The sequence below is a fragment of the Sciurus carolinensis genome, chromosome 2, assembly GCF_902686445.1.
Source record: "Sciurus carolinensis chromosome 2, mSciCar1.2, whole genome shotgun sequence".
Classification (NCBI taxonomy): Eukaryota; Metazoa; Chordata; class Mammalia; order Rodentia; family Sciuridae; genus Sciurus; species Sciurus carolinensis.
In genome coordinates, this window is record NC_062214.1 from 94864176 (window position 1) to 94936264 (window position 72089).

At 39.5% G+C, this 72089-nt stretch overlaps 1 protein-coding gene and 1 pseudogene across 2 annotated transcripts; both read right to left on the minus strand.

Moving 5' to 3' along the window:
- Window positions 1-721: 721 nt before the first annotated feature.
- On the minus strand, window positions 722-59109 carry Fam81a (family with sequence similarity 81 member A). Of its 2 annotated transcripts, XM_047542554.1 has the most exons (9): window positions 58885-59109; window positions 41110-41177; window positions 39632-39905; window positions 27401-27519; window positions 21288-21417; window positions 19564-19670; window positions 17783-17918; window positions 15677-15872; window positions 722-3196 (listed from the first exon to the last, which is right to left on the minus strand). In XM_047542554.1, exons 2-9 carry the CDS (start codon window positions 41154-41156, stop codon window positions 3072-3074), a joined length of 1134 nt encoding a protein of 377 aa, XP_047398510.1. In that variant the 5' UTR covers window positions 41157-41177; window positions 58885-59109; the 3' UTR covers window positions 722-3071. The 2 variants fall into 2 exon arrangements, with proteins under 2 accessions (XP_047398510.1, XP_047398512.1); XM_047542556.1 differs by lacking the exon at window positions 58885-59109 and having other exon boundaries at window positions 41081-41136.
- On the minus strand, window positions 48881-52256 carry LOC124976371 (cyclin-dependent kinases regulatory subunit 2-like; annotated as a pseudogene).
- Window positions 59110-72089: the final 12980 nt, after the last annotated feature.

The following is a 72089-nucleotide window of genomic DNA, read 5'->3' on the forward strand; positions in this document are numbered from 1 at the left end:
AATTTGGATGGAGGCTTCTTTTCTATTCTATCCAGTACTACCCAACTCCCAAAGGACAGAGCCGCAGTCCACTCCCTAGCTCAGTCTAAGCTAAGCACGGGAAAGAAAATGCCTATGATTCTACAGTCCATGGCACCATCTCACCTGACCTCCTGTGTCCCCATCAATTCAACAGAAGACCTCTGATCCAAGGAAAGCTACAAAGGTCGCCAATCTCTTTATTTGGATTTGGGGCATTAAAAAGCTAACGTAGTCAGCAGCTGATTGTAAAGGTAATACAAAGGGCTGGAGTTGGTGGCCTGGCAAGTCAGTCATGGGGACACTGGCAAGTATCTTCTGATAAGTGTGGTACACTGGTTAAACACACAGGCTGTGGAAGTAGGTCCCTGGTTTGATTTGTGGCTCCCACTTATTGGCTGTAGAACTGGGGACAAATTGTTTAGTTAGGTGATTCAGTTTTCCCATCAGAAAAACAGGTAAATGACCAGTATAAAACTCAACTAGTTGTTGATAAAAGAAATAAATTAGAACACACATGTGCAGCACAAGCACATGGCACATGTGCAGCACAAGCACATGGCACATGTGCAGCACAAGCACATGGCACATGTGCAGCATCTGGGGTGGTGGCAGGGGCAGGCAGACTCCAGAGGCCAGAAGGCAGCAGAGAGGCCTGGTGTCCTGGGACCTACAGGTAGAGTGGGCCCAGTTCCCATAGGGCCTGCCAGGACCTTAGCACTTTATTTTAACCATCAAAGGCTTTTAAAGGAAGCACAGAGGGATATTTCCTAAAACATTTTACCTATTTTTTTTTAACCTCAAACTCCTTAAGCTAAAAGACTTTTAATTTTAAAAATGATACACCACATTTATTTGGAAATTTTATTCTTTTATTGCAAATTTCGGGTAAAGGAAAGAACACGGAAGCTGATTCTCATTTAAACTTTGGTGAGAAAAGTACTCTGCTGCACTGGGTGGCTCACCATCCCTGATGCGCACTGAATAACCAGGGACTTCTGATACACACTGATGCCTGCCTGGTGCCTCCCAGAGGTGCTGACTTACTTAGTCTGGGGCACAGCTCAGCATCAACAGCTTTTTAAACTCCCTCAGGTGAGCCCAACAAACAGCCAAGGTGCAGGGTCCCTGTAGTAGTTCATCTGAGGGCTGGCAACATCAGAAGCACCTGAGAAGATTCAGCTGACAGCCAGAAATCACCTGCTTACATCAGCCCCTCAACCAGAGTCCAACTGGGTGTCCCCTACCCCTGCTCTTCCCAGGTGTCAGATGTGCAGATCCTTCCTCCTTAGAGACCCTAGAGGGGAGATGCTGTAGAGGGCGGTGGCTCTCTGTCCTGTGGCTTGTGCTTAATCATGGAGAACTCCATGAAACATGGCTACTCTATCACAAAAAGAAAGGAATTTTCTGATTGCAAAAGAACATTAACCTTATTTTTGAGTGGAATTAGTCTTCCTATAGAGAAATGAAAAGACTGGTGACAAAAAAAAAGGAAATATATTGTTGAAGAAGACATATTCCTTATATGACCTCTCAGGTCTGAATAAAAAAAAAAAGTTTTGTCAAGCCATTGAGAGTAGAATATTATGTACTTTAGCAGCATATTTTATACGGGTAAACAGTAATAGCCAGTTCGATATTTCATTTGTGACTTCTTCTAAAAATAGAAAATGTTTTTATTTTCCTGAGTCCTTGGCAAACGAAAAAAAAAAAAAAGTGTTTTTTAAAAAAATCTTTTTAAGTATTCCTATTCTTTTTCCTAGGGCACCCTCACAGTTTAGAACGGTGTGTCTGTCAGTTTTTACATACATAGGTGAACAAACAGTACTCATTCGAATTTTCAACGATTAATCAAATATGGCGATTGAAAATAAAACACCCGTCATCTACAAAGTTGCTCAAGATGAAAGTTTCTTGACAGTATTATAAATGCAATATCAATTTGGTTCTTTGTCCATACAAAAGTATGAATTTCTATTCCATTAATAATACTGAATGATTCATGTCTTAACAGTGATAAAATTTTTAAACATTTAAAAAATACATAGGATCCCATTTTTACATTGTAATTCTGATGTATTATCATGCCTTCTATTTTGTTGGCAGAACTTTTATAGGGTACAGTGCATTGACATGATAAAACCAAGGCACAAGGATACAATTACAATAAGTGTATATAAACCTTAGCACTTTGTGCCAATTTCGGAAACATTTAGAGAGACCATAAAGTCTGAAAAATTCTCACATTCTGTTATGATTAATGAACAGTTAATTGTGCAACAAACTGTTAGCCACCATTCCATTATTATATGGCTATCACTATACAGGCTATGGATAATTCAAAAAGTTTTAAATATTAAAACCTGATATATCCAGGTGGATATAAATATTGTGCCTTGTATTATCTAGATAATTATCTTAAGTTTCCATTTAATTTGGAATTTGTATGGCAGTTATCAATTTTTAGCTATTTTCATTACATAAACAGTTGGGTTTTTTCCAAATGTTAAATTTCTTCCCCCTACAAAAGACAGAAGATTTACAGGAAAATAACCAATATAAGAAATGTACAGACAACAGTAATAAAATCCAAATATGGACTCAAAGGTTGACTTCTAATCTATTGGGACATTCTCTTATTTTAGGGTGAGGAGCAACACATTCCTGTGAGAATTCAGTTTCTTAATTTTAAAAAATCACTATGACATTTTTCAGAATAGTAAATAGTCTTGGTAGAGCATCAAGCACTGGGAAAAATCTAAGTCTTTTCATTCATAAAATGAAGAAGAGAAAAGCATTTCAAAACCTTAGGGGGGGATTCCACTGAATTTAAAGAAGTGAAATACAGTGGTAAAAACTGTGTTTTTAATGTTTTTAAAGAAAGGGTGTTTTCAAGACTCAAGGTAAACATTTAGACCCATGAAAACACATTTCTTGGCACATGCACGCCATGGGTAGAACAATCCTGAATGCAGCGCTGGCCTGGCTACAGAGGTATCTAGCTCCCAGCCCCACTGGCAAAACCTTCTTTCAGTTCCTTGTCCCAGCTGTCTTCACATGGGAGAATCTGCCTTCTGCATTTGTTGGATCTGCTTCTGCAGCTGGTCCTTATCCAGCTTCATCTTGGCCTCGAGAACTTGCCTGAGGGATCCTATGCTTTCATAGATAGCTGTAAACCCTTTAAGAAGAGGTAAATTTCACATGTTAATATTTTTTTTAAAGTACTACTATATCAGATTCTATAGTATATGCAATAGTTACTTATGACAAAAAATTATGAATCCATGATAAAACTCCAGAGGTAAAAGTTAGATAGGGAACAAGAGTTACATGGTACCTATTATCACTCCAGATATTACTTTTTAGTTACAAAGGGGGAAAAGGAACAATTACCATGGATAAATGTGGCAGATAACACTTTAACCAAGTGATACAGTAACACTGGGAGAAACCAATGTCATGTACCCCAGATAAGATATTCCTGCAGATACCAGAACTTCAACTACACTACAAAGCAATAGTAACAAAAACGGCATGGTATTGGCACCAAAATAGACAGGAGATCAATGGTATGGAATAGAGGACACAGACACAAACCCAAATAAATACAATTTTCTCATACTAGACAAAGGGGCCAAAAATATGCAATGGAGAAAAGATAGCCTCTTCAACAAATGGTGCTGGGAAAACTGGAAATCCATATGCAACAGAATGAAACTAAACCCCTATCTCTCACCCTGCACAAAAATCAACTCACAATGGATCAAGGACCTTGAAATCAGACCAGAGACCCTGCATCTTACAGAAGAAAAAGTAGGTCCAAATCTTCAACTTGTTGGTTTAGGATCAGACTTCCTTAACAGGACTCCCATAGCACAAGAAATAAAAGCAAGAATCAATAACTGGGATAGATTCAAACTAAATAGCTTTCTCTCAGCAAAGGAAACTATCAGCAATGCAAAGAGAGAGCCTACAGAGAGGGAGAAAATCTTTGCCACTCATACTTCAGATAGAGCACTCATTTCCAGAATATATAAAGAACTCAAAAAACTCTACACAAAGAATACAAATAACCCAATCAACAAACGGGCTAAGGATACGAACAGACACTTCACAGAAGAAGATCTACAATCAACAAACATATGAAAAAAATGTTCAACATCTTTAGTAATAAGAGAAATGCAAATCAAAACTACCCTAAGATTCCATATCACCCCAATTAGCGATTATCAAGAATACAAGCAACAATAGGTGTTGGAGAGGATGTGGGGGAAAAAGGTACATTCATACATTGCTGGTGGGGCTGCAAATTAGTGCAGCCACTCTGGAAAGCAGTGTGGAGATTCCTTAGAAAACTTGGAATGGAACCACCATTTGACCCAGCTATCCCACTCCTCAGCCTATACCCAAAGGACTTAAAATCAGCATACTACAGAGATACAGCCACATCAATGTTCATAGCTGCTCAATTCACAATAGCCAGACTGTGGAACCAACCCAGATGTCCTTCAATTGATGAATGGATAAAGAAACTGTGGTATATATACACAATGGAATATTACTCAGCTATAAAGAATAATAAAATTATGGCATTTGCAGGCAAATGGATAAAATTGGAGAATATCATGCTAAGTGAGATAAGCCAATCTCAAAAATCCAAAGGGCAAATGATCTCACTGATAAACGGATGATGACACATAATGGGGGGTAGGAAGGAGGCAAGAATGGAGGAAGGAGGGACTGTATAGAGGGAAAAGAGGGGTGGGGGGAAGGAAAAAATGGCAGAATGAATCAAACATCATTACCCCATGTAAATGTATGATTACACAAATGGTATGCTGTTACTCCATGTACAAACAGAAACAACATGTATCCCATTTGTCTACAATAAAAATAAATTAAAAAAAAAGATACTCCTGCAGGACATAACATTTCCCCCTGGGGCATTTCTGTTCCAAATCATGTCACAAGTGAAGGACTTTCTTCAAAACACTGGCCTATATTCTTTTGAAATATCAAGACTGCTGAGGAACTGATCTAGATTAAAAAGACTAAGAAACCTGGTAAATAAATATGATGTGTAATTCTGGAACAGAACCCAAATGGTACATGAAAAAAGTGCTCAACATCACGAATCATCAGGGAAATGAATCAAAACCACATGAAATATCACCTCTCACTTGTTAGGATGGCTACTATCAAAAAGACAAGAGAGGGGCCAAGATGGCGGACTAGAGGGCGGCTGCATTTCACGCTGCTCCAGGACGCAAGATTCAAAAGAGGAGATAGTGAGAGACTTGGGACCAACTCAAAGCTGCCGGGTGAGTCTCTCCTGTTGGGGAGGCGTCCCGGATGGGGCGGTAGCCCTGGAACGCAGGGAATTTGTGAAGTGGAGTTGCTCGGGGAGACGCCCCTCCCCCCGCTGGAGCGGTAAACACGGACAACTGGGATCATCATAGAGGAGTCGGCTCAGCATAGCGCTTGGACTCGAGCAGCTGCTGGGGCTCCGGGCGGCGGCCTGGGGAGGAGCTGCGTGGCGAGCTGTTTGGACCCAGAACAACCGCTTCTGAACACCGGGGGGTTGCCCGGAGGAAGAGGAGGAGCACGGCGGGTCACTTGGTCTAGGAGTGACTGCATCAGAGCCACGGGCGGTTGCCAGAGGAGGAGCTGCGTGGTGAGCTGTTTGAACTCAGAGTGGGCGCTCCTGAGTGCCAGGGGACTGCCCGGAGGAAGAGGAGGAGCGCGGCGGGACGCTTGGTCTGGGAGTGACTGCATCAGAACCACAGGCGGTTGCCAGAGGAGGAGCTGCGTGGTGAACTGTTTGAACTCAGAGCGAGCGCTCCTGAGTGCCGGGAGGTTGCCCGGAGGAGGAGGAGGAGCGCGGCGTGTTGCTTGACCTGGGAGTGACTGCATCAGAGCTGCGGGCGGTTGCCGGAGGAGGAGCTGCGTGACGAGCTGTTTGAACTCGGAGCAGCTGCTCCAGAACACCGGTGGCCTGCCTGGAGGAGGAGTGTGGTGAGTCACCTGGTCTCGGAGCCACGGCTCCTGAACACCCGGGGGGCTACCCCAAGGAGGAGGAGGAGGAACAGGGCGGGTCACTTGGACTTGGAGTGACTGCCTAGGGCTACGGGTGGTTGGCGGGAGGAGGAGACCCGAAGTGAGTTGCTTGGACTCCTAGTGACTGCGTCGGAAACCGGGCAGCTGTCCGGAGGAGGAGGTGTGTGGCGGGTCTCTGTGTCTCGGAGCTATTGTACGGGGCTCCAGGTGGTGGCTCAGGGGAGGGGCTGCATAGCCAGGCGATTGGTGCAGAGCAGGGTCCCAGGAGCTAGGTGGCTTCTTGCTGGAAGAGCCGCACAGAGACACCTCTAGGGGCGGAGCGAAGTTTCCAGGGCGGCGGGCAGATTCTCTGGGAGAGACAGCCTAAGGAGACTCGCCTGCGAAGGGTGAGGCTCCCAGGCCCAGGACGTAGGTCCGGGCCCCTGGAATCGTTGCAGAGGAAGACAGCCCAGCCCAGGTGGTAGTTGTAGATTGAGGGGAACCTCTAGGAGGGCAACTGACCAGCGAGACGTCCCCACCGAGTGACTCTTCCCGGCCGGGGGAGGTTTTCCCACAGGGACGGTAAAGCCAGAGACATAGGCACAAACAGGCCTTGCCTCAGCCTGCAGTCTAGCTCCCCATTGGATGACCATTGGTCAACAAGTGGAGGCACCTCTGCCCACTAGCAGGGAATATACGCCACCTGAGGGTTACCACACCTAGAGAGGCAGCTTCTTCATGGAGCTCTGCATTATCAACCTCCTCCAAGACTTCAGGCTACTGAAGGATAAGAGGGGATATACTAGCAATCTTCAGGGACATTATAAGTTGATAGAGGAAATCTGCAATATCTTAATGACCCACTGATTCCTGAACAATATGAGAAAACAAGGGAAGAAAATGCCCCAAACAAATCGAGATGTTACATCAATAAAATCCAAAGACAGCATGGCAGAAGAAATGACAGAAAGGGAGTTCAGAATGTACATAATTAAAATGATTAGGGAAGCAAACGATGAGATGAAAGCAAATGCAGGCATTGAATGATCGCACCAATCGACAGTTAACAGAGCAAATTCAGGAAGCAAAAGATCATTTCAATAAAGAGTTAGAGATACTGAAAAAAAACCAAACAGAAATCCTTGAAATGAAGGAAACAATAAACCAAATTAAGAACTCCATAGAAAGCATAACCAATAGGATAGAACAGCTGGAAGACAGAACTTCAGATATTGAAGACAAAATATTTAACCTCGAAAACAAAGTTGAACAAACAGAGAAGATGGTGAGAAATCATGAACAGAATCTCCAAGAACTATGGGATATCATGAAAAGGCCAAATTTGAGAATTATTGGGATTGAGGAAGGCTTAGAGAAACAAACCAAAGGAATGAACAATCTATTTGAAGAAATAATATCAGAAAATTTCCCAAATCTGAAGAATGAAATGGAAAATCAAGTCCAAGAGGCTTATAGGACTCCAAATACACAAAATTACAACAGACCCACACCAAGGCACATTATAATGAAAATATCTAACATACAAAATAAAGACAGAATTTTAAAGGCTGTGAGAGAAAAGAACCAAATTACATTCAGGGGGAAGCCAATATGGATATCAGCAGATTTTTCAATCCAGACCCTAAAAGCTAGAAGGGCCTGGAACAACATTTTTCAAGCTCTGAAAGAAAATGGATGCCAACCAAGAATCTTATACCCAGCAAAACTTACCTTCAAATTTGACGATGAAATAAGATCATTCCATGATAAACAAAAGCTAAAAGAATTTACAAAAAGAAAGCCAGCATTACAGAACATTCTCAGCAAAATATTTCATGAGGAAGAGATAAAAAACAAAGAAGCAAATCAGCAAAGGGAGGAATTATCCTAAAGGAACTGTCAAATAAAGGAGGAACCAAGATGTGTCAAAAATTTTAAATATGAACCAAATGACTGGCAATACAAATCATATCTCAATAATAACCCTGAATGTTAATGGCCTGAATTCATCAATCAAAAGACATAGACTGGCAGATTGGATTAAAAAGAAAGATCCAACAATATGTTGCCTGCAAGAGACTCACCTCATAGAAAGAGATACCCATAGACTAAAGGTGAAAGGATGGGGAAAAACATACCATGCACATGGGCTCAGCAAAAAAGCTGGAGTATCCATCCTCATTTCAGATAATGTGGACTTCAAGCCAATGTTAGTTAGAAGGGATAAAGAAGGACATTTCATACTGCTTAAAGGAAGCATAAATCAGCAAGATATAACAATCATAAACATCTATGCCCCAAACAGTGGCTCATCCATGTATGTTAAACAAATCCTTCTCAATTTTAGAAACCAAATAGACCATAACACAATAATACTAGGTGATTTTAACACGCCTCTTTCACCACTGGACAGATCTTCCAAACAAAAATTGAACAAAGAAACCATAGATCTCAATAACACAATCAATAATTTAGACTTAACAGACATTTATAGAATATACCATCCAACCAAGAGTGAATACACTTTCTTCTCAGCAGCACATGGATCCTTCTCTAAAATAGACCATATATTATGCCATAGAGCTAATGTCAGCAAATACAAGAAGATAGAGACACTACCTTGTATTCTATCAGATCATAATGGATTGAAGTTAGAAATTAATGAAAGAGTAAAAAACAGAAACTACTCCAACACCTAGAGATTAAACAATATGCTACTATATGATGAATGGATAACAGAAGATATTAGGAAGGAAATTAAAAAATTCTTAGAGGTAAACGAGAACAAAGAAACATCATATCAAAATCTCTGGGACACTATGAAAGCAGTACTTAGAGGAAGATTTATTTCATGGAGCACATTTAATAAAAGAAGTAAAACTCAAAAAATAAATGACCTAACACGACAGCTCAAAGCCCTAGAAAAAGAAGAACAGACCAACACCAAAAGTAGTAGAAGACAGGAAATACTTAAACTGAGAGCTGAAATCAACGAAATTGAAACGAAAGAAACAATACAAAAATTGACAAAATAAATAGTTGGTTCTTCGAAAAAATAAACAAAATTGATAAACCTTTAGCCACACTAACAAAGAGAAGACGAGAGAAAACCCAAATCACTAAAATTCAGAATGAACAAGGAAATATCACAACAGACACGACTGAAATACAAAACATAATTAGAAGCTATTTTGAAAATCTATACTCCAACAAAATAGAAAATTTCGAAGACATCAACAGGTTTCTAGAGACATATGAATTGCCTAAACTGAACGAGGAGGACATACACAATTTAAATAGACCAATTTCAAGTAATGAAATAGAAGAAGTCATCAAAAGCCTTCCAACAAAGAAAAGTCCAGGACCAGATGGGTTCTCAGCCGAGTTCTACAAAACTTTTAAAGAAGAACTCATTCCAATACTTCTCAAAGTATTCCAGAAAATAGAAGAGGAGGGAACTCTCCCAAACTCATTCTATGAAGCCAATATTACCCTGATTCCTAAACCAGACAGAGACACATCGAGGAAAGAAAATTTCAGACCAATATCCTTAATGAACATCGACGCAAAAATTCTAAACAAAATTTTAGCAAATCGCATACAAAAACATATTAAAAAGATAGTGCACCATGATCAAGTGGGTTTCATCCCAGGGATGCAAGGTTGGTTCAACATCAGGAAATCAATAAATGTCATTCACCATATCAATAGACTTAAAGTCAAGAATCACATGATTATTTCGATAGATGCAGAAAAAGCATTTGATAAAATACAGCACCTCTTCATGCTCAAAACACTAGAAAAAATAGGGATAGTGGGAACATTCCTTAATATTGTAAAGGCCATCTACGCTAAACCCATGGCTAATATCATTCTAAATGGTGAAAAACTGAAAGCATTCCCTCTAAAAACTGGAACAAGGCAGGGATGCCCTCTTTCACCACTTCTATTCAATATCGTCCTTGAAACTCTAGCCAGAGCAATTAGACAGACCAAAGAAATTAAAGGGATACGAATAGGAAAAGAAGAACTCAAACTATCCCTATTTGCTGATGATATGATGGTATACTTAGAGGAACCAGGAAATTCCACCAGAAAACTTTTAGATCTCATAAGTGAATTCAGTAAAGTAGCGGGATATAAGATCAATGCACATAAATCTAAGGCATTTTATATATAAGTGATGAATCTTCAGAAAGAGAAATTAGGAAAACTACCCCATTCACAATAGCTCCGAAAAAATAAAGTATTTGGGAATCAATCTCACAAAAGAGGTGAAAGACCTCTACAATGAGAACTACAGAACACTAAAGAAAGAAATTCAAGAAAACCTTAGAAGATGGAAAGATCTCCCATGTTCTTGGATAGGCAGAATTAATATTGTCAAAATGGCCATACTCCCTAAAGTGCTATACAGATTCAATGCAATTCCAATTAAAATCCCAATGATGTACCTTACAGAAATAGAGCAAGCAATTATGAAATTCATCTGGAAGAATAAAAAACCCAGAATAGCTAAAGCAATCCTTGGCAGAAAGAGTGAAGCAGGGGGTATCGCAATACCAGATCTTCAACTCTACTACAAAGCAATAGTAACAAAAACGGCATGGTATTGGTACCAAAATAGAAAGGTGGATCAATGGTACAGAATAGAGGACACGGACACAAACCCAAATAAATACAATTTTCTCATACTAGACAAAGGGGCCAAAAATATGCAATGGAGAAAAGATAGCCTCTTCAACAAATGGTGCTGGGAGAATTGGAAATCCATATGCAACAGAATGAAACTAAACCCATATCTCTCACCATGCACGAAACTAAACTCAAAATGGATTAAGGATCTCGGAATCAGACCAGAGACCTTGCATCTTATAGAAGAAGAAGTAGGTCCAGAGCTTCAACATGTCGGCTTAGGACCAGACTTCCTCAACAGGACTCCCATAGCACAAGAAATAAAAGCAAGAATTAATAACTGGGATAGATTCAAACTAAAAAGCTTTCTCTCAGCAAAGGAAACTATCAGCAATGCGAAGAAAGAGCCTACAGAGTGAGAGAAAATCTTTGCCAATCATACTTCAGATAGAGCGCTAATCTCCAGAATCTATAAAGAACTCAAAAAACTCTACACCAAGAATGTAAATAATCCAACTGATAAATGGGCTAAGGAAATGAATAGACACTTCACAGAAGAAGATATACAAGCAATCAACAAACATATGGAAAAATGTTCAACATCTCTAGTAATAAGAGAAATGCAAATCAAAACCACCCTAAGATTCCATCTCACCCCAATTAGAATGGCAATTATCAAGAATACAAGCAACAACAGGTGTTGGCGAGGATGTGGGGAGAAAGGTACACTCTTACATTGCTGGTGGGGCTGCAAATTAGTGCAGCCACTCTGGAAAGCAGTGTGGAGATTCCTTAGAAAACTTGGAATGGAAACACCATTTGACCCAGCTATCCCACTCCTTGGCCTATACCCAAAGGACTTAAAATCAGCATATTACAGAGATACAGCCACATCAATGTTCATAGCTGCTCAGTTCACAATAGCCAGATTGTGGAACCGACCTAGATGTCCTTCAATTGATGAATGGATAAAGAAAATGTGGTATATATATACAATGGAATATTACTCAGCCATAAAGAATGATAAAATTATGGCATTTGCAGGCAAATGGATGAAACTGGAGAATATCATGCTAAGTGAGATAAGCCAATCTCAAAAAAACAAAGGAAGAATGATATCGCTAATAAGTGGATGATGACACATAATGGGGGGTGGGAAGGGTTAGTGTTGGGGTTGGAGTTGGGTTTAGGGAGGGGGGCAGGAATGGAGGAAGGAAGGACTGTATAGATGGAGGGGAAGGGTGGGAGGGGAGAGGGGGAAGGGAAAAAATGGCAGAATGAATCAAACAACATTACCCTACGTAAATTTATGATTACACAAATGGTATGCCTTTACGCCATGTACAGACAGAGAAACAACATGTATCCCATTTGTTTACAATAAAAAAAAAAAAAAAGACAAGAGATAGCCAGTGTTGGCAAGGATATGAAGAAAAGAGAACCCTATATGCTGTTGGTGAGAGTGTAAAATGGTGCAGCCATAGGGGAACTTGGAGGAGCCTGGAGAAATTAAAAACTGGAATTGCCACATGACCCAAGCAACCCACTACTGAGTATCTACCCAAAAGAAATGAAATCATCACCTCATAAAGACATCTGCACTCTCAAGATCACTGCAGCATTATTCTCAGCAGACAACATATAGAAATAACCAAAGTGTCTGTTGATGGGTGAATGGATAAAGAAACTGTGACCAATAGATATGATCAACATTACCCAACTTTAAAAAATGAAGGAGATCTTGCCATTTGCCACAACGTGAACAAACATGCAGGACATTACACTAAGTGAAATAAGCCGACACAGAAAGAGAAATACTGCATGATTTCATATGTGAAATCAAAAAAGAAAAGAAAGTCAAATACACAAAGAATACAATGATAGTCACCAGGGGCATGGGGTCAGCAGATGGGGAAGATAAGGAGATGTAGGCCAAAGGATTCAGGCTGCAAATACATAGGATACCAAGTCTAGAGATCTAATATACAATATATAAGAAACAATAATATTGTATAGACTTCAGGATTTTTGCTAAATGTGTGGATTTTAGGTGCCCTTCAAACACAAACACACACACACACACACACACACACACACACACACACACACTGGTAACTGGGAGATGATGGTTTGCATATAGAAATTTGCTTGAATCATTAAATTTGTTGAATATAGAAACCATTTCACTTTGTCTATGTGTATCAAAACATCATATATACTTTAAATATGTATAACTAATTTTTTTTTAAAGAAATGCTTGATTAGAAAAAGAAAGAAAGAACCTGGCTGGTGAAGGCTTGTTGGAAAGGAAACAATATTCAAAGTTGAATACTGAATTTTGACAACATCTCAACAATACTGTGTGGTAGTGTAGTCATGTAGGAGAAAGTCCTTGTTTTTAGGAAATATACATTGAAATAATAAAAATATCAAGACTACTGTAAAAAAAATCATGACTACTATAACATCCAGATGATTCATAGAGGAAAGTTATAGTCATACACAGATATTAAATATATTCCAAAAATGTCAATAATTGATAAGTCTAGAATATATAGTTTTTGGATTACTCTTACAGTTTTTCTAAATTTGAAATTATCTCTTTTTCAAATAAAAATTTTAAGAAGAAAAAAAGCATTTCAAGCCAGGTACAGTGGCACACACCTGTAATCCCAGCTACTCAGGAGACTAAGGTAGGAGGATTGCAAGTTCAAGATCAGCCTCAACAATTTAGTGAGATTGTTTCAAAATAAAAAAAATAAGGGCTGGAATTGTGGCTCAGTGGTAGTGCGCTTGTCTAGCATGTGTGAGGCACTGGGTTCCATTCTCAGTGCTGCATATAAATAAATGAATAAAGGTCTATCAATATCTAAAAATTATATTTAAAAATAAAATTAAAAGGGCTCTGGCTGCAGTCAGTGGTAGAGTGCTCCTGAGTTCAATACTCAGTATCACAAAAAAATTCATATTATTCTATATTCTATATTCTTATTGGTTTTTATATTTTTAAAATTTAAGTTTTATCTTTATTTATCTTAATTAGTAAAATTTAGAATTCAGAAATTTTTTATGTGAAAATTAATGAAAAAAATTCTCATTAAAAATATTTTTATTGACATAAAAAGACAGAACATATTATTAACTAAATAAAATAGCAAGTTATAAACCAGCATGTATAGCATGTGCTTTAATTTGGAAAAAGCACATAAATATCCTACATGTATGGAAATATATACATAAAAATAACCACTGGGTGAGAGAAGGTATGAATATTTTAAAAATATCTTGTGCCTCATGATTTTCCATTAAGAAGTATATTGTAATTAAAATTTTTTTAATTTAAAAGACTCATCTGTTTCTTATTAGAAACCAAATATTAACAACCTCAAAGGTAGGTTAAAGAAATGGCAAAAAATTCATTCAGGAAATGATACAAAGTTAAACATTCAATTTAACTGAATGAAACATTCGGTTGCCATATTCTAATCACCCAAAAGACCGAAAAAGAAAATTCATTTTTATCTGTATAAATTCTCCCATTCATAAGTTTAATTGTAGCTTCTACTTAAATAAAATAATAAACTTTTGGTGGTAACAAAATCATTTTTGAAATAACTATTTTTATTTCCATGTGGCCAAAATAGAACAATTCCCGAAAAGAAAATTCAGAGTCACAGAACTGGAAGGAGCTAGGAGATAATTTAGTCCAACTTTTCACACAGGACTGTCTTCTTTCCTGACCAGGATCAACCAGCCTCTGCTTGACAGGGGGTTGGGGCAGGGGAGGTTGAACTCAGGGGCACTCAACCACTAAGCCACATCCCCAGTCCTATTTTGTATTTTATTTAGAGACAGTGTCTCACTGAGTTGCTCAATACCTCACTTTTGCTGAGGCTGGTTTTGAACTTGCGATCCTCCTGCCTCAGCCTCCTGAGCCACTGGGATTACACGAGTGTGGCACCACGCACGGCCAGCCTGTGCTTAACACTTTCAATAACAAATTTCTCTCAAACTCATAAAGCCATTGATGTCTTTAGGACCCATGAATTCTAAGATATTTTCACCTAATATTGAATTAAAACCTGTCCTTAGGTAAATTCCACTTATTGGTCCCATTTTTGTATTCCTGAATTCAGAGTATAAATAAATCTAACCTCTCTGCTGATTTGAATTCTTCTCCAAAATGCATGTTGAAAATTTAATTGCCATTGTGATAGTATTAAGAGATGAGACCTTTAAGATGCGATTGGATTAAGCCCATGATCACTGGAATGGGTTCCTGATAGAAGGGTGAATTCAGCCTCATTTTTCTGTCTTGTGTGTGCGTTTCCTCATCGTGTGATGTCCTCCACTATAATATGACACAGAAGAAAGGCCCTCACCTCATGCCAGCATAATACTCTTGGACTTCTCAGTCTCTAGAACTGTAAGAAATAAACCGCTGTTCTTTAGAAATTATCCAGTCTCAGGTGTTTTGTTGTGGCAGTGGAAAATGAACTGATACCTTCCTTTAAATGGCAGCAGTAGGAACCTGAAACCAGCTCTGACAGTCACCTATAAATAAGGTACATTCATGGGCCTTGTTGACTTCTGAGTGGAGGGAAGTCGTTGCCAAGTTGGTATATGGTCAGCAGTATAAAATAAACCCTGAAAAGCCCCTCAATGATATATGCTTATTTCTGAGATACGTTGAACTTGACTATGAACAGAAAAGAATCAGCAGATGGCATTAAAGAAAACGTGTCTCAGTTGCAAGCCAAGCAAGTACAGTTTTGTTTGCCTGTGCCTCATGGTGGCTCTTCACATTCGGAATTCCAATAGCACTTTAGTTCAGTATAGCACAGGTACTTAGAAAAGCAACCAAGGGCATCTCACTGCAATTCGAACCTTTAGCAAGGTTCATAAGTAGTTGCAAGGAGATACTAATTAAAAGATTTTTAGATAAAATGGGGAAAAAGCCATGGGAGCTGTTTTGGTTTTGGCCTACCAGCATTAACTTCTGCTTTCATTTCCTTCAAGTCCTCATTCATCTGCAACTCCAGCTTGCTGATTCGCCCATGCACCTTCTCTTCTTCTTGCTTTGTTCTCTGTCCTTCCATATTCTTCTTTTGACTCTCTTCTATTTTGTCAAGTCTGGCTGACATCTGGCTGAGCTTCTTTTCCACATCCCTTTCACTGGCTCCCTGAGATCCATGATAAGAATTGCACCTGATTACTCCAAAAAGAAAGTCTGCATCGCACTCACATCAGTAATAATAATCTGCAGGGACAGAACTGCAATGGCTATTGCTGCCCATTCCAATATCCATTCTCAGTTGTTTCTGTCCTAACAGACCCCCAATTTTTAGATCAGTGCCAAGTGGCCCATAATACAAATTACATTTTCCTCTGTCTCCTGACTTTGGGATTAAGTCCTAGCCAATGCAATGTGACTACAAGTATGTGTGACAGCTTCCAGACAGCATTACAAGGCAGCTGATACACATCCTTATTTCTTCCTTTCCTCTTCTGTTTCTGTATCAGACAATTCCTGGAGCTCTAACAGATCTCTTGAATTATAAAAATGAGGATTATTCTCTGGGGTTGGCAGGAAGTTAAAATAAAAAGATCCTGAGTACCAATGAGTTACAAGCCATAACATCAGTATCGTCTAGCCTACATCCAGACTTCTTTTTTGTGAAAGAGAAATAAGCCTCTATCTTATTAAAGCCACCATTATTCCAGGGTTTACTGTTAGTTATTAAATCAATCTACATGTAAAAATAAACAGTAATCCAGAGACCCAGAAACCTACAAATGTATTAGCATGAATCTAAATAAAACGATCAGTAGATCTGACGAAAATATGGGAAAATACTAAAAGAATATATTTGAAATATTAAGTATTTTCTTTCCTTTCCTTTCCACCATGCTTGGAATTTTCAGGAAACTTTGTCTGCTGGTGAGCTTTGGAGACCAGGACCATAAGAGAAAGCTGAAAGTGACCAGAACACGACAAAGCTCTCCTGACGGCACTCGGTGCAGTCTGCAATTCAGCAGCTGAGCACCTGGAGACGGCAAAGTCAGAGACACAAACTGCACCCACTATTTCTGGCCAGTTGAAGTCCAGCAGGAGGAAGAAGTGCAAGAAAAGAGAAGGGAGAAGGAATGGTCATGCTAACTAACTGAAACCAACAAAAATCTGCTTGCCAAGTACTGGTTTCAGAGCCTACTGGTTTTGAACACCGTATATACAAAGCTTGCTTTATTTTTTTATTTAATATTGTGACATTTCTTTTTTAAAAATCATACATATATATATATATATATATTTTTTTTTTAGTTGTTGATGGACCTTTATTTTATTCCTTTATTTATGTGCAATGCTGAGATGCAAACCCAGTGCTTCACACATGTGAGGCAAGTGCTCTACCACTGAGCCACAACCCCAGCCCACCACAAGGCTTTCTTGATATGGTTTTGGAGCAATTCTGCAAACCTTAGCTCTGTGAGAGACTTGGGCAAAAGAAGGAGATGAAAAAGACAATGGTGGATACTGTTACACGAGGCACTGGGATACCTCACATTGTGGTCACAGTGTATTGAGGGGTCTGCAGAAAGAAATCTATTGGACACTGGCAAAAAGCAAAACCAGGTCATAAAATTAAAACCAATCAGGATCAAGTTGAGAATTGTTACTTTTACTCAGAAAGAGAGATGAACAAACTGAATCATTAAGATCTTGCCTTAAATTCATCTTAATTGGAAGTACTGAAATTTTCTTTTTAGCCTTTGTTAACCCAAACAAATCAAAGTGCTCCAATACCTTTTCATAAAGAATACAAAAATAGGAGCTACATGTGTAGCTCAGTGGTAGAGCATGGGCTCAGTATGTGTGAGACCCTGGGTTTAATCCCCAAAGCCAAAAAAAAAAAAAAAAAAAAAAAAAAAAGAATGAATATAAACCATGAAAATGTGATCAAAGGCAAGAAACAATCGAACAGCTTTAGATGGTACCAAATCCATCAGTAATAAGTCACTAGGTATTAGTCAAATACTGTAGCCGCCCCCACAGTGAATAACTGCTAAATTATTGCTAACCATCAATACCTACACTATTTTCCTTAACAACCAAGGAAAGTTGATCAATTTTCTGTAAAAGTTCTTTTTCTATTCGTTCTTGTTCCTGTTGTAACCAACTCCGCGCAGATAAAATCTGGTTACTGAGTTCCTCAACTGTACCTTTAAATCTAAAAAACAAACAAAAAACAAGATAGATACAAAACAATTTTTAAATGACATTCAGCAACCTCTGACTATCAGATTTCTGATAACTTTGCCAGCATTAACCTCAGCTTGACCAAATGGCATGCTCCCCTTTTCTGAGGAGAGTATTCAGCACCATGTTGGGAAAGCAGGGAGGACAGGAAGGTACAATAGAAGAGCTGGTGATGCTGCTGCCACCTGTAAGGAACTGGCAGTGTGGGCACTGAGGTGATATGGTGACCCCAAGCTGTGCCAGGTGCTAACCTTTGCAATTCCCAGGGTCCGTGGTGCTCCCGGCTTGGAAAACATAGTGTCCCTGATCTACCTTTCCAGGCTCCCCTGCTTTTCTGGGCTCTTCTTGTCCCTTTTATGGCCCACAACTGGAGCCTGGCTCCCTTTCTCTGTGTTGTTCCCTGAATTACTCTTGCCCCATATGGACACATCCTAATTTAAATCAGAAGTAAAATTAAAAGGGAAGAAAATCCTGCTAACCTTCCACTCCTCTAGCCGTCTCCTTTCCAAATTCCTTAAAGAAACCATTATATCCTTAGATACTTTTTTCTAGTTTTTATTGTGATATGAAATAAAAATATTGACTAATATATGTGATGCAGATAAGTGATTTAAATAATAACAGCACCTAGTGGGGCAGAGTTTCTAATTGCCCTGCGGTGTCTGTTCTCTTATTCCCCATAAGAAGCCTTCAACTGGGGCATAACACTACCTAGCCAGAGATCACATTTCCCAGCTTCCCTTGCAGTTAGGGGTGGCCACATAACTAAGTTAGGCAATGGGACATGCCTGAAGGGATAAGTTCACATATCTGGTCATATCTTAAAAAACAAAACTTTTGCCCTAGATTCTCTCCCTATCCCAGATGAATGGGGAGGGACAAGGTCCGGAGCAGTGCAGACACCACACAGTTGTCAGAGCTGTCCTGCCTGGCCTGGAACACTGATCCTGGAACTGTTATGTGGGAACTGTGGCACTGAAGTTAGCCCGTACCTACACTAGTACAGCTATGCACCCACAGTCTGCTTAAGACATACAACTCCACCAGGACAGAGAAGTCCCAAGTGTGCTCTGTAATTGCCCCACTCATGACATCGGGCTTACCTGGATAACCCAGGATAACCTATCCACTTTAAGATCCTTAACTTAATCACATCTGCAAAGACCCTTTTTGCCACATAAGGTAATATATCAAAAATTCCAGGATTAGGATATGGAGATTTGGGGACCATTATTCAGCCTACACAATCATGTAACTTTCCTTCAAAGCCCTTATTAATAATGTAGCATAGGTTTATTTAAGTCCCTACTTGATTAATGGTTATCAGTTCCCTAGATTATAAACTCTACAAGTATAAGAATAGAATGTTTTTCTGTTCATTACTGAATTCTAGGTCCCTAGGCCAGTACTCAGCAAATGCTTGTTGAATAATCAACCACTAAGAACAATAATTATGAAGGAAAACTGGCCATCTACTACAGGTAAACTTTTCCTTTTAACTGCCATTACTGATTCCACTATGTGCAATAAATAAAAACCAAGAGGAAAAAATTATAGTATTTCATAAATTCAGAAAGAACTTCAACCAAAAACTCTTTTGATAAATTCATACTTACTTAGTATCTAAAAGCTGAAGCTGGTGGTTGCTGTCTCTGTGGGACATCTTCAGTTTGGTGCTCTGCTCTGATATTGACAAGTCCACTCTGTTCAAAAGCTGAGAAATCTGGAAAAGAAGAGACTTGCTTATCAATCTCTCACTCCATCAGATATAATTTCAGAAAACATCTCAAACTACAATCTAGTCAGCATCATTTTCAGTCTAATAAATTCACTTAGGAGTTCACCTCATCTTTTCACCTACATTTTCTTTCTTACACAGCCATCAAAACTCGAGACTGGTAGCACTACCAAAATACCCATCCCACACTGAGCATGAACCTTTTCCTCCTGCCCACAATGAGCATTTCCACCAGCTGGCACAAAATACCAAAATATCTTTACCTTGGAATTTCAAGTGGCTCTTAGGCACAGGAAATAGAATTCCTACTGCTTATAAAATCCATCAAGGACCCAGATGGGACTACAGAGTCAAGTCACCAGTAAATATCATTTTAGACTATCTCCCTCTTGCTCCTTTTTCTCACTACATATCCATTTCCCTTGTATTTTTACTAAAATTTAACCTAAACCTTGTCCTGTGTGAAGTGTTCACATTTTCCAGAAAGAAAGAAGGAGAGAAAGGAAATTGTGTTCAATTGTTCAATGTGCTTTACTTAAAGATTCATGGTATCTGTCAGATCTGGAACCAAAAAAAAGAAGTATGTCTTTATTTATTATTTTTATTTATTTATTTTTCAGTACTGGGGATTGAACCCAGGGCCTTGCACATGCTAGGCAATGCCCTACCACTGAGCTATGGCCCCAGTCCTAGCATGCCTCCCTTGATGGGTTTCTGTAAGTGTTTTACTTGGTCTAACTACCAGACAGCTTAAGATTTATTTTGCATCTATTTTCTGGTATAATAATTTCATTCACAGTTATTCTTCAAATTTTTTTTAAAAAAGCGGACTTGTCTTTTTATCCTTTTTTTTTTTTTCACTGTTTTATAATGTCTGTGTTTCTCACATCAGTACTTCAGATTCTTACTAGAGGTAGTTAGGAGATAAATATTTTTAATCCAATAAATTGACCAGATGCCCCTACTTTTCTAGAACAGTCTGTGTGTGAAGAATAGTAAATAGGACAGATATTATGAGAAAAGTTCTAAAAGACAGACTCTATTACTATGACAAAGGGAAACTTGTAAGCGGACAAAAAACAAACTATGAAATGCCAAAAGTATTGCTACATAAAATTAATCCATCAATTACAAGCTAGAATATCTAAAATTCTTAGCAAGTCTCTCATCTAGCTTAGTCCCAATTGTGTCCTACATACAGACAATGTAAGGAGGAAGTGCATGTGATAAGTCCCAGTACTCTTATCTCCTGAATAAAAAACTGGGGTGAGTGGTATGTAAAAGAGCTCTCCATCACTTACCTGTGCAAGAGGTAGTTTTGGAGACATAACTTGAAATTTCTGGATTACATTAATTGTTTTAGGACTGAGGGGGAGTCTTTGCAATTAATACCATATCAAAAAATCTTGGTGGTTTGTTTACCAGACTCATCAAGAGTAACTCCAGTGAAAAAGAAGGAAGAAGTAGAGAAAAGACATGCTTATCTGCATAAACCTAAGCTGGGGGTCCCAGCTGGTTTCTCCTAAAAAAATAATCAACACCATGTTATTCTTAGCCAAGAACAAATCACCTGCTTCTAAAGCTACCTGAAACAGGTCATACCTGTCCTTCTGCATCTTTGATTTTCGTTTCCAAGATCAGTTTGGCAGCTTGTTGTTCTTTGTTTAAGTGCTGGAGCCCCTCATAGGTTGTTTTGTGCTCTGCAGAGAGTCTGGCTATGCTGGCATCACATCTGCCCAGGCAAACAACAAAGCAACTTCTTATTAAAATATAAAAACACACGTAAAAGCTTCCTTATGTACTATGAAATGCAAGGCCCTGCTCAAAGAAACTGCACTATAAATCATGTTTTTTAACAGAAGTTCAAGTGGACTCAGAAATCTGCCCTTGATTATATATCATGACTGAGAGAATTATTCCAAGAATGCAAGTTTGGTTCAATAACAGAAAAGCAGTTAGTTGAATATACCATATCAATAGAATAAAGGGCAAATACCACATGATCATCTCAATAGGTAGAGAAAAAACATTTAATGAAATTCAACATGCTTCATGATATAAGCAATCAACAAACTAGAAATAGAAAGAAATGTCTTCAACCTGACAAAAAGAAAATACAAAATATCCACACAGAGCCAGGCCCAGTGGTGCATGCCTCTAATTCCAGTGATTTGGGAAGCTAAGGCAGGACAACTGCCAATTTCGAGGCTAGACTCAGTAACTTAGTGAGGCCCTGGGTGATTTAGTGAGACCTTGTCTCAAAAAGGGTCGGGAATGTAGCTCCATGGTAAAGTGTCCCAGGCTCAATATATAGTACTAAAAAACAAACAAACAAACAAACAAACAACAACTAAAAAAAAAAAAAAAAAAACCAAGCATCATTCTTAATGGTAAGAAACTGGATGTTTTCCCCTAAGATCAGGAACAAGACAAGAATGTCTGCTCTCACCACTTCTATTCCACAGCTTACTGAGGGTTCTATTGAACATGAATAGGCAAGAAAATGAAATAAGTCACCCAAGTTGGAAAGTAAGAGGTAAAACTATCTATATGCAGATGCCATGACATTGTATATAGAAAATCCTAAGAATTCCACTGAAAATTATTAGAAGTAATAAATGAGTTCATCAAGATTGCAGGATAAAAGACCAAAATACAAAAAATCAATGGTACTTCTATACAGTAGCAATGAAAATTAAATTAAGAAAACAAAATAGGGGCTGGGGTCGTAGCTAAGTGGTAGAGTGCGTGCCTAACATGCATGAGGCATATATAATCTCATCACCACATATAAAGAAATAAATTTTAGAAAAGGTCCATCAACAACTAAAAAAAATATTTTAAAAAAGAAAACAAAAAATTCTTAGGAATAAGTTTATAGAAGTATGAAATTTATACTCTGAAAACAATATTATTGAAAGATATTAAAGATAACCTAAACAAATGGAGTGATACCCACATTCATAAATCTAAGACAATACTTACAGAATCATGATATTCTCCAAATTGATCTACAGATTCAGTACAATCCCGATCAACATTCTAAGTTACCTTCTTTGCAGACATTGACAAGCTGGTCCTAAATTTCATATGGAAATATAAGGGACTCAGAAGTACCAAAAGAATCTTGAAAAAGAACAAAATTGGAGGACTTACATCTCTGGATTTCAAGACTTACCACAAAGCTATAGTAATCAAGGAAGTGTGGTACTGACATAAGAACAGATTAATAGATCAATGGAATAGAATTGAGAGTCTATAAATTAACCTATATATCTGTGACCAAATGGGTTTCAGGTAGGATTATAAACCAATTCAATGGAGAAAAGAACAGACTTTTCAACAAATGATTCTGGAACAACTAAATATCCACAAGCAAAAGACTGGATTTGGAACCTTACTCCATACCATATATAAAAAGTTAAGTCAAAATGAATCAAAGTCTCAAATCTAAGAGCTAAAACTATAAATCATAGAAAAAAATATAAGTATAAATCTTCATGACCTGGTTTAGGCAATGGTCTCTAAAATATGAAACCAAAAACACACAACCAAAGAAAAAAATAAATAAGTTAGATGTAATCAAGATAAATTTTTTGGGTGTACTTCAAAGGACACAATCAAGAAACTGATGTAATCCCAGCTACTCAGGCAGGAGGACTGTAAGTTCAAGGGCAGCCTCAGCAACTTAGCAAGACACTGTTTCAAAAATAAAAAAGGGCTGGGAATGTGACTCAGTGGTAGAACACAAATGGTTGGTTCAATCCCCAGTACCAAAAATAGAAAAAAGAAGGCTGGGGAGATAGCTCAGTTGGTAGAGTGCTTACCTCCCAAGCATAAGGCCCTGGGTTCAATCCCCAGCACCACAGAAAAAAAAAAAGAAAAGAAAAAGAAAAAAGAAAAAGAAAGTGAGAAGATGATTCTTAGGAAAAAAAATGAAATCAGATATGATAAGGGAATTGTAGTTAGAATATAAAGAACTCCTATAACTCAATAATAAAAAGACAATCCAATTTAAAAATTAGCAAGAAACCTGGAAAAACATTTCTTCAAAGAAGATACACAAATAATCAATATGAAATACAAATAACCAATATGCATATTAAATCATGTTCAACATCATTGGTCATTAAGGGAATGCAAATCAAAACCACAATGAGATACTACTTTAAACCCAATGGGATGTCTGTAATCAAAAAGACAGGTAAGTGTTAGGATGTGGAGAAATCTGAACCTTCATGCACTGCTGGTGCCAATGTAAAATTGTGCAGCCACTTTGGAAAATGGTTTAGCTACTTTGTTCCTCAAAAGGTTTAATTTAGTTACCATAGTACTCAACAATTTCTCTCTAGTTACATATCCAAGAGAAATGAAAACAATCTCATAAAAACTTGTATACACATGTTCACAGCAACATTCTTCATAACAGTCGAAAAGTAGAAACAATCTAAACATTCAACTGATGAGCAGATAAACAAAACATTCAGGCTCAGGATGTGGCTCAATAGAGCACTTGCCTGGCATGCATGAGGCCTAGGGTTCAATCCCTAGCACAGCAAAAGAAAGAAAGAAAAAACATGAAATACAAATGGAACATTACTTGACCGTAAAAAGGAATGAAGTACTCATCTATGCTACAGTATGGATGAACCCTGAAAATACATGCTTAGCCTAACAAGGAAGTTTCAAAGGACCACATATGGTATAATTCCATTCATGTGACATGTCCAGAAGAAACAGAAAGTGTTTGGTGGTTGCCATGGGCTAGGCGGTGAAGCAGGAGGAATGGAGGGATGAGTGGATGTTGGGGGAAAGATGGGGAGTGATAGCTAATGGGTGTGGGGTTTCTTTTTGAATGATACAAATATTATAAAATAAATTATGATAGTTACCCAGCTCTGTAAATATACTAAAAACCAAGCACCTGTAACCCTAGCTACTCAGGAAAGTAAGGCAGGAGGATCACCAGTTTGAGGCCAGCCTGGGCAATTTTACAAGACCCCCTGTCTCAAAAAAAAAAAAGAAAGAAAGAAACCTACTGAATTGTATATTTTGAATAGGTAATTTCTATGGTGAGTGGATTCTATCTCACTAAAGCTCCTCATAAAGAGCAAGAGAGAAGAGAGAGAGAAAAGGTCATCATGCATCTCTGCTGTGCCATTCCTGAGGGACTCCTCATATTATCCTACTCCAATTCCTACTAAGCACCTAGGAGGGGACTCAGGCATCTGCCTCAGCACACAGGTATTTTTCCTATAAAGCTCTCTGACCATGCCAACCAACCTCACAGAGGAAAGTGGAAGAGGCCGATGAATCTCGGAAAAGTGAAGACAACATACCAGATAATGGTTCAAATGTTCTGGTAAGAATTGGAAAGCTGAACTCCTGGAGCTCTGCTTTAAGGAGAAATGGGAAAATCTCTGACCAAGTCCTGTTTAGGATGTGTTCTGTTCACTGGGATGAATGTGTCCCTCACCTCTAAGGAGCAATTGCCTGTACCCTTCTGAGTTTGATCTAACAGAAAAATCAGGATCTGTTTGCTATTCATTATACCACCAATGTATCCATAAAACTGTAAAATTAAATAATATCACAGCCAGGTATGGTGGCATACATCTGTAATCCCAGCTACTCCAGAGGCTGAAGCAGGAGGATCCTAAGTTCAAGGTTAGCCTGAGCAACTTAGCAAAATCCTGTTTCAAAATAAAATTTCAAAAGGGCAAGGGATGTAGCTCAGTGGTAGAGTATCCCTGGGCTCAATCCCTAGTATAGGGAGGAAAAAAAGAATATCACTAATAAATTTCATACTACTTTAATACAATTACATAATAAATGCAAGAAAGTCAAAGCTTTGCCAAAGAATTTTTATTTCCCATGAATTCATTTCAACAATCAAACTCTCATTAGCATTCCAAGGGAAAGACAAATATAGCCACAAAACAAAGCAAAAATATCTGGTGCTCATAACAAATGTTTTTGACAATTTTAGAAGTATTTTTGTTACAGGGAAGGAACAAGTTGGGTAGAGAAATTGATAGGAAACTGAAGAAAAAGGTAAGATTTCTAAAAGTGTTTCCAAATAATTTCTCCACTTGGGTGTTAGATCTAGTATCATGAGGAAAATTTCAACTTTCACTATTGCCCCCGAGGTGACAGCTACCATTCGCATAAGCTCACTCCACCCCATGCTGTGACCAAGGCCTCTTACATATATTACTTTACTTAACCTTCAAGAACCTGCAATCAGAGGGGCCAGGAAGACCCTCAGGGTTCTTCTGAAGTCCCTGCTCCGCCCTGTTGCTCTCAAGTCCTTCCAACTCCTTGCCATTCTGAGAGGTAGCATAGACCTGGGGTTTCTTTTAAGCCATTCAACAAGTAAGGATTTAAGGCTTTTTCAGTCCCATTAACAGTGATTTTTCTAGATTATTTGCTCATCCAAATAAACATTTGTTGAGTATCTACTGCTTTCCAGAGACTGTTCCAGGAACTGGGCTACAGAAGTAAAAGATATGGAACCCCACTCCAAGATGGGGATCACAAGAGTGAGTAGGACAACAGACTGGGTGGAATGGTACATGCGAGGAGAGCCTGGTAGAGTTGGGGGTGTCAGGAGAGCCTCCCAGAGGAGTGACATCTGAGCAGAAGCAGAATTCCAAGAAGTTAGAAAAGAAGGAGGACAGGCAATGCTAGATACAGGGACAGCATGTGCAAAGGCACAGCAGAAAGCGCTCTAGGGTGGAGCTCATGAAGTCGTCAGCAGGCTGTCCATCACCAAGGCTCACACTAAGGAGAGGGGAGTTCATCCTGATGAGGATGGAAAGCCACAGGAGAGTGGTCAACTAGTCCTTCATTCAATTCATGCATTCTCCTCTGCCACTAAACTGATCTTACTACTCCCAAGAGGCCTTGGACCTTGGGGGGTCTCTACTCTTTCTTCCACCCCACTTGCAGATCACCCTCATCGTCACTGCAGGCTGATAGGACACATCCACTCACTCTGAAGCTCCTGTGTAGATGCATGTACTTGGCTCTTGATAGCAGCAGAGGGCAGAAGAGGCCCATAAATAATTTGGACAACTATATCCCAGCTAGATAAAAACAATCCTAGATACAGTCCTGTGCAGTTCTTCTCAAACACTGACATGCACATGAATCCAGGGATCTTGTTAGGATGCAGATTCTAATTCAGTAGTTGTGGGGTGGACCCCAGATTGTACATTGCTGATAAGGTCCCAGGTGATACCGATGCTACTGGTTCACAGAGCACATGTAACGCAGAGAGCAGTACTTTTCACATTATCTTGGAGGAAGGATCTCTTTTTAAAATTTCTAGTCTATCAAAAACCAATACTTTCAGAAAATAAAAACAAATTATAAGAAAAATTAAAAATTTAAAAAGGCATACAAAATATTAGTCCCAACATTGTATTATTTTGTTAAAATGAACATGTTACCTTACCAAATGCCACAGGTCAGCGGAGGGAACTCTCTGCTCATTTCTTCCCATGAAGACCATGCTGATTTCAGAAACACAAGAAATCATGGCATGCTCACAACCAGACTTGATTTGGACCACTAATTTTATGGGCAAAGCAGGGAGGGAATGTGTAAAGAAATGCAAGGAATTTGGGGCTTCATGAATATATTGCTCACTAAAGTGGAGTTTATGAAACACAAATTTTGATGAGCACAGACCTCAACACTTGAACACCCACCTTGCCACTCTTCCTCGGAGATCACCCAAACCAGAAAGCTGACGCATCTCCAGGGTCTTTAAGGCAGAATTAGTTCCATAGCTAATGTTGTCCCTGGCACGGATCTGTTCCTGAAGTACCTGGGGAACACAAAGACCACTGAAGGTCATTTGTAAATTTATATGCAGTCGCAAAAGCATTGTATATTTGGGGAAAAAATTAAAATGTTTAACAACTTATTATTATTATTATTATTATTTTATAAGAAGCTTCTTTTTAGTAGTCATGTGGTAAAACAAGGTAGCTTAGGAGTAAACCAGGAGGCTTAGGAAGAAAATGAGAGACCTTAGGGACCACTCTGGGTGTGTCCTTTAATTCACCGATAACAACTAAGTTCCTTTATTTTAATTTTTTTTTAAATAACAAAGGCATTTTAAGTACAGTATTTGCTGTGCCCAGAGGTCGAGTGTGAAGTAGGTTTGTTTCTTTTTTTTGTGTTTGTTGTGGTAGTTGTTTTCTTTTTTGTTGTTTTAATTTCAGTTTTGGATTCCTCTTTGACATAAGGATATCTGGATATTTAAGGATTACTTACAATTGTAGTCAACATAGTGAGGCCCTATCTCAAAAAAAAAAAAATTAGAATTGCACATCTTCCTTTTTAAGCAGTGAAGTTTTTGTGGTCATTTTTATCATTGAATTCACATTACATGGGTTTATGATAAATATAGTCTAATTTTGGAATATGTTAAGGTTTGATTTGTGGCACATGATTGAGTTTTTTAATGTTCCATAGACATGCAAAAGTACATATTTTTTACTTGAGGAACGTAAGGTTTGAATTTGTCTATTATGCGTTTGCTGATTTCATTATTCATTTCCCCTAGATCTTATTTATTTTTATCTACTTCATCTCTTCATCTGTGAAAGAGGAATTATGAATTCTCCCACTGCACGATATTTTCATCAAGTTCTCCATTTAGCTGCCATTTTATTTGGTACATATTTAGATAAAAGCGTTTATTACCATCCTGTAATAATCTTCTTTAGTACCTTTAACATTAAGTTTCCTCTTGCCTGATATTACTATTATGTTTCAGAAATAACGAGGCAAACAGTAACTTTGTGTTAACTGCTTGGTTTGATTGTGCACCAGGCACTGTTCTAAGTGTATCAGGTGTATTAATTGAATCCTCACAAAGTCCCAAGAAGAGAGTACTATCACTATCCCCATTTCACAGAGAGAGAAATCTCTAGGCAACTTGCTTAAGTCCACACAGACACCAAGTGGCTGGGCTGGGGTTCAAACCCAGGGAGTCTGGCTCCATAGAGTGACACCACACTGCTTTGGTTGTTTGCATTCTCATCTCGCTGTATGTATTCAATGTCGGTCACTGTGTTGTTCTTTCTCCTTTTCCTTATTTAGACTTACGTTCATGCTTTCATCTTGCCTGTTAATGGGGGAATATTCCAGACATCACTATTCCATGAGTGGTTACCTTCCCTTTCCCATGTTCACACCACACACACGTCTATTCCAGGCTCAGCTCCTGCATGGCTGTCCTCATATGAACACTCAGCACATCTGCATGGCTACCTCCATCACTCTTCAAACCCAGAAGTCTTATTTAGAAGAAATTTACTTTGTTCCCTTTCTGCCCTGTCCCCTACTCCCATCAGGCTTTCCTAAAATATCTTAATACTCTTGATTGGGCTATCATTAGAATTTTGCTTGCAGAATCTCTCTAGTATTTTGATTTTTTTTTCTTTTTTAATGCTTTCATTACATAGTCCCAGGCATTTATCAATATGTATTTGCCCAAAATGATGTAGATCTTTCTTTAAGGATCACAGATCTTCTGTGTGCTTTTCATCTGCTCCTACCTCAGGGTCTCTGCTCATGTTCACTGTATTCAAGTCCTTTCTCTAGCATTTTCCTTATGTCAGGGACTTGAGGAAAGACTCTGGATCCCTGCCATGTGGATTCCCATCCTCCCCCACCCTGAAAGTAGGTGATCTGTGGATGGGTTACAGAACTCTTGAGCTAAGGGCCTTTCCTCTGGGTGACCTTTGAGGCTGCCAGAGTGTCCAATGCTTCTTCCTCTATAAGTATCTTGGGTCCTGGTACCTAGAAGTAAGTACTTCATCATTGGAGTTCAGGAATTTTGCCAGAACATACCTGATTCCTGATTGTAGGTCTTTTTAAAATTCAATTCTACCTGTACCTCAGTAAGCATTTCAACCTATAGTCTCCGATTTTTCTTCAACTTGGATGAAATTTCTTCTTCTATGTAACTAATACTTCTTTGTCATCTGTATATTTTTCTCCTTTTGGAACCCCTGTCATTCACAGTCTGATGTCCTATATCTGTCCACCAAGGTCTCTCCCTTTTCCCTTCTGGTTCCTCTCTCTTTACATTTGGCTCTGATGTCTCATGGAATTCTTCCACTTTGTCTTGTGGACAACTAATTGCTTCCAATTCATCTGCTCACTTTTAAAAATTTGAGTTCAAGGAAGAAATTTTATGTTGCCCTTGGGTCTCCTAAATGTGTGATGGTTTTTTATTCATGGTCCACCTCTTTGTTTCCATTGTTTTAGGGGCCGTTCTTATTCTTCCTCCCTCCAGCTGCTGGGGGTGGAGGGGTTGCCTAGGGTGTGATGTGACTTCCCTTTCCCTGCTCACTGGGGTGCCTTAAGTAGGTGTTCCTGAGTGTAGGAGGAGCTTTGGTCTGGAGGTGCAGCCTGTGAAGTCATGGGGCCAGGCTCCAGGTGAGGCGCGAGGAGAAGGGCTCTCTGCATCCTGTGCCAGCTGAGAGGCAGTGGGGACACAGACCACCTCCACAGCCCCTCCTGGCCTCCAAGGGCAGGAGACTGGCTCAGATCTATAGAGTGAGGCCATAAGATGGACCCTTCCTCCACAGACTCCTGGCCATGGGTTCCACACCCTGAATCCATGGCTTTCCCAAGCTGGGTCCCTGATGGGTCCCCAGGGCCTCCAGTCTATCTAGCACAGCCATTTTCAGGAAGGTGGCACTAGGATTGGGAACACAGTAGAGGCAGGCACTAAACCACCACCTTCCCTTTCCTGAGGATATAGTCCTGGGTATCTACTTGGGGCTGTTTATTTCTAGAAATCTGATGGTTTCTGATATACTGACAATTTGAGGTCCCATTTGCAAATGAATAGGGAAGACCAATTCAAGACAATGCAATTATGCTTACAGAAATTATTTTTGTGAATCCTTTCCTCAACTATTTTATCTTTTCTTCTCTCTCTCTCTCTCTCTCTCTCTCTCTCTAAGGCATAATGCACACGCAGAAAGTGTATTTAATGTACATTTTTTAGGATTTTCAAACTTCCTAGCAAAAAGTAGAAATTAGGAATGGGAGTGTTGTGTGTTTTCCTTATTGGAAATCTCACAGGGGTCACTTTGGATGGAGTGACAATGACAATAAAGAAATAGTTCACTGAAAGGAAGCTGGAATTGTCAGATCTATCTGTTTTTTCTGTAGTTTCCAACTTTTTTTCTGAATGAATTTGCTCTATGAAGAATACAAACTAGTTACAATCACCTGTGAATGACAAAACATTAGTCATCTGAACATATTCCTGCAAGAACACTTCAGATCTGACTAATCAGGTCCTGGCACTCTCCCACTGAATGGAAGGCTGGTAAGCACTCTCTCTTTCTTAATGGGAAGTAACACCTATTAGTTAACAGTTAATAGAAGTAACACGCTTTCTGTATGGAATGCTTCAAACCTTTATTATAAAGCATAAGACTAGTCGTTCTCAAAGGTCTTTGGGGTGTATAAATATCATCAGGTGGCTTATTCCGCATGCAAAGTCCCAGGCCCCACCCACAAAAAAAAAAAGGTAAGGAATGGACCCAGGAGTGCAGCTATTCAGGGTCATGAACCATTCCTGGAGATAGTAGCATTGCATTAGACTTATGGAAACAGCAAAGGTTAGATACAGTCATACTTCATTTGGGTTGATTTTTAATCACTAAGCAAAGAAAATGGAAAGTGGTTTCATAAAAGAGAAGCTAAAAATAATTAAACAACATTTTTTTTTTTTTTTAAGATTCAACCTTTCTAGTAAGCAAAGAGTCAGGAAATAAGATCATACCATTATCATGTACCACTCAGTGCAGGATGTAGATGGTGGAGGCGGCTGTGCATGTGTGGGAGTAGGGGCTATATGGGAACTCTCTGTACTTTCTGCTCAGCTCTTGCAAGCCTAAAACTGCTCAAAAAAGATCAAGTCTAATTTTTATTTTTATTTACTTATTTTTTTTTAATTTTATAGACTTATTTTAAATAAGTAAATAAGTAGGTTGGGAAACAAGCCCAGGGCTTTGTGCATACAGAACATGTGCTATTACTCAGCTACATCCCCAGCCCAAAGTGTATTTTTTAAAAAATCAAAATATCATATCATCTTTACTTGTAGAAGAAGCATATATTTTTATGTCAGGCAGTGGCACATGCCTATAATATATTTTTAGGTCAGGCAGTGGCACATGCCTGTAATTCAAGGGATTTGGAGAGGCTGAGGCAGGAAGATTGCAAGTTCCAGGCCAACCTGGGCAACTTAGTGAGGCCCTGTCTCAAAATTAAAAAATTAAAAGGGCTGGGGGCATAGCTTAGTGGTAGAGCACAGTAGGGTCAATTCCCAGTATCGCAGAGAGAGAGAAAAAAAAGGGGCAGGAAATAGTTTTAACTTTAATACTAAAAAAGTGTATCAAAAATCAAAAAGACACAGTTGGCCCTTCCTGAAACAACTTTTCGGGAAAGTGATGCAGCAAAATACACTCAAAATGTTCATGGCTTTTGCTTCAGTGACTCTAGTTCTTAGAATTAATCTTAAAGGAAATATTAAGAAAAATAACAAAAATGTTCTCATAGTGTGACACACACAAAGTCTTTCACAAGAAGCATCATTATACAAGCACTAGGAGGTTCACGGAGGGCTTTTTAAAACAAGGCAAAATGTGTACAACCTAATGTTAAGCAAAAAGAAAGGGCACAAAATAATCACACAGCATGATTCCAGCTGTGTGCTAAAATCCTCATAAAGTACTAGAACGTTAAGGTTTTGTTTATCTCCAGTGGGATTATGGGTGATTCCTCTTTTGTGTATTTCCCACAATGAACATACATTACTTTATAACCAGAAAAAGAAATGCATTTTTTAATGCTTAGAATAAGAAAAAATAGACGACTTATCTTTCAGAGTTCTTATGTAGATGAATAAGATATTGTATTAGAAGTACTCTGAAGAACACAGAAAAGAATTCTATCTGAGCTTAACACAATATTCATATTACTGAAAAACTACATGAAAACAGAAGGCATTGCAGAGCTTACTATTTAACGGAATTTGAAAATGAAGTCTTAGAAAAACAATCCTGTAAAATCAGTAATGTGTTCTAATTTGTCATTTTAGAGAAATTTATTATCATGATGCATTTACTTTAAAAAGGTTATCCTTAAGTAAGTCATCAGTTCTCCATTACTGTCAGTTCAAGAGATGTTTTTGCCTGCCTACTACATGCAGAGCACCAGGTATAACTTCAGGGAGCTCATTTGCAGCAGAGAAGCCTACAGGGTAGGTGAATGCATGGCCAAGTCCATCCAGTAAACGTGAGTCACACACACAGAGAGAAGAGGCCAGCCACCTTGGAACAGGGACATTCTGCCATTCTGTATGTTTTCTAAGTTATGGCCTATCATTGCATTTCCCTTCCCAAAGACAGCATGGAACAGGGACTCCTGTGTCAGGCTAGCAGGCTCTATAAGGCTATCTATACAAAGGTGGGGACAACCCATACCCTGGGAGCTCCAAGCCACCCAAACAGGCTAGCACTACCTAGGAACAACCAGGAAAGAAAGAGTTCTCCATGTTTCTCCTTCTCCAACTCTTCATAGATTAATAAGGATTTGGAAATCAATGTATAACTCCATTATCACTAGAGAAAGGCCCATCCGCTCAAGGCAGAGCCTTGCAAGGTAGGTGCTCCCTACCTGGCTCCCCATCTCCATACTGGGGCTTGCAACTCCCCAGAGTTCCAGCCTCTCTATCAAATGGCCTTCTTGGCATTTACTTCCACTTGGGTATTCAGTGGGTCCCTAAAAGATGCCAAGTCCCAAATAGACTCCAACATGCAGGAAGTCCTGCCATCTCTACCTCCAAATTAAGTCCAGAATCCACCCACTTCTCTCCACATCTAGTGACTCTCCTAATTCAAGCTGCCATCACAAGTTCCCTGGAACTTCTGCAGGAGACACAGCCCAACTCCCTGCTTCTGTTCTTGCTCCCACACGACCCCTTCTTCTCACAGTAGCCAGAGTGCTCCTTCTCGAAACATTAATTAGTCTGAAAGTTCCACAAGGGTTTTTATCTGTTTTGTTTACTAATGTGTTGCCAGCACCAGGTGTGTGAGTGAATTATTTAAAGTCCTTGGCTTAAAACTTAATAACGAAGTCAGGTGCAATGACATGTGCCTGTAATCCCACCTACTTGGAAAGCTAAGGCAGAAGAATCATGGTTTCGAAGCCAGCCTGGGCCACTTAGAAAGACCCCTATTAGAAAGAAGGAAGGAAGGAAACTAAATAACAGCTTCCCATATCCAAACCCCAAACTTCTTAAGAGCCTTCAAGGCTTCTGACTGGTCCTTTCCCTCCATTCATGATACTCCAGTCCCTTGGTCCTCCCTGCTCAAGTATACCAAGTTCCTCCCTGCCTATGGCCTTCCTTCCCTCTGGAATGGTCTCCCCATTGTCTCTTCTACCTTTGCCAGCCCGGCCCCTTTGCCAGTTTACGTCACCTTCCATCCTCTCTAAATAGCCCACAATCACTCGCCATCATGTTATCTTATCAGACCATTGACATGGGCTGATATTGCCTTGGTTACTTAAGTTTTTACTGCCTGTACACCTACTAGAATGTGGAGCAGGGCTAAGGGCAGTGACCCTGTATGCCTGGGTAAGTACTGTAACCCCTGTCACTCTCACAGTACCTGGCTCACCCTGGGTAACTGAGGAATTTAGCAATTAATTTAATGCCATGTTATGGGATCTGGTCTTCCAAGTTGAAGGCTCAGAAACTATTCTAGCTTGTACCATAGGTGACCGCACCCTCAAAGATAAACTCAGACAAGCTAAGATGTACTAGAGATGAGGCAGATACCAAAACACCAATTTATTTATAGTGAAAAACCTCTGTCGATAGAACTGAATGAATATTCAAATTCCACTCAATTTGTTGTTTTCTTTCTCTTGACTCAAGTCAAGTCTAATGGGTGAAGTTAAAATAAAATGAATTTGGATGATAACTGAAATCACTAAAATCCCTCTATTCAATTTAATGGGACCAGATCACTCAGCAGCATCCTTTCTAAACAGTCCTTTCAAAATTTCATTTTTAGGTACAATATATGAAATTCAGTAGCCAAAAATTCCTCCTCATTGTTAGTGCTGGATACACATTGAACCAAGACTCTCTGTAGTCTGACTACATGTTAACATCATTTTTATATCTCTATCTTGACAAGTTAATAACATCCAGTGCTGCACTCACCATGAGTTCAGAAAACTCTTTTCACTTGCAAAATATTAAACTACCAAACTGTATACAACCTATTCAGTTAGATAAAGACTTGATACAGTTTTCCATAACTCAACAAGGTCAACGCCAGCATGTGAAGCCAGCAGGACACCATGAGGTCTGAGCACATGGAAACCAGGGGTAGGTCTATAGGTTCTAACCATCAGGCCCCACTGCCTGGTTCCCCAAAGGCCAAAGATACAGCTAAAGTGCTAAGAGGACACAGCGGAATACAAACTACTTCCCAAGCCATCAAGTTGGCATAGAAGGGAAAGCTTACCACCCAAAAAGGGACCACAGACTACTTACCAGAACTTGGCTTCTGGGGATGATGATGCTTACCCAGAGACAGTATGGATAATCCGGACATTTATAATTCATAGTGACTACATTACCTCTTCTAAATTTATAATGGCAATGATAATTTGTGGCAAGCCTTGGAGGAATAAATAATTGATGACATACTCCAAACACAAGGCAAAATGCTAATGGAGACATGGGTGGGGATGTATTAAAACAATAGATTCTTCCACCCGGCATTTATTAAGTACCTACTGTATACTAGTGTACAAAAGTCATTTGTTTTCATATTGGAGTCTGCACATGGAATATGGGCAAAGATTATGGAGTTCTAGAAGAACAAAAGACTCTGAAGCCTTTGATTGTGAAACATTGATTGAGCTCCTACTATGTGTTGAACATCATGGCACGTGCTAAAAATTGAAAAATTAAAACTCTGTTCTAGTTCTTGAAGATCATGCAGGCTAGTGGTTTGACAACATATTTTACTCTTTTTTCTAGTATATAACTGTGTTCAGAGCCATGTGATAAAAAATCATAAAGACTTATCTAGGTACATTTACCAAGATGCAGATTTAACATCTCTCAAATTGACCAGCTCTGTCAAGAGCCTACAGTGAGCTCCGCATATTGAGAATGGTTTTTGCTTTTTGCTTTAGCTTTGTAACACAAAATCACCTGCAGGATTACTCTTACAAAATAAATGCCCAGTAAAATTTTACTGAGTGAACTAAAAAACAAGTATAAGCTAGTAATAAAAACAACAAAATGCCAGGCAATTTTCAGAAGAAATTCAGAATCTATAGACAAAAAAATATGCTTTTCACATCACTGAAATATAATTTAAAGCTGGTCATGGTGGCACATGGCCTGTGATTCCAGTTATTCAAGAGGTTGAGAGACTGTAGGATTGCAAGTTCAAGATCAGATTGGGCAATTTAGTAAAACCCTATTTCAAAATAAAAAATAAAAAGGGCTGGGAATGAAGATCAGTGTAGAACCCCTAGGTTCAATTCCCAGTACCACAGACACACACACGCATGTACACACACACACGAATGAAATACAATTGGAATATTGTCACATTTGTAGTTTTAAATATGCAACTATCATCTTTTGTATAACACCCACCATCCCAATTTTATTATTACTTATAAACAAGGACTTCTTAAAATTTTTACCCTATGTTATTATTATGGGCTAAATGTCCCTAAATGCATACATTGAAATGCCCACCACTGCAATGGTATTAGGAGGTGGGGATTTGGGGGACTTTAGGGAGTACTTAGGTAATAAGGGTGGAGCATTGAAGAATGGTATTAGTGCCCTTAAAAAAAGAGACCCAAGGTCTTGCTTCCTCTCTTGCCCTGTGAGGACACAAGAAAACAGTCGTCTACGAACCAGGAAACAGGTTGGATCTTGGGGTTCCCAGTCTCTAAAACTGAAGGCTATATGATTCTGTTATTTAAGCCACACACACTAATTTGTCATGATTTCATTTTGATGAAGTTTGGCTACAATGTAGCAGTTCTGATGTTTCATCAAGTATTCTAATTTTGGTTATGTTTGGGTAGACGTACTCAAGTTCATAATATACACAAGTACATATAATTAGTGCTTCAGAGCAGTCTTACATTTCTAAACTTTCGTGCTGTTACTTTAATACGATATACAGTTATTACCAGTTATAAAAAAGTAAACACTAGCATGCCCAAAGTAAATTTTTTGTCAAAATTAGATTTTACTCAATTTTCCCTCTCTACAACAGAAATCATATTTTTATTCGCAAAATTTGCATACTCTAAAAATAAATGGAAAAAAGTGCTGTCTGGGTGAGGCAGACATAATCAGTATATAAAATGCGTTTCAGATGTTGGAAAAATGGCAAAATTGTGATTACTTTAAAACTCCCTGTGTTGTAAAGTGTTCAAAAATTGTCTTAAAGAAACACGTTTGGGGAGAAATAGTTAGCAAAAGCATAAAATGATTGATGACTTTGAATTCCTAGGTATGTTTGGTACTGAGCCCAGTTATCAAAGTCATTCAAGTGAATGCTCATCAACAGAATGAGGCCAGGGAGAACTCAGTGAGGACTGTGCTGGAATTACCTAGTTTCATGAACAACTTCTCCCTGGAGGGTCAGAAATACTCAGAAAGCAGAGAATGGCTACAGTGGCCATCCTGTCACATTTGAGAATTGGTTACATAAGATCAGCGTTCCAGAACAGCTTCCAAGAGGAAAAGAAGAAAAGGGAAAGGAACACATTTTTGGAGTTTTTAATCCCCTGGGTTTAGTCTCAGCACTGACACTAAATGGTCTTGAGACTTCAGGTCACTTCACTGGGCCTATCCTGAAAAGGATACACTTTGTAGAGATGACCTCAGAGTCCCCACTAGAAAATCTACAACTGCCTTCACTCTAAACTGGGTGTTTCTTCACTAATAAGCATTTGCTATGATTTAAATTATGGTGTCCCCTCCCAAATTCATATTCAGACTCAGTCCCCACTGTGGTAGCATTTTAAGAGGTAAGGATGCACCAAGGTACACACATGTAATCTCAAGACTCAGGAGGTTGAGGCAGGAGGATTGCAAGTTCAAGGCCAGCCTAGGAAACTCAGCAAGATCATCTCAAAATGAAATTTTTACAGGGCTGGGATATACCATGCTTGAGACCCTGGGTTCAAGCCCCAGAACTGCAAAACACACACACACAACACACACACACACAAACTGGAACATCCATACATTGCTAGTGGGATTATAAAATAGGACAGACACCTTGGAAATTGTTGGGCTATGCTTTTAAAAGCTAAACATAAGTTCACTATAAGACCCGGCAATTCCACTCCTAATATTTACCCAAGAGAAATCAAGACTTTCCCACATCAAAGACTTGTACTTAATATTCACAGCAACTTTACTGATAGTAACTAAAAATTGGAAACAATTCAAATGCCCATCAATTAATGGATAAACAGAAAGTGGTATATCTACACAATAGAATACTTCTGAGACATCAAAAAGACATGACATGACACATGCCAGGACATAGGTGAACCTCAAAAAATTATGCTCAGTGCCAGGCACAGTGAAACATGCCTGTAATCCCAGCAGCTCAGGAGGCTGAGGCAGGAGGATTGTGAATTCAAAGCCAGCTTCAGCAAAAGTGAGGTGCTAAGCAACTCAGTGAGACCCTGTTTCTAAAATAAAATACAAAATAGGGCTGGGGATGTGGCTCAGTGATCGAGTACGCCTGAGTTAAATCCCTGGCACCCCCCAAAAAAATTATGTCCACTGAAAGTAGGCAGATGCAAAAGACTTCATATTGTATAATTTCATTTATATGAAATGTCCAGAAAATATACATTTATAAATACAGTAAATGAATAAGCCCTGGGCTGGAGTAGAAGCAAGGGCTTGTATGAATTTCAGTAGGTGATGGTAACGTCATAAAACAGAACTGTGTTGACGGTAGCATATTTCTGCAACTATACTAAAAGTTATCTAATTGTATACCTACAATGAATGATTTTTTGTGGTATTTAAATTATACCTCAATAAAGCTGTTTAATAACAACACAAATCTGGCAATAAGAAAAAAAAAAGCACTTAATTTCAGGAAGCATAGTTCATATATAATCCCCATGGGAAGAAACAAAGATTTTCCTTAATTTAGCCATATATGTTTATTTCTATATTTAATAATTACATGTGAAGAATATTACCATTATGCAGTGACGGAAGTCCAGGCCCTAAATAATCTAAGATTTCTGAACTACATTTTATGATCCCTGTGACTGCCCAAAAAATAGCAGTAAACTTTTAAATTCTACAAGTAGACAACATTGGCTTTTTTATGGGACCCATTTCAGAGCAAAATAGAGCAATAAAGGGGAGTCTGAGAAGCAATTCAAATAACTAAGCTCTCTGAATAATAAACTGCATAATATATAATCATTCTGGCCTAGAAACATCTAATCTGGAGCAGCAAAGGCTGACCTAGTAATTGATTTAATAGCTATCTTCAAAGATATGAAGGGTTTTACAAGGAAACTTTTTGACTAGTTCTCTCTCCCCTTTGAAAGCCAAAAAAAACAAAGTGATTTAATAAACAGCAAGGCAATTGCAGAATAAACACAAATAACACTGACAGAAACTGCTAGAATAAATTTAATTAGTATATTTGTGTTAGTTGTTTCCTTGGCGATCATTACAGACAAGAGGGACAGCTTAGGTCTGCATGCACACTGCCTGAGAGGTGGGAATGAGAGTGGGGTGACCTGATAAGGATCAATTCTGTGGGAAGAGACACAACCCACATGACTTGCACACACCTTACCTCAATGTCCCGATTAAGTTGCTTCACTATGGCAGTTATGTTTCTGATGTGCTCCTCCAAGAAAAGCCTGGCCAGGCGGTCGCCGCCCCCTTTGTTTTGCATTTTCTGCAAACTACTGACAATATCATCTTTAATTCGGAAGGCATGCTCCACCAGGGCAGCAGTGGTTTTCTCATGGCAGAGGATCCTGTCTTCCAGCTGCTCCACGAGGCTGACTGAGGAGTAGGGTGCCATGGTCAGGGACTGGCTGTGTCGCGGCATGGTTCTCACTCGTCTGCAGAAGGAAACCACAGGATGAGGGTGGCTCATTGGGAAGAAATAATTCTTAAAGCCAGATTCAAGACTTCACAGAGAAAGAAAGACAAATTTTTACCCCTATAAGATTAACAGGGTTTGAGGCAAAGTTTCTGCCCCAGAGTTTCCTCCATGAACCAGGCAGGATCTTGAGATAATTGTACTCATAGAATTATGCGCATGACCTCCAAGGTCAAGAGGCTGGCAGAACCGGGCACAGACCTCTGTCCCCACACAAGCTGTGAAATCAAGATCCAGCTGACTAACAAGATCTTCTGACAGGCTCTCCTCCCCAGCCCTGTCCCTGAAAACAATGGTTACAAAGTCAAATGCCCACAAGGGTCAGGCAAGTGACATAAATGAGTGAAGCACACCATGCATGGTACAAGAGGGAGTGGCAGGGACTTTGGAGAACTGGACAGGGCATTTCCCAGCTAAAGGGAGCCACAATTCTGCTCCTCCTATAAATGATCATCTGGGAATGCAAGTCCATCTTTTCAGATTATCTGGTATTTCAAAAAAAAAAAAAAAGTCAAAAAATTCAGACTTGTATGTGAAATTGCCCTATTTTTAAAAGTTGACAATTCATTTTAAAAGTATTTAAGATCATACAGATCATGAAATGTACTTCCAAGAGTCAATTTTGTCATGTAGGCCCCCAGTTTGAAACTTTTGATTTAAAAAGGTTAACAGGGCCAGGTTCAGTGGCACGCACCTATGACTCAGAAGGCAGGAGGATGTCAAGTTCGAGGGTAGCCTTGGCAACTGAGTGAGACCCTGTCTTAGAGTAAATAATAAAAAATATTGGGGCTATAGTTCAGTGGTACAGCATCCCTAGGCTCAATCCCCAGTACATATTAATTAATTAATTAATTAATTAACAGGAACATTAACCTTAAGCCTCCAAAGTTATAGTTCACTGTTGATAGAAAGTTCAACCCTACTATAGGGCAACTGTGAAATATCCACCTCTTGGGGTCATGGAGTGGTCCATGGTATCCTATAAATTGGAAACCAGGAGAGGGGACACAAGAATACTTCCTTGCCCTTGAACAAAACTATACTTGGATAATATAACAGCCACAAGACTTAATTTATAAAGACCATCACACCCACTAGCAGCCCTCATGGGATTGGCAGAAAGGAAAAGTATACCTTAGATGCATATTTTCCATATATTATACCTTTCCTCGGTGACAAGAGAAGGAAATACAGTGCTCCGTTGGGCCATTTTCTTTTTAATAATTCACATCTGTCGAAAAAACAAGTACTAAATTATTTAACAGTTTATACCTGGAAATTTAAATGACCACAAAGCTTATTATGAAGTTACTAAGTGGCTCACAAATTATGCTGACACACTGATCAGTTATATTATTGAATGGTTGTATCTCATGTGAAATAAACAGTAAATGTTTCCAAATAAGAGAGAAAAGAATTTAGCAAAATCAAAATGCTTCTGAAGTTAATACTACTAAATTTTGCTGAACCGATCAACACAGACTGTCAAATGACATTTCCAGAACTTTCCTAACTCCACACCTACATCTCAAGCTGAAAAAACACTTTTCCAAGCCAGGCACAGTGGTGCACACCTATAATTCCAATAACTGAAGAGTCTGAAGCTGGAGGATGCAAGTTTGAGACCAGCCTCAACAACTTAGCAAGATCCTGTCAAAATAAAAAGATAACAAAGGGGTGGGATATGGTTCAGTGGTAGGCACCCTTGAGTTCAATTCCCAGTACCACAAACAAATAAACAAAAAGCCACTTTTTCAGAAACAAGGCAGTTTCTTTTTTCTTTTTCTTTCTTTTCTTTTCTTTCTTTTTTTTTTTTTTTTTTTTTTTTTTTGTACTGAGGATTGAACCTAAGGGAGCTCTACCACTGGGCTACATCCCCAGCTCTTTTTATTCTGAGACAGGGTCTCACTAAATTGCCAAGACTGTTCTCAAGTTTGCAATTCTCCTGCTTCAGCCTCCTGAGTCACTAGGACTATACTGTGTCTGGCAAGATAATTTCTTTAGTAGATTTTTTTCAATCTTATACTTCTCTGTAGAAATTTACAGGAAACTACCTTAGTAAATTTGATCTCAGTAAGTTCCATGGCAATCAAGAATGCTTGTTTCTAAATCAAAAATAAAACAACTCGTGGTCAATGTCATATGATTTGGGGGAACCTAACTATCTACTAACAAAATGAGAATAATATTCTTAATTAAAGCTTTAAAACGATGTTATAAGATAAAATCATACATATTGCATCTAACACATAAGGAACATTTGATCATCACAACTCATTAGAAAACTAGAGAGTTTTTAAAAGATTTCATTTCTTTGGTTTCTCAGCACTGCTGTTAATTGGCTTAAAACAATGAATGCCTAGTAACTGGGATCTGACTCAGTAATTGTTCTCAGACACTGAATTCAGAAGGCATTTCTGATTGACACCATTGTTTTGGCATCAGCTCTCTGGTGTTTTATTTTTAGAGTTTCAGAATGTGAACATTTTACTTTCATAGACAAAGAACTTCAAAATTTAAACAATTTTCATTTAAGAACAAAAGTAATTCATGCCAAACAAGCTATGATGCCCAAGGAGTTCTTAAGTGTCAAAGATAAGAAATGCTGCCATTTAGACTAAATAAAATTAGATGGATGTGAAAAAATGCTTTCAGAATCACAGAATCATTTGCTTTTAAAGTTGTAAGACACATTAGCTGAAATATTCATCTACAGAGTAGCCCCACTTATGGGGCAGGCACAATGGCACACACCTATAATCCCAGAGGCTGAGCCAGCAGGATCGCAAGCTCCAAGACAGGCTCAGCAACTTAGTGAGGCTATAAACAATTTAGTGAGACCCTGCCTCAAAATAAAAATCAAAAGGGTTGGGGATGTGGCTTAGTGGTTAAGTGTCCCTGGGTTCAATATTCAGTACCCTGGGTTCAATCCCTGGTACAAAAAAAGAAAAAGAAAGAAAGAAACATTTATTAGCGTCTACTAAGTAGCTAAGTAATCTAAATAGGTAAGACAAAAACCCCATCAGGAGGAGGCCAGCTAACACAATCAAAAAGCAGGGAGATAAATAGTAACATGAACAAAATCACACAGGGAGGACAAAAGAGGAGGGGTGCATTTTTCCTGTGTGGCAGCTGGGTCCATGAAGAACTAAGGCCAATGAATGAGCAGGATTTCCAAGAGTAGGGAACACAGAGATGATCCCACAGCTCCTCTCCTAGGCTCCCCAACACTAGCTCTCCTCCTCCACTCTCAGCTAAGGCCAAACCTGTTCTTCCAGCCTCACATCTGGCCATGACTTGCCACAGACACCTGCTCATATTAGCATCCCTCTGCCACCCCATCCACCACTGTGCTTGCGTCAGACCTGTGCTCTGCAGCCATCACAGATTCCTGGGCTCTCTGGAAATGCCTTCCCATCCCTGTAAGAGTCTCCAGGCCCTCAGTTGTAGAAAGTGACTTTTGTGTATTTCTTCAACTCTCTACCTGCGTGTTTTATACTAATTATTGTGCACCATTATTTTCAGTTGTTTAACAGGCTGCCTCTTTTATTAAACTACACACTCCTTAAGGGCACATTTCAAACCTTAATAGACATAGAACTGACCTAAAATACACCACACATGTTTGTTAATGAGCGAATGGCTACTGTTCCTGGATCAGAAATGGCAGCAATAAAGGCATCCCAGAATATGGTTTAGTTAAAAAGTAGAGTTCTTTACAGAGGATGAATTCCAGCAGTTAGGAGCCCAGTAAGGATCTGTGAGTAAACAGAGACTTGCTGTCTGCCCCTGCCCCCCTCTGCCTCCTGGCACACCCTGAAGTTCTTTTCATCCCCTTGGAATTACCTGGCCTGACCTACAGAAGCCCGCCCTGATCAACCTACTGAAAAAGCAGTGTGTACACCACTACTTGTTGGAAACGGGTGTTCAGTAGCAAACCTTCCTGTTACCCAGTGCTATGGCTCTAGCTCTATGGCAGGAAGTTTCATGTGTCACTGCTGTCTACTCAAAATTGCACCTTTCAAGAATGTGGTAAAGATCTGTTCCTTTCTTAGGGCACTTAATTGGTTAGCATCCTGATATTTTGCCAGAACAATGGGATCTATATTGTAGAGGAATAAGTGTCGATAATAAATAAGTCACTGTATTAAATATCTTCTCAAACAGCATTTCCCCAACTTCCCATTTTGAATTCTGGGTTTTGTGCTGAGGTTATCATCTCCTACACATTTATAAATCTGATCACTGATACTGTAAGTGGTCCACAGCCTTATCAAGCAGGTCTGTGTAGTACACTGTGCTGATTGCATCATGTTCACTATTACAATAAATGATTTCCACTTTATGAGTTGGGAGAATTTAGGGGATGAGACAGGTAGGTAAAGCAAAAAGAAAAGAACTGGAAAGCATAAGAAAGGCAAAATCATAATGCCCAAAATATGTAATACATCAACAGAATTTGGAGGCCCACACAACAGTAAAGGAAAATGCTACCATCTAAATCAAAAGAGTTATCTGTGATTATGAGGATTCTGAGAAAAAACGAAAAGAGGCAGTGTGTGTGTGTGTGTGTGTGTGTGTGTGCGCGCGCGCACCTGCACGTGAGTACATACTTATGCATATTTAGTACCTTAATGACAAAGAAGACATTAGTGCCAACTACTATATTTTTATAAGTAAAGTGATACTGGGTAGAAATGCTACAGAAACATTTTAATGTAAAACAAGGTATGAATTTAACCAATTAAAATGACAACTTTTACTGAAAAACTGGATATCATGTAAAAATGTAGTTTTCACTTTACTATTAAAATATAGTGCTGATGTGTTATGCCAAGTGTCAGATTTTTTAAAAATAGGCAAAGAATTTATGAATAAAGTGATTGTAATTTGGTAGTAGTGGGGGAAAGCGCCCATTTCCTTGCAGTCAAAAATAGTGAGAGGAGAGAGGGCGGGAGCAGCTGAAGGTGTGTGCAAGACAAGTGGGAGCCGCTCACTCGGGTCTGGAGGCGAGCTCGCCCGGGCTCCCCGGGTGCTGGCAGGTGAGAGCAAGGTAGCGGAGGGCAAGCTTGGGGAGCCCCCAGGCGCCCTGGGTGGGATCCCGCTGGAGTAGGGCTGGTCACCATAGCTGCTCCTCCCTCTCTCCTCCTGCCCGCTCCTGCCCGCCATCGCTCCCTCCAGCTCTCCTCTTTCTTATTGATTTGCTCCACTCACTTCCGTTTGCCCTCTCCCTTCCTTTAACTTCCCTTTCCCTTCTTTCCACCATCCCTTTTCCTCCTCCTCGCACTCGCATTTTCCATTTCGTAGCTGCAGTCCTGCATAACTTTCAGTTTTGGAAAACTGACAGCGCGCTGGGAAAGGCCCCACGATCTTGGCAGGCTGGCCGTGCGCACTGACCGAAGCTTGCCCTAAGCCAGGCGCTCAAGAAGAGTATTTGGGCGCAGTAGTTTAATTCATTCACGATTATTTGAGAAGGGGCAGCTTTTCTTCTATTCAACAGAAGGAAACTGAGCCAGATAAATGTTCAACATTTATCAGGGAGGAGGAGGACAGAGATTTGAACCCAGGGCCTTGACCTTTTCATCACAGGGAAGCTGTGTGGTCTCTAGGACAGTGTCTGGCCTTGGGCTACTGGATAAGCTTCCAAAAAAGGCTGGTTCCTTCCCTAGCTAATGTCTCTTCATGCACATCTGTCTATTTTTTTTTTAATAAACCTTTATAAGTTAGGTTCTAGGAAACAGTATTCATTGGTATATTTAAAGAAATATTACATTGTTTTCTGTTTGGGGTTAATGAAAAATTGTTAAGTACCTACTAGAACCCCTGGGTGGCCAAATCTGTCTCTCCTGGGTCAAAGGGTGCTGAGGTTACAGCTGGACTGAGGTAACAGTGCTGTTATTTGGTGCTTTGGGAACCAGAGCACATACATGGAAAATAATGATTTGTAACATGTATTTTGTTTGAAGAACTTTGAAACATTTTGAGAAACAAATTTTCTTAAGCTAAAAAATGTATTTTTGTGTATGTGATTAAAAAAGTAATATACTATTAAGATTTGGGTCCTACATAGACACATAAAGAATAAACTGAAAGCTGACACTCAGAAATTGCTGGTGTTGGGGCTGGTGGTATACCTCAGGAGTACAGCATTTGCCTGACATGCCTGAGACTCTGGGTTCAATTCCTAGTAACAAAAAAGAAGAAAAAAGAAATTGCTGATGTTCTAACAATTTACATTTTTTAAAAAATCTCTCAAAGATACATATAATTTTCCTTTTAAAATAATGAATGCATACTTCACACTATGTGTACCCTGCATTTCCTAACTGGTACTATATTATGCACATCTCTCCATGTTGATATAAAAATATATATCACTTTTTTGGGGGGTGCTGGGTAGTGAGCCGAGGAACTTAGGCATGCTAGGCAAGCACTCTACTACTGAGCCACACCCCCAGCCCTATATCACCATTTTTAATTCCTACAAAATAGTCCTGGGAATGAATATATCATAATTATTAGCCAGCTCCTTACTACTGATGAACATTTACACTGAAATACTGTTTATAATCATGATTTAGTTCAGCTTTTTAGTATCTTGTTTTCCTTTCCTTTGTTCTACAGAATGATTCAGGTATATGGAAAATGAATGGGGCAAAGTACAAGCTACATGCAAAATTCAAGTTAAGATGAGACTCTGCTAATGAAATTGGAAGAATCAAGAAGTAATAAAACCAGGTGACCTGTAAAAATTATATGGGAGACTGAAACAAGGCAAACATTCACTCTGGTTCAATATCAGTCTTGGGCTCTGTTCTGTTTGGTAAGAAAGGAGCTATGTTGTCCAGAGCCATATCCCAAACACCAGGCACAGTAGCTGACCAACAGATGTTTGCTGGATGAGTGACTCTCAAGGATACGTGTATGAACTGAAGTAATTTCATAATGCTGGATTTGATCAACTGAATTATATCTTGACTGACAAATAAATGTACAACTAGAAAGGAGATTGGTACCCACATCATGCTAGTAAAAACAATTTTTCTTCTTTTAATTTTTAATTTTTAAAATTTTTAGTTTGAGATAGAGTCTTGTTATACTGCCAGACTAATCTCAAACTCCTTGATATAAATGATCCTCCTGCCTCAGTATCCCAAGTAACTGGACTATGGCAAGCTCTACTCCACTGAGTAATTTGAAGAGATGAAATGTATCAGTGTTTCCAAGAACCTAAGATTCCAGAGCAGCAGGAAGAGAAGTGGACAGCTGTAATCAGTTGCAATTCTAATGCTAAATCACCTAAAATGTAGTTCCATTCACTAGAAATAGAATTGCTATTTTATAATTTAATTTTTAAGTCATTTCACAAATTTCAGATGGATATCTTACTTAAAATATATCAAAAGAATACTGAAAAAAACAACAAGAACTTTAATAAGTTTTTTCCATACCATTGGCTCTATTCTGGCAGTGAAAGCAAATTACAAAATGAATCTAATTTGCCACCAGAAAAAAAAAGTCACAAGAGAAGCCATTTCATTCCACTGGACTGGCAAAAATCAAGTCTGATAAGATTAACTACTGACAAGAATCTACATGGAACAATAGGAACACCAGATGAAAATGAGAATTGGTACCATTACTTGGAAAGCAGTGTTCAGTATCTAGTAAAGCTGAAGATGCAGAAATCTCATGACCCAAAAATTCTACTGCTAGGAACTACTCAAAAAACTGTATAAATGGGTTCATAAGGAGACTTTTACAAGGGTACTAAGGATAGTGTTTAACAATTATTTTATTTTTAATTAACATATATAAATTTTATATAGTAATGTGGTTCAGTGTGATATTTCCATACATGCATATAGTGCTCACTAGTCAAATCCAACCTCCCTTTCCCAATCTGCCCCCTGAGAAAGTGTTATTTCTAAGAGCAAAAAATGAATGTGGGAGCTGGTCACCCATCATTAGGCCACTGGTGAGCACACTAAGATATTCATGCAATGAAAGAATAAACAATATTGAAAATAAACTAATTAGAATTACAAGCTCAGTATGAAAGACTCTAACAAATACATAAAGAGAAAAAAGCAAGATAAAGAAGGGTGTGGACACTATGGTGCCATTTTGATACAGTTTTAATATATATCAAATAGTATGCCATCTCTGTAACATGTAAAGAAGATCAAAATGGAAACCACCAGTTCCAAACCAGGGTCATGTTTTTTTCTGAGTGGGAGCTAGAGGGAGTCAGTATAATATAGGGGGAGTCAAGTAAACTGTTAGATGTTTTACTTCTTACGCTTAATTTTCTACTCTATCATTTAAAAAGAAAGAAAATTACTTTTTCCATTTCCCACTTTAAAAAAAAAAATGACAAAATATGTAAGTTTTTATCACATTATTAGATTTTCCAGGACATGCCCAGGATTCAATCTTGCCCTACACATTCTAAGCCCACAAATGGAATTTCATGGCAATGATAACTAATCTGCACCAAATCTCTACCCTTCAAGCATTTCATCCATACTTAATAATGTGATTTTTTTTTAAATTTCGTTCATTTAAGTTAATTTCCTCAGGGATAAAATTATAAAATGAACATCAATCTCAATAGTCACAAATTAAGAAAATATACCTCAGTAACTTCCAACGGTGGTAAATGCAACATACAAACTTTACTTAACAAAAGTAACAGGTTATATCAAACGGGCACTTACATTAAGAGAAAAAGTGACTAGAAGAAATTTTAAACACATTGTAATAACCTACTTGCACTTGCATTTAACAGAGCTCTGCTGCTGTGAAGAACATAGCTCATGCACAGGTCTGGATGAATGATTTGTACACTTTTCAAGTATTCACTGAATACTACCTTATATGCATACGTACATTAAATTTGTGAAAGATGTAATTGATGATTCCAGATATACTTCATTTTTGTTGCTCTTTTGGAAGAGGTCGTCTAAAGAGAAGAATATGGGGTTCCGGCTCATGAATAATGTAATGAACCCAGCCTAGACTCTTGGACACCAAGTCTCCTCCACTCCTCTTCAGACATTAGATGAGTTTTGGATACTTGTTTGGAAAGTTCTCTGGGTAACATGACATGCCGGTACTCACAGTGCTCGTCAAAGTACTTGTCTGAGTAGTAGATCTGCTTATGGGTCTTACTACGGTGGGCAACAAAGACTTACTTTGGTGGAAACCAAAGATTGTAAGAACTGGCCAAGCAGAAAGCACATCCGTTTCAAACCAAGGCAACAACTCAACAATAATGTGATCTTAACTAGAGGTTGATATTTCTATAAATGGCTACAGGTTAAGTGTCCAGTAATAGAAGAGAAGTTAATTAGAGCATCAATGGCTATTTATCAAAGCCATCCACAGCTATTTATCAAAAGATTATCAATAGCTAATTAAAATTATGGTTATACAGACTATATTATATTATATTATGTTATATTTCCTATAACATAGGAAATATTTATGTGCTAGTTATGTCAAGATTTAAGACAAAAACAAATTAAGTTTACAGTATTATATACAACCATAATCAGGGCCTGGAATCCAGAGCTGTTTCTTGGCATTGCAATTTAGGTGGGACAAATATTTTAACTTATGTGTCTAAAGAATCCTGCAAATTCTCTACCAATACTACCAATGCCACTATTGCCAAATCCCAGTCTTCTTCCTCTTCCCCCTCCTTCTCCACACTGTGAGAAGCCAACCAGATCCTGACCCAGCAGAGGTGGTTGGAGCAGGAGATCCAGGGGCCAGGGCAAGGCAACACTGTCCTGCTGCATACAGGTAAGTTCCAGGGTCTCCCCACTGGCCTCTAAGGTATTGGGTATCCTTATCAAAGGGTCTGTCTTTGGATAATACTAGGCCAATGGCTGATGAAGCCTCCATTCATTTGTTATACCCTGATGCTTTTTCAAACTTACATTACCCACCAAACTCAGAAATCCCTCCATGATCTTGGAAAGGATAGGGCAGGAGTTCCACCCTGGAAATTAATTATAGTAGTATCTTTTTAAATGGTGAAAAGAAGTAAATAAAAATATTAATAGTATCACTGAGTGTATAGAGGCACCATTTGCATGCATATATCAGATAAAACAACCATAATTTACATCTCAACAGATATAGGTTATGGAGGAAAAGACTGTTATTGTATCAAATGTGTAATGTATAGCAAGGAAAAGTTGCCATACATTTTTATTCTGCTTTTCTTTATGTTCAGTACTTTAATAAATGTGCTATTTTCACAATTACAAAAATTTAAATGAGTATTTCTTTCTTTTTTGGGGGGGTACCAGGGATTGACTCAAGGGGTGCTTAACCACTAAGCCACATCCCCAGCCCTTTTTTATATTTTATTTAGAGACAGGGTCTCGCTGAGTTGCTTAGGGCCTCACCTAAGTTGGTGACGCTGGCTTTGAACTCACAATCCTCCTGCTCAGCCTTCCAAGCTGCTGGGATTACAGGTATGCGCTACTTACACCCAGCCTTAAATGGTATTTCTCGAGTAAAAGAATGAACCAATGAACAACAATAAATGCAGAAAGTACTCATTTAATGTCATCAAAACCAAGAAACAAGTCTGATTCTGGATCTGAAAGATCTTATGGTTCAATTAAAACAAATGTACTGTCAATTTTTACTTTTGCCTCATTCCCTTGTGGATATGGTTTGAGCACATAAGGTTTGAGCCTGTCACCCTCAGCAAAGTCATAATTGCAGAATGGATTGTCTGAGGAAGGGAATCAGGCATGTAGCACAGATACAATGGCTTAGGGGTGCCACCAGCACAGCATTCCAAAAGTCTTAGTTCCAGGGAAAATGTGATCCCTCCACAGAGTCCCAAGGCAGATATTCCCAATGTCCTTTGTGAAAATGACCTTGATTCTACTCTGTAAGACTTGCTTTCTTTCCCCTCCACTCTGTTACATTCACAAAGGGAACTCTGTTGGAGATAGAAAGATGAGAAGGGAATGTGTTTGATTCACAAAAATGTATTTCAAAATGCTTAAAACATTTGCAGTGGCCTCCCAGCCTAACTGAAGGGATCCAGTAATACGCAACATACATGTGGCCTCTGTCAGATACAGATGGACTCACAAACCAACCCCTGGCACCCAGGGAGCAATCACTGATGTTGCCTTAAGCCACTCTCCACAGCTTAGAATAATGTTAACATTTCTAGGAGAACCCCGGTAAAAACAGACTGGTTTTTGTTCTCATCTATTAATAACAGCTATTTTGAAATACTATTTAAATCTTCTATTGTTATTTGAACTTTTCACGGATTATGTCTCCCCAAGTGAGCTGCTTCAGGGCATCAGGGACTACATCCTATGTGAGCCGCATCCCTGTGAAGCCCAGCAGAGTGCCTCCTCACAGATGCTCATAAATATGTGCTCATTTGCCTTTTTGTTTTTCTAATTTGGAAAGGCCCATCATTTTAATTATTGAGTGGCTCTGCTCAAATGACATATCGATGGCTGACTCAAGGTGCCCCTCCAGCTGTGAACTTGGCAGACTGCTTGAGGTCACCCTGTAGCGGGCCCAAGCACTCACACGTGCACACACCCACACCAAAAAAGAAATGTCTTAATATTACTTTTATCAACAGCTATATTTGGCAACTTTTCTTTCTAGCATTAGAGAAGACACATTACCAAATGTTAAAAAGGGAATCTGCCAAATGCAATAGCAAGAACAGAAAAAATATTATTCAAAGCCGGCATAAACTCTCTACCTACTGAACTCTACCTACACCCCCAGACGCACCAGGGCTCTCACGGGAGGGGAAAGCACGACTTTGTGTTCTCATGCAGGCAAAATGCTAGCTGTGGCTCTTAGAATCTCTGAGCGAAAGCTAAGGGTGCAGGCTTGGAAGAGGACCTGGCCCCAGCCTGTGCCCTTTTCCTCACATGCAGAGGGAGCCCACATGGGAGACTCTGGGAGACTCTTTTATTTGGAGTAACAACTGGAGCGCGACACATTAATTTTATGACTATTTAGAGAGAGCAGGGGAGGACTCTTGAGCTCTTCCACAGATAATTAAAAATGCAAAAAAAAAAAAAAAAAAAGATATCTGAACTAAACAAAAAACAAGCTGAAGACACCAGGGGTTTCTGAATAACATCTTCCCAGTTAAACAATTTTAAGAATTCCATAATGCAAAAGCAACCCCCACACATTCTCTCCCACACAAACACACTCTTTATTGAAGCCACTCTGAGCAGCAGCAGCAGGATCTCTGCCTTTACCTCTGCGGTTCCTTGTCCAGGGAGGACGTCATCTCCACAGAAGCATTGCGGGTGGCAGAGCCCACTACCAGTCAGCAAGGCAGACACACCCTGAGGAGGGAAGTCTACAGTTCCCCACAACCTCAACCACTCGCCATCCTCACATCTGATTCTTGACTTCAAGAACAAATGTTGCTTGCAGAGACTGAAAGATTCAGGCCTTTTGATGCTTGTCAAACAGCACATTCCTAGTAAGTTTCCTGGTGTTCCAGAAAGAGGTGATTATTTCCAAAACAACCATTTTATTATCATCAATAGCCACATCTTTAAAATAGTAAAGGGGTTGGCTGGTGCACTTGCTTAGCATGCTCAAAGACCAGGGTTAATCCCCTGCACTGTAAAAACTAAATAAAATACCAAGAACCACTGAGCCATAGAGAGGAATCAACAAAAGACAACTGAATAGTAGAACACACACACACACACACACACACACACACAATCAAGTTTCCTATTTTTTTTTTCAAAAAATACCTGCTTTTATATTAAAAATTCATGGAACATAAAACCACATCTAATCAGACAAAAAAATGAAATTATATTCATTTTTTAGAGAGGGAGGAAACAGAAGCGCTATTGACAGGAAGGAACAGGGAGGGAGAGTGAAATAAGGAAGAAGAGGGAGTGAGCAAGGGGAGGGCTGAGGAGAAGAGGCAGCACTGAGGGAGCCCGAGGAGGCAGAGCAGGAGGCCAGACAATGCAAGGAACAGGTGGCTGGGCTCCAAAGGGAGGAAGCCGGAGAAACTACTCCTCTCACATTCAGCTGCTCATTTGGGGTGTGAAGAACTAGATGGGCCATTTTTAATATGCTCTGCCAGGTTTCTCTACTCATTCTCTTAATCAAATGTGCTCTTTCTTCGTCTCAACATAAACACAAAATTAAGACGTCATCAGGGAAAATCATTTATTCCACTTACAACATGGAAATACCTTCCCAAAATTTCCACCACTTTCCTAAAAGATCCTGGTTTGAACCAATGCTCATCTGACTCCAAGGGTAGGCCCGGGTCTCACATCCTCCACCAGGGACTGGGTGGTAGCAGACAGCTCTGTGGTCATTCTGTGCGCTCGCTTCATGATTTAACTAAACACTTTAGTCCAGTCAACACTCACTGACACTCTGAACAAGACACAGACCCGGCACTACAAGAGCTTCAACTCAACAGGGAAATAGCACTAGCAGACCACCAAGCAAGACTGGTACGAACCAGGTGAGGCCATGGGACAGAAGGCTGGATCAGCTGGAACTGGGCATCAGGAAAAGCATTTGAGAAGCAGGCACTTGAGTCGGATATTCCAAAGGGCCAGCTAAGTGAACTTGGGGCAGCAAGAGGAAGGGTGAGGAGGGGACAAAGCAGAGGAAATACTGACTAGTGGAAATCAGCAAGTAAAGAGTGGGAGATAAGGCTGGAGAGTTGAGTGTGGTCAGTGTGCAGAGGCCTTCACTCCACAATTGCTAGAAACAGGAAAGACAGCAGGAAGAGAAGGAAGAAACAAGTTGAGGGAGACTGTACCTCGACACTAGATGACAACTGGACATGGGAGAGGAAAGAAGAGCAGAAAGTCAGCATAACCGCAAGGGAGAAGGATGGCAGCTTTAAACCATCAGCAAGTGCACTGGGAGGGGCACCACAGGGTCACTCAGGAGAACACACAGGCATGCACAAGTCAGTGGCACCCTACAGCCAGGTGCAGTAGCACATGCCTATAATCCCAGTGACTTGGGAGGCTGAGGCAGGAGGATCAAAAGTTTGAGGCCAGCCTCGGCAATGTAGTAAGACCCTGTCTCAAAATAAAAAATAAAAAGGACTGGGAATATAGGCCAGTGGTAGAGCACCCCTGAGTTCAACCCCTAATACCTCAAAAAAAAAAAGGCAGGGCATCCTACAAAATAACCAGCTTGTACCCTTCAAAGGTGTCAATGTCAGAAGAAACAGAACAACTAGGGAAATGGCCTAGATTAAAGGAAACAAGAGAGCGATAACAACTAATGCATCAAGGATCCTGGATTGGCTCCTGGACAGAAACTTTTTGATTCTGGTTTTGGTTTTCAGTTTTGAGATCTTTTTTCCTCTCTTTTTGTATAAAGGATGTTATTAGGACAATTGGTGACACCTGAGTAAGGTCTGTAGCTTAGATAACAGTACCAAATCAATGTTAGTTTCCTGATTTTGACACTTGTTATGCAAGAAATGTCCTTTTTAAGAAGAAAATATGCCCTTATGTATTTAGGAGGATAAAGGTATATCATGTCTACATTACTCTGAAATGATTCAGGGAAAAATTACAACATATGTATGTGTGTATATGTACACATATGTGTATGTATACAGATTCAGAGAATGACAGAATGTGCTAGACTAAGAAAGATTAAGCAAGTGTAGTCCAAAGCTAATATTTATAGAATTGGGTTGAAAGATATATCAGAACTACTTAAATTATTCTTGAAATTTCCTATAAATCTAAACTTTTTTTTCAAAAAAAAAAAAACAAGAAAGAGAAGAAAATGCTTTTACAGAACCAGAATGACAAAACAGTCAGGCTTTCTGGTATTAAATTCTGAACGGAAGCTGGGAGAAGGGGCAGGGGGCTGAGCAAATCAGGGCTGAAAGCTGGGCTCTAAGGTCACACTGAAGCCAGAGCTCCTTTCCCAGACCTGCTCCCCAAAAGGACTGCCTCCCTTCACTTATTCTGTGTCCCCTCTACTCCAGTCTCCTCACCTATATGACAGGACTAAGAAGAGCTGGCCACACACAGAGGAATGAAGCATGAAAGGGTTAACAGGGATGGACCATGCTCCCAGGTCAGCACAGGGAAAGCGCCCACTCTTCTTGGCTGTCGGGCTTGGAGTGAGGTTGAGCTGGGAGGGAGGAGGCCAGGAAAGGAAGAGGAACAGACCGGGACAGAGTCTCACAGAACCCCACTCCTAGAGGTCAGAAGAGGAAAGGAACCAAGGAGATCTGAGCGGAACCTGGAGAGCCAGTGCCTTAGAGACAGGAAAAAGCAGCACAGAAGGAGGGCTGACCCTGGCAGCAGATGCAGGGGAGCAGGGCACCATCCAGGAGCAGTGGACAGCACAGGCTCAGATCTGCTGCCAAAACACCACCACAGGAGCCCTTCAGGGAGGTAGATTCAACAGAAAGTAAGAGAGATGCCAGCAGAGACGAGTGGGCAAAAGAGAGAAACTTGAAGAGGGTTGAATAGAGCAACAGATTAGAGGACTGTGCTGCCCTACATGCCCGTGAAGAGTCCCATGTGACTACTCGAATTGTGTGGGGCAAGGGTGCTGGGGATCAAACACAGGGCCTCATGCACCCCAAACATGTGATCTACCAGTTAGCCCTACTCTCAGCCCTGGGAATGCAAATTATTCTTAAATTAACCTAAATTACAAAGCAGTACCTCAGTTCACTAGACTCATTTTGCAAGTTCAGTCGTCACATGTGGCTAGTAACTACCATGTGGGACAATCCAATAGTTTCCCTCACCACTGAAAGTTCTATTGAACAGAGTGGGGACTCCAGCAGGATTTCTTATGAGAGAGATGTCCTGAATACATGGTGTAGTGAGGGCTGGGGCAGAGGAAGGAGGGACCGAAAAAATGGAGAAAGAGAACAAAAACTGGGGGAAATTCCCAAAGGAGGCAAGAAAGAAGGAACAAAGTCCAGAGAATGGACAGTGTGGCATATGTGGGTTAATCTTAGTGAAGGGACTGTCAGACATTTTCTCCCATTGAGAAAGAGAAGATAAAGGACAGGAAGAAGCAGAGAAAAAAGTCTGGAAGTAGTGAGGAGCGTGCTGTAGGAATTTATATTGAAGTACAGACAGTAAACTAGAATGTGGATCCTTAATTTTAACAATAAAAGGGGGCTACTTCTGGAAAGGAAAGTATCTGAAAGTTTGAGTAATGAAAAGATGTAGCATTCAACCTCTAAACAGATACAGAGTTAATAAATGGTGGATTTTTTGTTTTGTTTTGCTTTTGTCCATAGAAAAGCAAGACCTCAGTGAAATTAGAACCAGCATAAATTTGCAATGGTGACCAGTCTGAAGGTCTTTGCAATTTTCTCCTGGATAGCTTGGCAGGATGGGAGAAGAAAATATAGATGATGAGGGTGATTCTGGATTGAGGACTATATATATGAGAAGCCCAAAATGTTAAGACAAAGGATTCCAGATTCCAGGTGGAACTGAAATGGCTGGTTACCTACACATTCCAAGTGAAAAAATGGAGCCATAAGGGGCTGAAGCATTGGAACAGCAAGTGATTTAGGGACCAGAATCCTAAGTGATGGTTAAAATCGGGCACAATAGGGGGCAGAAGTCCAAGTTCTAGCTCTTGAAGACAGAAAAATTCCCAAGACTAAATAGGTCCAAGATATTAGCTGTTGAAGTAGAATGAAAACTGAAGCCACAGAAGTTAACATTGAAGAACTTCAAGGTCAATGAATTAAGAGCCTCAACATATCTGCAAAGTCCCTAGCGCGAGACAAGACAGAGAAGAGAAAGAAGCTGACTGCTCAATCTGTTTATTACTTTTTTTGTAGTATCAAGGGAAGTGATTCTCAAACCTGAGTGAATATCAGAATCATCCAGGAAACTCTGTTTTCTCTCTCCCTCCCCTGTCACTTCTCCTTCTTTTTGGGTTTGTTTTTAAAATAAGGATCTTTTAGGTCTCACCCACCTCAAGATTCTAATTTGGTATATTTGAGAGAGTCTGACAAGCCATGCTTTTCAAAATGTTCCAGGTAATTCTGAGGAGCCACCAAATTTAAGATAAGAAGGAAGACAGAAGATAAGAAAGAAAGTACAGGAACAAGCAGACAGAACTACTTTCTAAGACAAGACCTGGCTGGGAATGGGTTAATGGTTTGGAGGTGACTCTAAGGAGCAAGGGGAAGAGCATCCCCTTCTGGCACAATGGGAGAGGACAGCAGAGAGGATTCTGAGCGAAGTTTTCACTCAGGTTCTGATGTGAGGGGAGAGAAGATGGGCTTGGCAAGAAAATACAGAAGTATGGTTGCAGGGTGCAAGAAAGAAGACACTGACAGGCAGGTCGGAACAATGCAGGTTAATGCCCTGCAGAGAGAGGTGGCAGATCCATTTGCTATGAGGGTTCCAAGCACAATGAGGTATGTTTCATTAAAGAGTTTGTAGGGCGTAGTGGTTAAATTTCTGAACAGTAAGGATTTTACTATCTGTATGCCATCAGATTTCTAACACAAAAACCATTAAAGATTATTAAGCCCTCAGGTAAACCAGCTTTCAGAAACTTATTCATTAACATTGACAACTTTTTCTTCCTAATTCATATTTTTATATAGATGAAATCAGATTCAAATGAATATCAAGGGCATCCTTGAAGCAGAAAGTCAAAAGGGGCATCCCAAGGGATATGTCAGAGGAATCCGGAACACTTCTTTCCTTCTCAGTGGAAGAGGGAGGTTTATGGATGGAGAATATGGAAAGGGGCCTGAGTATCTTTTTTTAGTACTATCTAGTGCTAAAAGTAAACGAAGTACCACAGCCTATTTGTCACCCCCCTACATACACATACACACTCATGACAGATACAATGCACAAATCCTGGGAATGGTTCTCACTAAAGAACATACCTATACTCACGGACCTTTTACCAAAAGAATAAACTGCAAATATTTGTCCCTGCTTCTGAGAGTTACACCTCTGTGGGTTCAAATAAGTTTAGCGTTGTTCTGATTATTCCTATGAAATAATTTCTAACATGAAGAACAGACTTTAAGCTGAGGGTGTGCGCGTGCGCACTCTCACACACGCACACACACAAAACCTCAAGCACATTGAAGAAATGACTCACTTAATTTGCTGCTGCCTGCCACTACTGGGTTTTGATTTTACCTGTTCAAATACAAAGTTTTCTATTAGATCAACTACAGGAAAGAAGTACTCCGGGAGCATTAATCCTGATTTTGTTCACTACATTAAGGCAGCTTAGGGGGTTTTAACCTGTGATTTTAGGAAGCCACTCTAGACCATCAACTGCTCTCTCCATAACTAACCTTCCTTTAAGCAGTAACATTTCTTGCCGTTTTGGGAATCAATGAACAGAAACCCCCGGTTAAATTAACATGTTAATCCTTGTATATCCAGTACCTGCAAAACCATACTTTGGGACCCTTTCTCAGCTCACAGTACAATGGTACAACAGCCCTGTGAAACTGCAAAGAACCTAAGCCCCTCCTTTCAAAGATGAGAAAAAGAAAAGCAGCGAGGGAGCAAAATGATTAACCTGCCCAAGGTCACTCAGCTCTGAGTAGTGGGACAGCCGACTCGCCCCTACCCGTGGCAATCTGTGCACCATGCCAGCTCCCCCCAACAGCCCCTACGGGCGTCTGCTGGTTTGCTAGCATGCAGCCCCCGCGAAAATGCAATGCCAGTTGCGCTCTATGCCCAACTTCATCCCTTCGCGTCAGCATGCAGTTAACCCTCTCGCCCGCAGCGTGTCACATGGGCCACGCGCAGCTCCCTTTCTCCCCCTCGCCTGTCTACTAAGCTGCAGCCCCAAGGTCAACGGCTGTCCCGGGTAGAGCCCGCTGCCGGGACGGAGGATGGCCGGCCGAGGGCCCGGGGCGCGGCACTCACCGGCGCGGGGGGCGGGCGCGCCGCGGCTGCCCATGTCCTCGCCGGTGCGGCTGGGTGCGGCGGCCGCTGGCGCGGGCTGTGCAGGGCGCCCGGCTGCGGGCCCGCGCCGCGGGGAGCGCCGTCCAATCAGCGCGCGCCTGCCGCCTGGCCCCGCGCGCGGCCCGGCCGGGTTCGCGGCTCCCGGGGGGCGCGAGCCGCCGCGCGCAGCCCGAGCCGCTTCCGGGCGCGTTGCCTGGACGCGGTTGCCGTGGCAGCCCGAGCTGGAGGCTTTCCCCGCGCACCCGCGCCCAGCCCCGCGGCGCCGCCCCTCCTCCCTCCTCCTTCCCACACCCAAAATAGCCTCTCCTCGTCTCTGCTGTTTCCCACAGAGCTCGCATCCCAGCGCCTCGGAGTTGGCGGGCGGGGATTTCGCTTATTGGAAAATAAATCCTGTTGTAGGGCTGGTTGACTTGAAGGCAGAGGTAGGTGTTGAAATGGTGTCTGATTAAGATAATAGCCATGGTGTTTGCATTGTAATTCTTCCCAGAGCCCTAACATCCCTTATATATTAAATCTCTTCCCCGCTAAAATAGTTATCTGCCCGCTCCTCCTCAAATCGGGGAGAAGTTACTTGACGAGATCACGGTCTGGTAAGCAGCTCGCGCGCCGATGCCTCACCTGTACAGGTGACTGAACACCCTGGGCTACCAAGCGTCGTTTAAGGAATCATCCTGACACCAATGACTGGGACTCAGGGTCACGTTTCTCTGCAAGACACGATGCAAGGAAGAATGCTACACCCTTCTTCTTGCTAGTCCTTCCTTCTCTCCTCTGCCTCATCCCCCTCCCAGGGCATCCTAACTCTTTCCACCTTCCTCGAAATGTAGGGCTCTCAGCAGGATGCAGAAACCCATCCACTCATAATTTTGCTTCCTCTCCAAGGGCGGGACTTAGGCGGAGCGGTAGACCCCACCTTTGCCTGCCTCGCTGCGTCTGGTTCATCTCTCTTTCGTGGAGACTCTCGTACTTACCCAGTGCAGGTGCTCCTGTCTCCCCCACCCTCCGGAGCCCCTTCAATCCTGGGGAAGGAGTGTGACACAGTAGGAAGAGCATGGGCTATGGAGTCAGGCAGAGCCGTCTTGGAATCCTTGCTCCAGCAGTTGTGTGTAGTCTTGGGTATTCTGAGGCTGTTTCCTTGCCTATAAATAATAATATCCACAACAAGGGGTTAAAGCATCTTAACACTCGTTCAGTCAACATTGTTTTTTGGATGCTTTGCTAAGTGCTTTGCTTAAGCTATGCTTAGCTTTAAGACAAATGAAGAAGGAGGAAAAAAGAGATGTGGCTCTCTACTGTCATGGAGCTTACAGCCTGACACATGTTAATCAAATGTCATAAACACATGTAAAACTGCCACTGTGACCAGGAGGGTCATGGCCTTGAATTCTCTGATGTGGAGATTTGATATCATAGCTTCCCTTTAGCACTATAAAAACCTAATGATCATTTTTTCCTATTCTCATTTTCCCAGTGCTTTTCTGCCACTTAAAATATGTTTGAAACACATGTAACTTGACACAATGTCTAGAAGGACATAGATGGTACCAGAAAGCAACCATTCAAACACAGAGTCCATTGTGAAGAGTCCAGGGAAAAGTTAAAAATGTTACTTTTCCTGTCTCCATCAGGTTGTCTTCCAGTGTTAAGATGTGCCTCTTGGGCTGGGGAAATAGCTCAGTCTGTAGAGTGCTTGCCTTGTAAGCATAAGGCCCTGGGTTTGATCCCCAGCACCAAAAAAAAAAAAAAAAAAAAAAGTGCATCTCAGGTGAACACATGACTGTCCCCTGTTGTTTTCACATCTCTCCTTTCTAATCCACTCTCTCTCTGGTCTAGTTCCATCCCACCAGGACCCACTGTAGTCAAAGCCTCAGGATACTCACTCTTGGCTTTCTAGGAGGGTGACATTAACTCTTTATATTCCTTAGAATGGAGCACCCATAAAAGAGAGGAAACTCCCTCTTGCTACTTTTGATGGCATAACTTTGATATTTTATTTGCCACAAGACTCTCCCTGTAGCTAAGGAAGGTGAGCACCTGGAAGGTGAGAAGGTGAGAGGTCCTTGCCACACGAATACATCCTTCTATTTAGGCTGACATTAATTTCCTTTTAAAAAATAATATCAACTAATAAAAGTTTTAAAAACATATTTTAAAAGATTCATTAACATTAAGAAAAATAATCATAGTTCTTTCAAAACCTTGACTTCTCGATACAAGCCCTGAGAACTCTAAGTAGTCTTGGATAAGCTCATGACTTCCCACTCTGATCAACCTTTTATTTTTTCTTTCCAGGCATTTTTTTTTTAATCCTAAAGAGATGAAGTTTAGCACACAATGATTTTAAGCCTACTTTGTTCCTTTTCTTTTTGCTATTTCTATAAAACAAATTGCAATCAAGTGCTCATTTTTCCAGGATTGTTCTATTATAACTCATTACAGGAAGTGGATTTTTTCTTGCATTACCTTAATTAATAATTCATGATTTATCACAAATTATTTATGCTGGCAGAGATTACTAAAAATTGTTTTATCAAAGAGATAAGTTGTATAAACTTGATCGCCATAATACCAACCAGTCATTAAATACAAATAATTTGTGCATTATAGGTGCTAGACACTGTAGGTATTTTTTTTCTTTTTCCTTTTTGTGGTGTTGGGGATCAAACCCAGAGCCTCCTGCATGCTAGGTAAGCATTCTACCACTGAGCTACGTCTTCAGCCCTGCAGGGATATTTTTTTAATGAAATTTTTTGCACAGCTGGTTTCTGTTCCTAACTGTTCCTGCACTGTCACTGATTTAGAAAGTTAAATGTACTGGACATCTATGAGGCCAATGAACAGACCCATCTAGGTAAAGGTCAAGGGCTTACATAGGTCAAATGTGGTTGGTTTTGTTGTTTTTTTTTCCTTTTTCTTCTTCTCTCCCCCCCCCCCCGCCCTTTGGTACCAGGGACTGGACCCAGGGGGGCTTAGCCACTGAGCCATATGCCCAGCCCTTTTTATATTTTATTTAGAGACAGGATCTCATGAAGTTGCTTAGGGCCTCATTAAATCACCAAGGCTGGCTTTAAACTTGTAATCTTCCTGCCTCAGCCTGCTGAGATGCTGGGATTACAGGTGGGTACCACCATGACCCAAAAGTAGTATTTGTAAAAAGACTGGGAAGTGGTTGGGGCAAGAATGTGGTGAGTTCAGGGTCTGGGGTTGTGAATCAGTGGTAGAACACTTGCCTAGCACATGCAAGGCACTGAGTTTGATCCTCAGCACCACGTAATAATAATTAAATAAAGGTATTAGGTCCATCTACAACTAAAAAAAAATATTTTTAAAAATATAGTTTTTTAAAAAATGTGGTGAGTTTGGTATGGATTCAGTTATCTCTTTATCTTGACTTTAGTAATTCTCAACAGTGACTTGTAACCTAGTGGAAGGTTCAGATCCTTGGGGCAGCTGTGTTACACATTGTTCAATCCTAATAAGGTGCCAAAGAATTGAACCACAAGGACAGATCATGTGCAGGGACCAGAAGAGGAAGAAAGTTCCACAAGGGAACAATGAGGAGGAACCAGAGTTGTTAGAGTGGGGAGAATGTCAGAGAGGGAACAGGTAAAAAAGTCAAGGAGAGAAGGCTCCAACTGACTTAGTGAATAGAAGGTCACTTGTGACCTTCATGGATATTTTTTAGTTACCAGGTTGCTGTGGGGAGTAGAAAAAGATACTGAAGAATTATAAGAACAGTGTTAGTCACTCTTTAGAGAAGTTCTGCAGTATAGGGAGATGAGAAATAACATCAGTAGAATGGTCTCTCATGCCTAGTGGGCACTTTCAGATTAGGAAAAAATAGTCTATGTTCACATGTACTGTTGTAGAGTGAAGAAATGGAGAACACAAGACATCACTTTGCACTGATCAACAATCTAACCTACCATTAATTTATTCTACCATTAATTTCATCATCACCATATCTGTTTCCTTTTTAAAAATACTTCTTCCATTAGGAGAAATCTTATCAAACAAAGATGGTGTTTAAACTTTGGGACATTGTTCTCTTAACCACAAACTAAAAAGTTGGGTTAACACCTAGTTAACACAACATATGTTATTCTTTATGGCTTTTTAAATTTTTCCTTACAATAATAGAAACATCTTAGAATTAAGGAAATCCCTTTTTTCCTCTTTTATATGTAAACATAATAGATTTTTCATATGTTTTGAATGTACTATAATTGACTTAGTTGTTTCACTAGTTATTTCCTTTCATGTGTAGGATAATTCTCTCAAATATTATGCTTTACTTGTGAATTTGTTGGTGTCTATCCATCTCACAAGAATTTTTTATAGTAACTATACCTGAGGCATACCATCAGAGAAAGCATAAAATTTTGGAAAGATCCTTCATGGTATATTTGTGTCTTAACTTAGATAATTGCTGGTATACAAAGGAAGGCAAATTCAGCCTCAGGTGTATAGCATACAACTGAGACCTAACATAACATAATACTACTCACTAGAAAAATAAAGAAGACTTTGTCTGAAGAGTCTGTGACCAGTAATTCTAGCATAACTTCATAATAAAATTGATTCATCCAAAACTCAGTTTAATAACAAGAAGAGTACTACAAAAAAATCCCACTACACAGTGATTTTGGAAAACTTTTCTTTCTATTTCCAACAATTTTCAGCAAATATACGTGTGTGTGTGTGTGTGTGTGTGTGTATTCTACACACATATATAGGTATATTCATATAAGGCACACACAGGCTTTAAGTTATTTTGAAGTTCATATTGATCCCATCCTTTTTTAATTTTTTATATTTTGTTAATCATGGAATTTTTCTATTAATTTTTATTTTTCTTTTGCAGTGCTAGGGACCAAACCAAGGGCCTCAACTTATGCTACGCAAGCAATCTATCACTGAGCTACACCCCTATCCTTAATTTTGACTTTTCTAAATACTGCCTTAAAATATTTATCTTGCTGTCGAGTTTTTGGCACATTCTTAAATTTTGCAGTTGAAAAGAATGTTTCACTCACCACCACTTGGCTCCAGTGTCATCATGGCCAACGTGATGTTTATGTGTCAAGTCCTGAGCTAAGTGCTTACCTACAGTATTTCATTTCTTTCTTGCAACAGTCCACAAATAAACTGAGACTTAGAGTCATTACAAGGGTTGTCCAAAGTTCCAAAGCTGTCAAGTGCTAGAACTGGAATTTGAACCCAGATGCCTCACAGCCTGTGCCTTTAACCAGGTGCTAAATTACCTCCCAAGAACCACATGTGTCTAAGGACAAAAAAAAAAAAAAAAAATATTGTAAACTTTAGTAGCTAAAGTGGCATAATGAAAACTAAATAAATACATCCTTTCCCTCTTTCTTCCCTCAAGGACATATCAAAGAACAAATAAAGTATCATTTAAAAATTATTTTGAGAGAGAAAATTCACTTTAAAATTCTATTGACTTTTTAAAAACTAATTCTAAGTCTACACTAGCAAAGAAGTGAAGGTTTTGCATACTTATCTATATAAATCTGATCAAAGAATCTTTAGTTTGATATAGAGAGAGTAAAAAGTATTTGGGGATTTGAGCATTCCTAAAGCAAGGTCTTTATGAGTATGTGCTTGCCAGCAAAAGGCATATAGACTGATGTCTTTTTACAGCTTTTAATAGGGCTGGAGTGCAGTTCAGTGGTACAGTACTTGTCTTGCATGCATAATGCCCTGGGTTCAATTCCCACTACTGGCTAAATAAATAAACATCATAATAGACAATATGCATCTGCACTTAGAATAAAATAGATATTATGCAGTTACTCTTAAAAAAATAAAAAATTCAAGTATAATTGTCTTAGTTTCCCCAACAACATTCTGATACACCGTAATTGTTTTCATGTGCATAAACAGATTTCCCAAACCCATGGACAGGTTGTAGGATTTTCTATGAGGTGATGGAGCACCACATAATTATATAGTGAGTAATTATCACTGTGGACACAAGAAATAGCTTTTTCTTCCCCTTGGAAGCATAAATAACAAACTGTCATATTTTTTTCCCAAAGGATGTTCATGCTGCAAAGGTACTGGAAACTATCTGGATGTGCTTGGGCAAGTTACTTCTCTTTGACTCAGATTCCTCATCTGTGAACTGAGGATAATGAAGTATGAACCCCATGGGGTTCTAATGGAGATCAAAGGCACTGATTCATGTATACAACTTAGAATAACACCTTAGTTATTATTTACAATCTTATTATGTCTAATATATAAATGTTATTACTATTACTTTCTTCCAAGACCTAGTAAGAAAAGTGAAAATCTAATTAATCCTAGCTCAACTATTTTATCTTACACCTGAAGAGAGAATTTGGTAATTAGTCTGCTTGACTCGCCCCTTACCTTATAACTGACATGCTTGTCTTAAACATACCCCAGAACCATGTCTTTCCCTTGCATATTGTTATCAATGTCCTATTCAAATGTATGTGACACTCTTAATGTCCTAGATCACTTTTTACTGCACCTACTACAAATTCCAAGTTCTCCAGAACAATGAGTGGTATTGTCACAGTATGGTTTCTGCCTTGTTTATCTGAATCCTTCCTGTACCACCTACATGATTCAACCAAATTAAGTACCTAACTAGGTCCTTAAAAGGGGACAGAGGCCTATGTATTTGGTGCTGTGGGAAAGGTGGAAGTGGCATCACCATCCCAGTCTCTCTACTCCCACTTCCAGTTGAAGTCATTCTTCCTCCCAGTGGACATCTCTGAGGATGAAGTTTACCTGCAATGGCTACGGAGTCAATGGCCACCACTATCAGACAGTTATCCTGTCCCTGCTTTCAGTTGTTTGGCTTGTTTTTGTGAACAATAAAGTTTCAAAGAATGTTGGTACAAAAGAGACTGCCAATCTCCTAGTCCTACAATCTAACCCATGCTCAGTACCCTTCAGACTGTCCTCCACCTGCCCACTCTGTTCTCAGCATCAGGAGATGGCCTGTTCCTGACTAGGAACTCCCAGATTTCTTATGCCAAAAATTGGGGCTTGGGCTGGGACTATGGCTCAGTGGTAGAGCTTTTACCTAATATACAAGAGGTCCTGAGTTCACTTCTCAGCCCTGCAAAAATGAAAAACAGAAGCTGAAGCTTAGTTTTCCCTGGTTTATTTTCTCCCTGATCTATTCAGAATATTAAGTCTGGGGGCTGGGGAGATAGCTCAGTCGGTAGAGTGCTTGCCTTATAAGCACAAGGCCCTGGGTTCGATCCACAGCACCTAAAAAAAAAAAAAAAAAAAAGAATATTAAGTCTGATTAACACTGGTTTAACTATTTAATTCGTGGAGGCAGAATTTGGTAATTCCAGAACATTCTTTTTTTTTTTTTTGAACAGGTCTCACTGGCACTTATTGCTAAATTTACTTAATTTTAAGTTTCAATCCCAAATATACCCAATACCTAACCTTAACAAAATCATTTTGACTCTTCTTCCAAGGCAGACTCTACCTCTTTCCAACATGAGATATCAGCTTTATTTTTATTAAAAGAGGGAAAATCATAATAATGCTTCAAAAAACCTTCAAATAGGCATTTTTCTGAGCAATACTGAAGCAAGGATGACCAATAAGAGTTCTAGGAGTAGCCCCCTAAATCTTCAGAAAGTACACAAGAAGTTTTCTTGTAACTGAAAGACATAGTATCAAGATTTTTAAAACCACCAATTGCCTGGCAAAGTGAATGAAAAAAGAATCATATCAAGACAACTAATTTTGAACTTTCAGAACACTAAAGAAAAGATAAGGCCCAAAATCTTCTGGACAGTTAATACACCACATACAAAGAATCAGAAATTAGAATGGCATTAGTCTTCCCATTAGTTAACACTGGAAAAAAGAACAGTACCCTTCAAAATTCTGAGAGAAACTTATTTCTATTTTAGAATTCTATACCCAGCTAAACTATTCAATCAAGTCTAAGGATAGAATACATTTTCACATACACTAGTTCTCAAAAATGTACCTCATATGCACCCTTTCTCAGGAATCTATGGACAAATGTTTCCTAGGTATGAGAATGTAAGTCAAAAAGCAGATACGGGGGCTGGGGATAAAACGCAGTGGTAGAGCACTAGCCTGGCATGTGTAAAACCCTGGTTTCAATCCCTGGCACTGAAAAGAAAAAAAGAAAAAGTAGATATAATTCTAGGAAGTGAAAGAAACCTCAAGACGATAGCAGTAGGAATTCATGATAAAGGGAGGTCCCAGAACTGATGTTCAGCAGGTCTGATGGAGAGCAACCAGTGCAAACTGGATTAAGAATACAGCACTACAGGAAGGACATTCCCAAGAAAATAAGAGAAAAAGAGAGGAACAGATTACCTGATATGTGTGACCATAGTGTAAGGTGGTATTGTTCTATCAGAAAGTTTATAGTTGAATTAGTGATAGATGCATTAATCCTAAGCTAATAGTGCCCCCAATGAGTTTTTTTAAGAGATCTTCAATCATACTCAGCTCCATAAAAGTCATAATGTAAACACATTAATTATTAATTTAATAAAAAATTATTTTTGTTTGTCACTATGTTGAGATTAAGGGAGGAGAAACTGATGATTATAGGAGACCTAAATCCTCGTCTTCCATAGTAGGAAGTCAATAGATTGTGTCCAATGGTGAGAAATCTATACACATTTTTAAATTATAAACCAAGTACGGGGATTGGGGGTATAGCTCAGTGATAGAGTGCTCGCCTAGCATTCACAAGGGTTGGGAGTTCAATCCCCAAAAGTGCAAGAACTTAACTACAAGTATTTCTTCAATGCACAAAAATTTAAATTCCAGAAGAAAAAAATCAGAGAGCATTTTTAAAGCACATGCCCCTATTGTTTTGAAATTCCTCTGGTTATTTATTTAAGAGTCTTATTACTGCCTTTCTAGGACATAGTTTCTGTATTTTTGTTTCAGGTACATTCAAAATATGTGGTTAACAAACCACATTCTACCATTTTAGATTGGCATTATGAAACATTTTTAGAGAACTTAAGACACTAATTTAAAAACTAATTTTGTTCAAAAGAACATAAACCCATTGACTGTATAGGAAATTGCTCAAATATATTTTAATAACTTTCTGACAAAAAGTCAGTATTTGGTTTTTTATGTCAGTGTTAGCCCATTAAAAATAGAATAGTGATGTTAAAGCCTATTGTATTAATACAAAAATAATTTCCAGATACAAAGAGAATTCATTTGAAGTATGAATTTTCTCTCTATCTGTGGAACAATAATAACATTTTAGAGCAAGGAAAAAGAAAAATAATTTCATTTTAGTTGATTTTCATAAGCATTGTGAATAACAAAAAACCAGGTGATCCTTCTGCATAACCCAGATAATTAAAATAATTACCTGCTAAAGATATAGTGCATGAATTACAATGCAGTGGACTCCAAAATTCAGAGTCAAAGACTAAAGTTGAAGTCATGGCACCATCTCTTAACTAACTGGATGATTTTGAGTAAATCATCTAATCTGTTTGAGACTCAATTTCCTCATCTGTTGAGCTTCTGGACTGTGTCAGGCACTATTTTAGGCATTGGGGACCCAGTAGCCCTTGTTGAGCTTACATTCAAAAAGGGAAAATTAAAAACAAGCAAGCAAAGCAACTTTAGATAGTCATAAGGAACATGGATAAAATAAAAAGAGCTATGTGGTAGTGATTGGTAACAGCACGGCAGCTAGTTTTGAAGGAATGTTTACAGTGGACTAGTGTAAGATGGTATTCAACTAATACCTGGATGATTTAAAATCAACTGGTGGGAAGAGAATTTCATGCAGAAGGGACAGCCAGTGCAAAGAGGGGATTGGCATGTTTGAAGAGTAGGAAGAAGACGGGTGGGATTACAGTTCAGAAGAAGAGGGAAGAGAGGGGTGTTAGATTAACACAGAGGGCAGTGCTGGAGTTTGAAAGTTGCATTTAAGAATTTTGGGTTTTGTGGAGTGTTTGTTTGTTGGATATAAGCCACAGGAAGCTTTAAGCAGAGGAGTGACCCATCTGATATACTCTGGTGATGATTTTGAGAATGAATTACAGGTGACATAAGAGAAAGTAGAAAAATCAGTTTTGAAGCAATTGTAGCAGTGAGCTATGATGATGACTTGGATTATGGTTGCAAATGAGATGGAAATATAAGTAGTCTGGAGATAACATAGAGGGAATATTAAGCATTAAGGCTGGAGGAAAGAAAAATCATGTACTTTATTTCTTTTCACATGAGCAACTGGATAAATTGTGATTTCATTTATGACATGGAGAACTCTGTAGGAGGAGCAGGTTCAGGGCAGGAATCAAGAATTTGGTTTTGGATATGTGAAGTATGTAATGTGTACTAAGTCTCTGAAAAGAAACATTAAGTGGCAAATGGATTTACGAGTCTAAAGTTAGAGAGGGAGTTTGAGAAGATATCATGTGATTGGCATAAGCAGATAGGAAGTACTTAAAGTCACAGGACTAGAGATCATCTAGGGAAGATGTGACATGGGAAAAAATAAGGGTCCTAGGACTAAGCCTGGAGCAAAGAAAAGGGAACCAGGTGTCATAAATCAAGAACCAAGAACCAAGAACCAGGGGCAGGGAGTGTAGCTCAGTGCTAGAGTGTATGCTAAGAATGCATGAGGCCCTGGGTTTGCTCCCTAGCCCTGAAAAAAGAAAAGAAAAGAGAGAGAAAAAGAAGAAGGAAAAAAGCGAGAACCCATATAGATGAAAGAAAATCAGGAAGAATGTGGTGACACAGAAGCCAAAAGAAGAGTTTTGAGGAAGATGTTGACCCAGTGGTTAGCTGTATCAAAGACCAATGAAAAGTTTCAGAAGTCAAGGTTTAACAGTGAGTGTGGATTTGACATCATGGAGGTGGTTGGTGATCTTAAAGTGAGCAGTTTCTGTGGAATGGTGGAGACTCCATCTCCATTAAAGTGAACCGAGCAAAAGGTGAAAGATGAAAGGGAATGGGATTATCCTAGATAATGCCTTCAAGACATTTTGAAGTGAAAAGTAGTATAAAAATAGAAAGGAAGCCAGAAAGAGATGACATGGGGCCAAAAGAAGTTTGTTTTGTTTTGTTTTGTTTTAAATAGAAAATATTTTCATAGGTTTCCTTTCTGTTAAGATTGTTTCAGTAAAAGGAAAGAAATCTGTGATGCAGGAAAGAAGAGATAATAGTTATAAATCATGATTTTACAATCCGGACAGGTGAATAATGAAATAAAATTCCCTTAAATTACATTAAAAATTTCTCAGCAAAACTCTTCTAAATTGTGAAGGCTCCATAAAGATTTCTGGTATTTTATTAGTTTCTTCTCATTTTTGTTTCAAATATTAAATTTTAAGTTTACATGTATCCAAATTTATGCTTTCCAGGAGTTTTACTTTCTCCATAATTCATACTTGTCACATGTAATAAGTCTGTGTCCACATGAACCATTATTGTGCTGTGATTAACAGATCAAGTCCTGAAATCACTCTGGCTTGAATTAAACCTCAGCTCAGCCAGGTGGTAGCTGTGTGTCTTTGAAAAAGTTTATTAAAATCTCTGGGGTTAAGTGTTTTTTTCTGTCAACAGTCAACAATAAAAAATACCTATTTCATTAGACTGATGTGAATTTTTGAATGAGAAAAATATAATGTGCCTGGCATATAGTAAGCATTCCATAAATAATAGCAATTATTATCATTACTACATGGGCAAATACAAACAATGAAAAAAATATTTATATGGTTAAGTAATTTATACTTGTAAGAGTCAATAATTTGCCTATTGAATTCAATAAGTGTCAGACATTCTTATGAATCATCCAAGTAATCTTCAACTTTGCTTTCACATAGCTTTCAAAATGTAGCATTACCAATATAGTGGTACACACCTGTAATCCCAGCTACTTGAGAGGCTGAGGCAGGAGGATCACAAAATCAAGACCAGCCAGGGTTACTTAGCAATAGCTTTTCTCAAAATAAAAAGTAAGAAGGGCTGGGGGTGTGCCTCAATGGCAGAGCACCCCTGAATTCAATCCCCAGCACAGCAAAAAAAAACAAAAGATATGTATTAAGTGTTTTGGAACTAGAAACATGAATAAATTAAATGTCACTGTGTTAAACACTTTGACATAATTAATTTTATGTCATACAAATTTCACCTCAATAAAAAAAAGAATGCATCAAACACCTGTTACATGTAAGGCACACGTTATATGCCTCTACTTTATTTTCTCTATAATAAAGTATGGCCACAGTGAACTATCTTTCCCTTTCCTAGTCAATAACATCAAATTAAAGAGGGTGGGGCACGAGGCAGGTGGGAAGGCTGATGGTTCAGAAAATCTGTTCCCAAGGATGAGTTTAAAGACCTCCTTACTTTATCCCAGGCAAGACCAAGAACTCCATATCTAGGCCAGCAATAAATGAGGTATAGTTAGGCAGCAGCATCAAGCAGGGGCACAGTTACAAGCAAGGGCTTAGAATGATGCTGTAGACAAAAGAGCAGAAACTCAGCGTTTCCTTTTATGAGCAAAGCTGACTTGGAAGAAGTCTGAAGCAGCACCAGGGAGAGCTCCCAGGCAGCAGGCGTTTCCTACACAACCCTAAGAAGAAGCTGCCCCTTCCTCCAAAAATAGTCTTCCCAGCTTGTCCTGCTTTTAAAGCAGGACCATCTAGGACTTAGCATCCTTTCTGACTTCCAGTGATGGGACCACATCTGCTTCTATTCATCATCTTCATCCAAGTTCTTAGGGACCTGCCTTTCCACTGAGCTTCAATCTATCTAGAACACTGCTACCCAAACTGCAGTCTACAGACCAGCAGCACTGGCCCCACTACTGTGTTCAGAAGGCAGACCATTGGTCCCATCCAGGTCTACAAAATCAGAATCTGCATTTTAACAAGATTTCCTGCTGATCATTATACACAATTACGTCTGAGAACTTTTAGCTTAGAGAAGTGACCCCACTGGAGCTTGGTAGAGCTCCAGTCTTCAAGAGACATGGCTTTACAAAACACAGTGGCATGTACTGTGCTTTGGCAGCTACTTGGGAAATTGAGGCAGGAGGATGGCTTAAACCTGCAAGTTCAAAAAAGTTTTTTTTTTTTTTTTTTTTTTTTTTTTTTTTTAAGTTCTTCTTCATT

What these genes read in the sequence shown, in the direction of transcription:
- Fam81a (XM_047542554.1), bottom strand. Translation starts at nt 41,156, where the DNA reads ATGGCCCAACGGAGCACTGTATTTCCTTCTCTTGTCACCGAGGAAAG. An exon ending in TCTCTTGTCACCGAGGAAAG is followed by an intron (nt 39,906 to 41,109) that starts GTATAATATATG and finishes TTCCTTCTGCAG; the next exon opens with ACGAGTGAGAACCATGCCGC. An exon ending in TGGTTGTTAAGGAAAATAGT is followed by an intron (nt 15,873 to 17,782) that starts GTAGGTATTGAT and finishes CATGGATCTCAG; the next exon opens with GGAGCCAGTGAAAGGGATGT.